Source organism: Columba livia, chromosome 2 (genome assembly GCF_036013475.1).
Source record: "Columba livia isolate bColLiv1 breed racing homer chromosome 2, bColLiv1.pat.W.v2, whole genome shotgun sequence".
In the NCBI taxonomy this organism is placed as follows: Eukaryota; Metazoa; Chordata; class Aves; order Columbiformes; family Columbidae; genus Columba; species Columba livia.
In genome coordinates, this window is record NC_088603.1 from 13,426,245 (window position 1) to 13,498,333 (window position 72,089).

The window sequence follows — 72,089 nt, forward strand, 5'->3', positions numbered from 1 at the left end:
TGCTAGTGAGAGACAATTAACATAAGGACAAGGAAGTGACTGCTGTGTAGGAATGAATCATGCATAGGAATAGCAGTAAATGACCATCCCTATCTCTGCAATTAACTGTGAGCTACAAGCAGGCAGTGAACAATGGCAATGCGCATAACAGTTATTGCCTTTGTATTCTGTAATCTGGAGTACAGACACATTTCTCAATGTTTCCTAGTCGCTCACATCACTCTAAATGTTTAAGAGGTGTGGACTGGATTTAATTGTGAGAAGATTTCCATATCCATAATGGGAAAGGGTTAGCCCATGCCTGTTTTGAAATGACATTGTGAATATGACTTATAGGAATGTGCTCACTGTAATGATAGCCCTTAACAACGTGTTGAATTGTCTGGGTAAAAGCTCATTCACTGACAACAGGCAAAGGCTGCAAGGGAGAAAAAAAAAAAAAGAAAAAGCAAGTGCAAAAAAAAAAAGTGTGGAATCAGGTAGCTTGTGCTTCTCTCTCTAAAATCTGAAGTGCCATCAGGAAGTGCTGTAATAATTATTCCTTCTAACAGCTGGCACTTCAACCTTCCTTCACACCAGGGGAAGTCAGTCCACAAGAGCTGGAAAGCGAGGTGAAGTCTCAGGGGAGTTTTTGTCACTGAGGATAGCACTTTTGTGCCATGTTTGGGAAAGAAAAAAGATTAAAATGCAAACTGCTTTCTGCATGAACCACCTGTCTTTCTTGGGGCTTTTTTAAAGATGGACCATGATCGGATGTGTGTCTGGTTACCGTGAATTTTACATGGGCTGTTCTTTCCACACTGGCTTATGTGGCTCCCCTTCTCCTTGTGCCCCCTTCCTTCCAGGTGCTTCCTCTCACCCCATGGACGGTCCTTTCACCCCACATATCCTCTCCAGTTCCGCCAGAACTGTGTTGTAGGGACTTGTGTTGAACCAGACCACAGGCTAGCCTGAGATAAAGTAACCTGAAAAGGAAGAGTGGAGAGAAAAGGTGGTTTCTAACATAAATCTAGATCCAAGCAAGGACGTGCTTATTCCCGGAGTAGTTCTATAGGCACAGTGTCATAGATAGCCAGAAGTGTCCAGCAGCTGAAGGTAGAATAAGTGCTGAATAAAATGTATTTGTAATCACAGTCTAAAATGAGAAGGTGGAGGGAACCAAATAGAGGAGGGAATAGGATACCCAGATAGTAAAGGAAATTACAATTATGGTGGCTGAGTACAGATATAGAGGTGATGAAAAGGAGGTATTAAGCACCTTTATGTCTCTTTAGTGAATTCACATGAAGCTGTGTGATAGTAAGGTGACTTACCGCTCTTGCCTCCTTCCCTGAAATAGAATTTTTCAACTGTACTTAGAGATTTTTTATGTTTTCATTTTCCTGGCATTGCTCTGTAAATGTTAGAAATTTCATATGCCACCTTCATTTAACCACCTGAGCATGTGTTTTTTGACACAGACTTTAATTACATGCTCATCTATTATTTTTATTTCTCTGTATGGATAATTATTAAATAATACTTTTTATGTCCTTTATTCAATGTATGGCTCCAGGCCCTACTAATCACAATCTAAAGCCTCAGCTGAATACAATGTTATTAAGTTCTTCATGTGTTTTTTTTATGGTGCTCTTCTGTAATTTGTCAGTTCTTCACAAACATCGTGAATTTATATTCACAGCAGCTGTAGCAATTAGGTGTATTATTACTATCATTTTACAGATGGAGAACTAAAGAAAAGATAAATTATCGCCAAAGCTATCGAAACTCTATACTAATTTTTGATGACCAACTTTAGACACCTAGTCTATAATTTCTCAGGGGCAACAGTATTAAACAGATAATCTATAATTCATTGCAAATTTTCCTGTGGAAAAAAAAAAAAATCTTAAATGATATCAATGCAATATCAGAACTTTTATGGTACCAGATTTTGCATGGGAATCATGGTGAATTTTGCTTAGCAGAAAACCACTGTTCTTATCTCACCTTTCTTCTGCCTCCAATTTATTTCTTTTTCTGGAAGACACTGAAGCAGGAAGCTTCAGAAGCAAAAGCCTTGTGGCAAGCCAGAACCTACCCATGTGCTTCAGCCTTCTGAATTTCTGCAAGTCCCACCCAGAAATCAGGGAATAAAAAAACATTAACAGCTAAAAGCTAATTGTAAATGACTGTCTCTAAACCAAAATGAATGCTGTGGGAGATGCAGGGAGATGATATAACTGCCTTACATGCCATTAAGGGTTAGGCTGAGCTCTGTACTGAAACAGCTAAAGGCAGGAGTTTATACTGTGTCTACAGATGAGTTAGGCATCTAGGTTCCCACTGGTGTCAATGGAGCCCAGGCAGTTGCTTGTTAACTCTCCCCAGGAGACACCTATGTCTGACCAGCCCAGCACCCCGCTGTGCTCCAACAAATGCATTGAACAGGTCTCAGTTGACTCTAATGGGAACACAGGCACCCAGCTGATGTGTAGACACCTACCTTGCAGACAACCAATTCATTTGCCTGAATCTGAAGCCAAACATCTCCTCAATGTGTTTAGTAATGAGATTTTATACATTCTATAGTATTCTTCATTTATCCTTTCTTTGGTACCTTCCATTCTATGCAGCAAATTGAAGCTAGAATACCACAGATACATTTTCATTCATTCTCCTGTTCTTATTCACATAGTGCTGTCCATACTTGCTGAGTTTTCAGTGCTTAATTCAGATCTAGTGGAAATGGATCTCCTACTTTTTACAGACACACTTCTTGTTTGTTTGTTTGATTGGTTGGTTGGTTTTTGTTTGTTTTGTTTTGTTTTTCATGGTTCATGGCTGGGCTATGTTGCATGATGCTGTGTCATCTTGCTCTGCCACTATAACTGCCTGACTGCATCTCTGTTTTTACAGCTGAATCAAAATTTTAAAGTATTAATCCATTATGATGTTGACCAGTGAGACTGCAACTGAAGCACTAGAAGGGATTTTAATTACGCTAAAATTACATTTCCTATTTTTAGTATGTTAGTTTCTGATACCAGACAACTGATTAGTTACCTGACTTGTCCATTAAATAAACTTTAATTTATATGATAATGGAAAAATCTCTAAATATCATGCAGCATAACTGCAAGTCTCTCTGTTACTAGGAAAGGCAACAACGTGGTGGCATGATCTACAGAATAGTGTACAGATCTGTGAATAAAAGAAACATGCTATTCCCAGCTTCATCACTGGCTTTGCAGGTGGAATTATATTGACTAAATGCAGATGTCTGTACTAAGACATCTGCATCTGGCTTCTGGCTCAGTGAAGAACTAGTCAATAGAATCCAGGGGGCAATTCATTGTCTCCTAAATTAGATGTCTGAAATAAGGCAGATGACTGGCACCCTAAAACGGCATATTTATGTCCAATGACTACAAATGGAGCCCCAGGGGCTAGATTGGTTTTAAATGTCTACATTGTTAATGTCTAAAGTCAGGTGAGATGAATCCCACCCTCTATATCCCCAGGCCAGTTATTTCATCTCAGTTAGCCTTTTATTTGACTCTCTGAAAGCAATACCAGAAACTTGGAGTAGAATTAACACAGAGCTCTGCCTCGACTAATTAGTTTCTCAGTAGGGCCTTTTTATAGATCACTGGGGTATCTCTGTGTGGCATGGTGTTGTGCAATGTAGAAAAACCCTGAGTGCTAATATAATAAATCATATGGTAAAGCTCAATCTAATACCAACATCTTCCACTTAATACGGGAGTTGCTACTGCCCTGTAGCTTCTTTTCCTGTGAAAAAAAAAAAAATCTTAAATGATATCAATGCAATATCAGAACTTTTATGGTACCAGATTTTGCATGGGAATCATGGTGAATTTTGCTTAGCAGATAACCACTGTTCTTATCTCACCTTTCTTCTGTCTCCAATTTATTTCTTTTTCTGGAAGACACTGAAGCAGGAAGCTTCAGAAGCAAAAGCCTTGTGGCAAGCCAGAATGAATAATAAAGCTGAATTCTGGGGATATTGCCAGGGAATGTCATACAGGATGCTATGCAGCAACAGCTCAGGAACTACAGGTGGAATTACAAGGTTATAAATTGCCAAGCTCTAAGACAAGGTGGGGAAACAGAACAGAGCCAGGGAGGAAGCAGAGGGGAGATCCAGGTAGCTACAATTGACTACTTTCTGGAAACCTGGGAAGTTGTAATGAGTTTGACTTTAAGTATACCCTTTCGGTAAGCCTGTACAGTTGTAACTCCCATGGAATTTGTTTTTAAACTCAACTAAAGACTAGTGGTACATATACTTTTAATTGTTTGCATTATTCCATTTATGGAGATTGCAATCTTTCCTTCTCTTCTTATTTCTGTCTCCTATTCATTTCCGTCTCCAGCACTTCCGTCTGTGATGTGTTGCACGTGGTGTACTGTCAGGATCTCAGAAATTCAGCAGCCATGAGCTCTCACCGTTTGGAAATTCAGGGTAGACCTTTTCCTTCTTCCTCTCATAATATCCTCATATATGCAGACTTTAGGCTGATCCTTTCTTGATGTCAGTCTCCTACATCCCTACTAATAGTTTTCAACGCTTGCTAAACAGTGCTGTTGCAATCAATGGGAATACCCTTGGGAAACATCTCCAAATTTGGCTACATGAGGCATTGTTTTGAAAAGTTGGAAGCAGAATCCTCAGCATGACCTGAGTGTCAGCTCAGACATAAATAAAATGAAGACTTACTTTGTTCACTATAGAGTGTCAGAATTATCTAGAGATAGCTGTATTAGTGTATCTTCAGAAAGGAACATCTCTATGTTAATAGCATAGACACTTGTTACTTTTTTTTTTTTTTTGCCATGTCTATCTTAGTGAACTGTAAACAATCTAATTTAAGGTTTCTTGCAAATTCAAACATAAAAACCCAATAAGTATGTAGACTCAAACCCAAGATAAGAAACAAAAACCCTCCAAGAGCTATGGAAGCTGACCTTACCCTTGCATGACCTTTGTATGTTGTTTTATCATCTGCAGCAAAGATTTACCATGACAATAGTATGTGTGTATGTTTGTGAAATAAAGGAAGCATTCTTTCACTTTTTATAGGAAACAACGAAACATTGCATTTTCTATCTTATTTCAGAGGAAGTGGAAGATAAATTCACTAGCCTGTGTTGTTGTATTTTGTTCAAACAAGGAACAGACCGTGGACCTGGTCATGGAGAAACTGTCAGGCACTTCTTTAGAAAACCACCTATCCTTGGAGCTCTCCACTTGAACAAGAAAACAGACATAATTTGTAATATCCTACCTGAGGTTTGGTGTATTTCTCTTACATGGCCAGTCAGCTCTGGTGGCCAGGGTTTGACATTGACATGCCTACTGCTGGACCCTTATCTCCAGCTACTTCATAGGACATGGCAATTCCTGCTCTCCTTAGTCAATTGAGAAGGAGGGGCTCATTACCTGTGCTTCTGAGTAACCACTAAATTTCATTTAGGTTCACCATCTTTGTCTCTCTTCTGTCAGCAGAAAGGAGGCAGCCTCTGTGTATTAGGTAACTGGTTTTAATTTTTCTTCTTACCTGGTGTCTCTTGTAATGGACAATTTGGTGACACTTTGCTCATTAGAAGGAACCTAAATGATTGACTAAAGCATGAAATTACATTCTGATTTCCAGATGGCAAAATTCAGGTGAAGGACAGCTCGTTTTAAAGGCCTTGAAAAATGAGCCTGACTATAATATTTAAATATTGCCACATTGAGATGTATATTACAATAACAACGATGTGTATTGATAAAATGGCCTATGGTTACATGAATCCAGACATACGTTCACGTTTCCTGGAAGCATTGTTGCCACACTTACACAGGTCTACGTTGTTTTTGGTTTTGTTTTTTGCTTTTGTTTTTAAATGTTTGACTGATATCCACAAGAGACACCAGGTAAAAGTAAATGTTTACTTTTAACTCTCTCCCAAGATGAACAAGACTGACAATATGGGGCACTAGAAAAATGTAACATGTCAGTGGCTTTAAACTGAAATGATTTAATAAGCTCAGAAAGAGCTTGGTTTTGTCACAGAAATGCCTGAAAGCAGATGTTTCCAGAATATCCTGTCAGAAAGCAAAAAGATTTTCCCTGTGCATAATCCAGGAGCTGGCCCGCTCCTATGGCCTCTTTCTTTTTGTTAAGTGCTGGTACTTCCATGTTGTTTGTATTGGAAAGGGCGAGATGCAGGAGGAGGGAGAAGAGAAAACCAATATGTTCCTATGCAAACTCAGCCAGACAGCAGCATAATACAGGAACTAGCCAAAAATACCAATGAGGATTCCAGGCTTATATTCAAAGAGTAATATGACGTTTTTCAGAGTTGAAATCCAGACCTGACTGAAATAGATATTTTTTTCCTTTTATTTAAGACCAGATGTGCAAAGGTATTTAGTTCCTTATTTTATTTTTAGTGACCGACCCTGCAGATTCTAATAGGATCTAAGAACCATAATATCTAGTTTTAATTCTTCTTACACATTTTTCATCCCAAAGCACTCCAGAAAAGAAATTGCAACCATTATTCCTAGTTTACCATGGAATACAGAGGCATAGGTGATAGAGATGACAGAGAATTTTCTGTTTTAAAGAAATGTTCCATCAGTGTCGATTTCTCTACACAAAATTTGTCTGTTGTTTCCAAGAGACACATCCCAGAACAATGATTACCAAAGGATCAGGGATTTTGTCAGAGCTGTTAATGACCTATGTTGTTTTCTAAACTGACCAATTCAGATAAAAAGCTTGGATTTTATTCACCAGTATCTCAGGGAATTCTGATTTGAGACATATCTGATATAAACATATGCAAATAAGCAAGCCATCCTCAATCTTCTTTGAAAACAGTAGAGCAATATGGATATTTATAGGGATTTTGAATTGTGATGAGTCAGCCTTAGACTCCACTGACTCAGTGTCCATTGGCTGTAAAGGCATCCTAGAGTGAGAAGTTTATTAAATGTATGTCTCCGTGGAGGCGTCAGCGTTTAGAAAAGACGAATCCTAGCCTAAATTTTTAAAAATTCACAGTTGATTTCATCTTCCTTTGCTGGAAGTTTAAGTGATTAAAATAAGTCTTCAAATTGTGTTTATTTCAATTTAGTGCCCTTCACATCAGAGTATTGTGATTAATTTGTAAATATTTGGGGTTTACAGCACAATATTGAAAGGTATTTATTTCACCATTTTGTGGGAAGAGCATGTTTTTTTGCATTGCCCAAGGTTCCATGAGATAGGAACACTTTCTCAAGCATCTGTGTTAGAAATATGAGATAACTTTTCCAAGGTTGGCAGCAGAAAAGCAGCAGAAATTGTATTTCCTTAGATTTTTTTGCTACATTCTTTGATTTAGGGTAGACTGCTTCCTTGACTAATTGGATACACCATATAGGTATTTAACATTTTAGCCTGGAGTAGCTAAGAATATTTAAGAGTGTTTAGGAACATTGTATTTATCGAGCATTTAGGAGTACTTCAGGACAATATCAAGAGTATTTAGTGATGTTTGCTTAAGGTTATTGGAAGAGCTGCAAAGTCAGAAGCAATATGACTATCCAACTGAAATAAATTAAGATTGTTCTTTTTCTTTTCCTGTTTGACGAAAAGGAAAACATTGTTCATTGACCACTGCTAGAGACTCAAGACCTGACTTGAGAGACCATTGACTTGACACCTCTTTGAAGTCAATGGCAAAGTCAATGGTTTCTCTATGAGCAGGATTTCAACCAGCATCAAATCCTATATTCTGTCATACTTGTGGATGCATTTTAATTTGTTGAGCTGATAACAATAATCAATGAATATTGAAATAATGCCAAACACATTTGAAATGCATATTACTAGGCATCAAGTAATTGCTATTTCTAGTAAAATACAGGCATCTGGGAATTTACTGCTGCTTGTTCATTCCCAATCAATGAAGATTAACCACAAAGAGAACCTACTTGCAGTAACTTTGATAAAATGATAATGAGTGAAAGCATTTTGAAGTTCTACAGTTGCTTTGCTATTTCAGTTGCAGTCAGATTAGAAATTATATTAATATTAATAATAATAAATTAACAGTCATTAACAAAGGTGAAACATGTTTATAAAAGCTGAGCTTGGGATCAGGATTTCTTTAAAAATTGACAGTCATGTTGGCTTTTGACCTATTATGAAGTTTTGTCTTGGGACGAAAGTTCTTCAGAAACCAAGATTGTTTCACTTTCAAAATTATCTCTTTACCAGATAGTTCTGAAACCACTAAACCGCTCTGTACATACTATCTTAAACCGGAACAGTTTCTTCCTCCGTGGTAGGCATGCATATCAAAACCTACAAGGAAGACTTCTACTTGTAAAGACTGCCTTTCTGTTACAACCAAAATTAATTCAACCCAAAAAGATGTCTTCAGATATAGCACCAGAGTCTCCTTCAGAGCAGGGATGAGTCCCATCAGCCTGTGCCCTGAGACAGCACTGCAATTAGGCAGTATAATTACTGTGAGATTATTCATGCACATCTGTTGTATGTGGACTCTCAGAGTCAACAACTGGTTGAGCAGCTGGTGTTGGTGACAGGGATTTGCTTTACAAAACCACAGTCCTCTTTGAGGACTGAGTACTGCTAGGAAGAGGTAGGATTGACCTGACCAAGCTGGGCAAAAATATCAGTGCCAGCAGGCTGGCCAAGCTGCTGAGGAGAACATTTAACTAGAAATGATGGGCAAAGGAGATTATAACCCACAATCAACCGGGGAAGTGGTAGACTGGATAATGTGGAAGGATAGACTGCAAAATCAACAGAACAGGTTAAAAGGCCATCCACTGCAACTGTATGCACACAAAGAAGTGCCAACAGCAGGCCATTATGAGGAGCCAACAGCACCCTGTGCTGTATTAGGAAGATCACTGACAGCAGGTTGACAAAGGTGATCTTTCTCCTGTGCTCAGCAGTGGTGAGATAAATCCAGAGTACTTGGTCCAGTGTGCTGGGTTTCCCAGCACAAGAGACACCTGAGCATACTCGAGAGAGTCCAGCACAGGGCCACAAAGCTGTCTAGGGGACTGCAGCATCTGTCAAGGAGAGGCTGAGAGAACAGGGACTGTTCAACTTGGGGAAAAGAAGTCTCAGGAGAATCTTATCCCTGTATATTAATATGTGGTAGGAGAACGTAAAGAAGATGGAACCAGAATTTTCCCAGTGGTGCCCAGTGGCAGGAGAAGAGGCAACAAGCACCAACTGAAATACAATCAATTCCAAGTAAACATGAGAAGAAAATTTTACTGTAAGGGGGGTTGAACATTTTTGCAGCCATTTTGCCAGAAAGATTGTGGAGTCTTCATCCTTGAAGATATTAAAATTCAACTGATCCTGAGCAACCTTGTGTATGTAGCTGATTGTTTTTGGAGCAGGGGGTTGGACTAGATGACCTCCACAGGTCCCTGCTAACCCCAGTTATTCTGTGTTTCTATGATGCTCTGTATTATTAGATTTGGTTAAAGAAAATAAATATGAATTCAAAATACTTAAAAGAATTGACTGAAGCATTCATGCTGGAATACCATTATTTTGCATGTTTGTTTCCACAAAATCCAGTGGTGGGTGTTCAGCACTTCAGGAAAGTAATTCATTTTTGCAGTGATGAAGCCACATTTCTGAACATCTTCAGTTGCTGAATTCCATTTATTTCAGGAAAAGTAAGATAAATAAATATATCTGAAGGGAAAATTCCCAGGTGCTTAAATATGAATTTGGCTTTTTCACTTCAGGCCTCCAAATCAGACTAAATTGCCATGTAGTTTTGACTAACAGGAGCAAACAGAGCTGATACAGTAGTATGCAAATGAAGCTGAAGGAATCATAAATGAGTTCCCTAATTTTAGGTGTATTCCTTCAATGGTGCTGTGTTTATGGAAATGAAACTGGAATTGAAAGTCAAATTTATTCCTACATAGTTTACTTTAAGTTTATTTTTAGCAATTGATGCATCTTTGCAGAACTCAGTCAACAATTATAAAAAATAAACTTGCATTTAAGTATTTAAGAACATGTTCTGTCTGGATAATTTTCTCCTAGAGTAATCTTTTCTAAATATAGAAATTAAGAAGTCTCCTTAAATACTAAGATTGCTTTTTTTAACAGAGTTTGAAATAATTTCAGTATATTTCTTAGTTTAAGAACCATGGAGGACCCATTGACTTCACTGGTATTACAGGTCTAAAATTATGGACACTATTAAATGCTATTGTGTCTCTTTTTCTCTGCCTAGCAGAAACAGTATAAATACAGATGTGCTTCTGGTTTACAAATAGCAGTATTTGCTAAGCATGTACAAACATTCAGTCCTGGCTGCCTGCCCTGATTAGTTTCTAGTGAATTCTAAAGTAAAACACTGTGAATATCATTAGAGAGCTGATAAAACGTTTAAGAGAGCACTATTCCAGTTTTGTGTAACACAAACTTCTTCCTAGCTATGTCATGAGTGAAGAGGGAATGCAAACAGAAATGGGATCCCTCATCATATTCCTTGTATGGAAACTTCATTGCAGAACTATGTTGAAATATCGAATTTGGCTAGTTTAAAAAGATGTGTCATTCACTGGTACTGTATTATATAAATGAAGTCAATCACAAGTTATATTTTAGAGGAGTAAAATATGCCTAACACACACTTGTAAAAATAGCAGCCTCTAGTCAAAGCTAAAGATACAGTGTTTGTGCATAACAAAGACAGTGGATTTTAATGATGCAGTAAAGACAATCTGGTGTATCATTTAGAAAGTAATTCTGCATATGTAGATAATCTAAAGCTGAGACGAGGTACCTTTCCTTGTTTGAAGTGGCATTGGGGTTATAAGCAGTAATTACTTCATGCTAATTTGTTTATAATAGGTTGGATTTATTTTTACTTTTATAATTTAATTAATGGAGTGTATATCAATTATATTTTAATTTTCATTTTTAGCTCAAAGTAATATCTCAGTCTTCTTGAATTTGGCACTAGCTCAAACAGCCCTTGAAGAATCTGCATCCCACACCCTTTAGAATCTCCCTTCCTTGAGGAAATCCTCTTCCTGAAATTTCCTTTTCATTTCCTGTTTTCAAAATAATACCAGACCAGACTCGGCATCCTGGCTTCCAGAACATGGCTTGAGACAGAGCCGAGGCTATTCAGTAGCTCACAAGTTCCCAGGCACCAATTCTCGTATTGGAACTAATTCTGCTGGTGTCAGGGGATTCATTCCAATTTACATGAGAGACAAAAACATTGGTTGATTGCTGAGCTTTATGAAGATTTGGTATCCGTTTTGTCTCCTTTTAAACTTGTTTAATGTAATGTCTGCAAAGCACTACAGAACCATAGAAATGGTCAGGAACTCCTCCAGCTGCCAAAACTTCTGTTCTGGTAGGGCTGGAGCTTGTGCATCTTTCTCTCACTGCTTCTCCAGACTAGATGGGATGCAACATGGCTGAAGGGACTGCCAGAGCTCTCAGTTCCCTGTTATGATTGCCTAGAGCTGATCAACTAGCATGGTAGGAGGCAGTAATTTACTGCCAAATAAACCATAATTTGTTGCCTAGAAGATAAGTAAAGCAAATCACCGTGTCTTATATCTCCTACTGTCTTCTGTTCCTTTTCCTATGTACCTACCTGAGAATGTCCACTTATTCTGTCCAAAGCTTGAATTTGAAGTGTCCAGCTTGAAAAGGCAGAACCACTGAAATCAAAACAGAGAATAAATTTTCAAAAGTAGTTGTTTATATATGACTTACTGAATCCCTGTTGAAGCTATGAAGTAGTCTTGGCCTGATTTTCATACGGGAGCTGACAGAACTCCACATTTTTGAAAAACAGGTTACACATATTTAAGAACCTAAATTTAGACTACTGTTTTTGAAACCTTGGATGAGATTTTTTACTCCAGCTGTGGCAAACTTCAAATGCACTCAGTCTTTTGATGAATTTTGGCTTGTAGCAACCAGTCACAGAGGGAAAGGCAGCTTTTCATATGGCAGCCATAATCTGGCATTTCACTTGCATTGTGTCTAATTGACTCAACCCATGTCATAACAGGTTCAGGCTAGTCCAACTGAAAAGGCTTTCATTTACCTTTCAAAGAAGCTGAATGGTACCTGATTTTTTTTTGTACATATGGAAAGTCATGACCCTCCTTCCTTCTCCCTTTTCCTTCTAAGGAGTATTTCTTCTCCGTTTAAGTGTTTTTTTGACTCTGGTAAAGTTTCTCATATTTTATTTTCCCTATCTACTTGAAGCAGCTTTGTGATTACTTTATGAAAGTTTGTTTCATCCCACCAGCCAATGTTTTGAAGGAAAGTGTTTGCCTAGGCTTAGGCTTCTCTCACTGGATCAGAAGAAAGACCTGGCTCCTACTTCTGCATCCCTGGCAAAGGTGTATGCATGTCCTGAGAATTTCTCAGCTACTGGGCAAAGTCTTACTGTTTACGTTATTTACTTTTCAGCTCACAGTGGGAAGTCTCATGGCATGAAGCCATTACTAGTGTCTAGGCATTCAAGAGGAGGAAACAAGACAGGGCTGTGAGTTTAGACCCACTCGTTCCTTACAGGGGTGTGCAGGGCTGCTGCTGCCTATACTACAGAGCTGGCCCCTTCCCCGCAACTGCTGGACCCCTCACAGCAGAGGGGGGATGGAGAGTCTTGTTTCATCCCCCTCTCACCACCTCTCACCACTCTCATCATTTTGGATCCTCGCTTCCCCAAGTGCGTATTTTCACCATATGTGAAAATCTAATTCATTGGCTTTCTTTGTTGAAAGAGGACTGCCATGAACTAGGCAAAACAACAAGCAAGATCTAAATCCTGCTTTCACGGAAAGGGCTTTGTGTGTGTGTTTTTCAGCCTGTAAAACCAATTGATCCAGTAGTCTCCAAAGCCTCCTGAAAAATCGAAGCTACCTGCTTCATCTTTGCTACATGAAGCTGTTTTGCTCCTAGTCTCTGTTGTGTACTTTGTCACTATCTTTCCACAAAATGGAGACGTTTAGGAAATAATTATATTGACTCATTACATTCTCAGCCTTTTATTCTTTAATTCTGATGCTAATAAACACCAATATTTATACCCATCCTGCCAAACATTGCGTGCCTTCAGGCACTGGTACAGTTTATATGCACATCGTCTCTAAATCATAATAAGTAGACCACATATTGCCTGTTAGGTGAAGTATAATGAGCAGTGTTATTTTTAGAAGCGGAACTATATCCTTTGATTTCTATTGTATTTTTTTATTGCTGGAATAATTTTTGTTTGTCTTGTGCTCTGCAGCTGCGTATCAAGCTGAATGCTTTGGGGATTTGTTATTCTCTGCAAAAAAGCCTAATATTCCTTCCTGGTCAGTATGTGACTGCACCTGGATCATCTACTGCATTTCTAATGTCTGTAACAGATATTTCCTGTTTTGGGATTCTTTCTATTGTTCTCTGCTTTGAACTTCACTTGCCTTCTTCAGGCAAGATGTTTAAATGATTGAAACCTTAGACACCCATTTCTGCACAGTGACCCATTGCTTGCTCTTCCTTTATTGTATGTAATATACGAACGTGGAGTTTTTCAGGAGTCTTATTTTGTATGATGTTTTCCTGTTTTTAAACACAATGTGCATCAGTGCCACCACAGTACTTTTTAGACACACAAAGTTAAAATTATGCAAAGCCTTGGTGGATTCAGCTAAACTCTTTTACAATTATTTCTTCTTGATTTAATTTAATTAATTAACTACACGTAAGTGTGATTACAAGTGCTTTGGAGTAATTGCTGTCTCTTCCTAAGTGTTTGTACAGAAGCTAAAACAATGAAGACAGTCCTATGAATAGTAATAAATTTAAGGAAGAAGGTTCAATTGTGTATTTTAATGAAGTTTCTATGATATATTGTTTTTCTTTTCTCTTGATTATAAAGTGTGTAAATACATTAATAAAGACAGACTACATATACAGTTATATACAACACAGTGATTTAAATCCTTGAACTGGAAAACTTAGTTTCTTTGTTCCCACAGCAAAGAAGTGAAAGAGCTTAAAATTCAGAGTTTCTGAATATTTTTATCTCACCTAATGTTAACTTAGTAGATGAGAATACATCTAACATTAGAGTCTTGCAGTGAAGTGTTGAAATTCTGTTCAGACTAGCACTTGCTAGCTCCTATTGAAAGAGAAGGAAAAAGATAAAATGTTCTAGAATAGCTGTAGAGAAAGTGTTTAATTGATGAAAGAGTCAGAACTAAAAAGGGAGAATATAGCTAAATATAGATGTGATAAGTTGAAACCACAAAGAGAGTGAAGTTTCTCTAGGTATAATCACACAAGCTGAATCCTTCTAGAGGTATGTGATATATTAAGATGATATAATGAATTATGAGTGGTCAGGACAAAAATATGACATTTGTCTAAAAATTCTCCATAATGCAGAGGTAAAGGGTCAGGACCCTTTAATGCTTGTAAGGGTCAGGACCTGAGTCATTACTTTCTAATTATTCTCTCTTTTTTTTTTTTCCTCTTTTTTTTTTTTTTTTTTTTCTTTCTTCACACAACTGTCAGGGACTTAAGTGAGATTTACTTGTGTGAGAAAACATAAAAATAGCAAGATCTAGTATTCTTAAAAATGCTTCATCCAGCTGACTTTGTCATGCTCTACTTAATTTATGAAACTTGACAAAGTTGGGAAAAATGAAAGAATAGAGTTGTGTTCATTCAGTCTAAACATACCTAATAAACCACTCTGGCTGCTAAGTGCTTCACTTTTTGATTAACTGTATCAGTCCAATACAGTGGAGTGACATACACAGATAAATGATTGCACTGATGTTTTGCAGTTGGTGTCTATTTGAAAAAATGAAAAGGAAAAAAAGATCCAAATTGAACATCTGTACACCTACTAATTACCAATGATTCTTTTAATTTATTTTGATGTATAGACAAAGAAAATCTTCAGAGATGGGGAAGGAAACTATGAATGAAATTTCTTTCAAATCTAGATATATTTCTCAAAAACCAATGAATGATAAACACATTGGCCACAATGTGGCCGTTTATCTATGTGGCCACTTACTATTAGAACTGACACTGTCTAACCTGTTTCAAGTTTCAAATGTGCCTTTTTAGTAAAAGGCAAATTCGATTTGCCTCTAGAAAACATAAATGACTGTAATAATACCAGTATTGTTGATAGCATAACACACCAAATGTATATCTTGTTATGTGTAAATGGCATTTACTGGTTTCACTGGGATCAATGAGCTTTGTGCTATGAAAATCTTTGTGCTCAGCAATATGCTTAACTTTGCCTGCCCCGGGGAGCACAACATATGAGATAATTATGTTGTTTTATTAGGTCTTATTAATCACATGCAAACACAACACACTGAAAGATTTCAGATTTTTCCATGCTGCTTCTTGGCACAACATGAGGAATGGCCTCTTCATTAAATGCTGCGTGGCCCGTATTTTAGATCTTACTTGCAACTCCTCTCTCAGAGACAATCTGAAAAACCAGCTCAGAGTACAGCATTCATATAGTTGTGTTCTGAGAACTTTGTCTTTAAAATGAAGAGAAAAACATAGGAGGACAGAGGTTAGTGGAGTGTCAGTAGAATTACAGACCTTTGCAATTTTGCAGTCTCGGTGACTGGTGCCTTTCACTGTATGTATTTTCATTCATGTCTATCCCTCGTGCTCTGCAGAGCTGCGATCTCAGCCAGACCCTCACAGAGCAGTGCACAGGGAGCAGGAAAGGTAGAGCAGGGACGACTCAGGCAGCGATGAGCAGCAGATGTGTCTGCACAGATTATCCTTCCAACTCATGCACATGATTGTCTTAAGTACACATAAATAGATTTCTTTTCCCCTCCAGCCTTCTGTCAGACTCTCACTTTCACTGTGATCCAGCATCTAAGGTACTACGTATTTAGTTATGTATTAGAGAGAAAGAGCTCCTGTTTATCACATCACATGATGGATTTATGGCAGAAAATAGCATCTGGGGAGGGTGTGCTTGCTAAATCAGATGCTGATTGTGGGTAATGCTAACCCATGAATGCAGGAATTGAAAACACCTTTCTGCAAAAGAGTGAGATGGGACGCAAAGAGTGACCTTCAGACATAATATATGAAACCAGACACGCTGATACTCCCCTGTGTGTTTGCCTAATAGCTGGTCTATTTCTTTAGGCCTAGTGTTATAGTTTTATTTTGTTAGTAAATGCACATATTTCACATAAAAGGAAAGCATGAAACCATTGGCTTGTGGAGTCTAATCGCATCTTGGTACACTAAGAGCAGAAGGAACTTTAATGTAAATTACTTAGTCATGAAACAGCTAGGGCAGGAATCAGATGCTCCAGCTCACTGCAGAGACAAATGTTTCTGGCAACATGTAACTGGTACAGACCACCGGCTCTCAAAGACCAGGATTTTCACAACACCACCGAACCAGCTGAAGTGTTGGCTAAGGATATTTTTCCAAGAACACCTTGAATATACAGACCCTGTGACATAACTAGCAGCATTGACAGTGTTCACAGGCACTGCACTGTAAACAAGCTCCAACACTGTAAAGCGTGAAATGTATGTGTCAAGTTTATTATGCTTCCCTTGCCTCAAGCTGATTAGTGCAAATTAATATTTCACACTAATCAGCATGAGCAGTTAACACACAATTTGGATTTACGGAATTTAGCTGATTGCATTAAAAATGTATTTGGGCTATTTTTGCATTGTGCAAATAGAGCAAAACTATCTGAATGGTTTCCAGTAAGGGTTTATTAGTTCTAGTGTTAATGTCACCTTTCATATAGCAATATACTGTCAAAATGGTAGTGGCTTTATGGATATCCAACACTTACAAAATCTGCAGTTCATACTGAATGAAAAATGAATGTTTAATGTTTTTATAGGCAACCACTAGTAAAATTTTAAGTAACTAAAAATATATGTTAAACATTAAAAATATGCAAACAATAATAGGTATTCTGAAATTAGATTCTGAAACTACTTAAGAAACTCACTTCTCAGGTAAAATAGTTATTTGGGATGTTATGAATTTAGAACAGCATTTTCAGTTAGCTGGATCAAACAGCATTTACATCAGTTTCATGCTGTGAAGAAGAAACAGGAATGACCACTTGCCACACTAAAGACTAAATGCAAACCCCACCTGTTTGTTCTGCCTGTCCAAAACCAGCACATTTATTCTCACACATCCTTTTAAAAACCAAACACAGTCTCAAGCGGATGTCCCCATCAAGTTTTTGGGAACATAAACCCCACTGTTGTTCCTGGGAAAGTTACTAAAGAAGTTCTCACTGACTTCTGTGGAAGCTGGCTCAGGTGCAGTATTTTTAGAACTTAATTTAGCTCGTAGCTCTTGAAGTTGTCTGGAAAATCTTTGCAACATTGATTCAAACACCAATTGGATGGCACAGGAACTGTTAGATCAATTTTTTAGATACTGCATTGGATTTCCAACAAGGAGACATCTGAATACTTTGCACTAATCAAACACACACACATCATTCTGAATTAGGAATTAACTTTTGAAAATTAAACTCCCTACTTATTTGTACCAGTCTCCCATCATGACTACAGTAAATTATGTCTGAATACCAAGAGGATATACAGTCTTCTGTAGAAGGTCTGACCAGTGGTGATTCCATGCTTCACCTGGTGCCAGACTCTTTGTTCACTGACATCTAGCTGAACTTTGATGTATATTTGAACTTCCTTTGATCATTGGAGTAGCTCTGGATTCATAGTGGTATAGCCAAGAACAAAACTTGCATCCTAGTTGATGTGGTAACACACATTGGTCCCCCAATGTTTAGAGTATGAGTTCTGAGTTTGGTGGTGTTTCTGAGGTAGCCTCAGGACATGAAGACTTCTGAGGTTTGTCTAAGGGCAGTATCTCCATTAGTCATAAAAATGTACTATGTGGGGTTGTTTTTAAATCCAGACATGAGACGTTTCTTCTTTGATTTGGTTTCTGGTTATGAGAGCCAATTCTTAATATATTCTTGCTGAAGTGCAAAAACCTCAGTACAATAAATGGAGGATTATATAAAAGAACTATTGTAGCTCTCTTTCTTCAGACAAATAAAAGACGTCTGTATTGGGCTGGTTGGATGCCAACCCAGAATCCTGCAAGGCTCCTCCCCTAATGTGGATAGCTATTGTATGTTGTGAAATGTCCCTGAACCATCTGCATCTCAGTATGAGGTCTGCTTTGTACCACAAAAAATCAAATAAATATATTTCATTACTTAATTGTTATTCATAATGCACATTCTACCATTATCATTTAAATGAAGTCTCTTCGATTTTCTTATTTGGTGATCCAAATCCAGCATTACTCTTCCCTTTGATTTACTTAGTAATACATATAGAAAATTATGTAATTAAGCTTGTCAGCACTAAAAAAGTGTAATGTTCTTACACATACTATAATTGTGGCCAATTTGTCAACAAATAACAACTTTACTAAGAGAAGCATTATCATCATATGGAATGTCCACACACTTCTTTAATAAACACTGATTGAAAAATTTACTGCCACAGGAAGTTTTTTTAGGACTTTAGCACAAGGAGGAGAAAAGTTCAACCATAACCGAAAACATATGTCTAGAGGAAAGAACCCAGCTCTCCACACCATCAAGTCTTATTGCTGATTTTAATTTAGGCAAGTACATATAGTGAAGTACGTTAAACCTGGAAACATGACCTCATACATGACCACAGCAAACCCAACTCGAACTGCTTGAATTGAAGCTGTGACATGGTGTTGTGTCTCCTCTGAACCCAAGTCGAGTTAATATTATTTGTGCTTTTTTGTACTGCTGACCTTTACACAGCTCTCATACTCCTTTGAATCATTTCTGTGCTTAATGTGTTCATGCCAGTGAAAAGTAGACAAGGTGCCTGCCTTCATGGATTCCTCTCCATGTTTGGCAAAGTCAAGTATGGACTGCTGTGGAGCAGTTTTGATTTACCTTTTGTCTGAAGGTTTCCTGTTTAATATATATACATGCTGATCCAGACATTACAAGCTAAATTTTGGTTAAAATGGCAGGCTCGCAGAACATCATCCTGTGCAGTAAGCCTTCCTGTTTAGAAAATCTGACTTCAAGTTTTCAGCAGAGATTAGAAGAGTTACACAGCCAGCCAACTCGTGTTGGTTTTCCTAGGAATGCAACACTCACCTCCCTTAGGTGTTTTGAAAATCCTGGCATAATTTATTAATCTCTAATTTGTTTATTGAATTCTCTGTTAGAGCTGGGTAAGAATAATTTACAAAAGAAGAACATGAATTATGAGATTTATATGTTTTCAAATAGAAGGAACAATATAGCAGCAAACTAAAGCTTTAATGAGAAGACAATGAATGATTAATTAGTCACCAGTACGTAACAGGACAGCTGATGACCAGTTAATGAGGTAATAGAACAAAAATGTATGTACAAAAAGAAGTGTCTATCATATTTAACCTTAGCATAGTTACAATTATAAAGGTTAAATTGTATTGGTTAATCAATTTTTTTTTTTTTTTTTTTTTTATAAATGGTATAGGAGAATCTCAAATCCAATAACATTACTTATCTTTCCCTGGATTGTGCTGGTAGCTCATCTCCAGTGTCGGAGTCCTTGGGATATCCTTCAGACAACTGTTTGTGAATTTTCTAGTTTTAAACACATAATTACATGTCCTTTGGACATTTTGAAATCTGCACTGTGCTGTAAAATTCATTCTGTATTTATCCATCCCCATGTAATTGAATAAGTAAAAAGAAAACACTGTGGAGCCCTGAGGGTCTCTTCACTGCTGTGGATGCTGGTAGACCCAGCTGGTTACTGTTGAAAGTGGCACAGGAATCCTTAAATAAAGTCACTCTAGTTGTGACCATGCCATGGGTGTTTATCAGGATGGTGGCCCAGAATTAACATGATCACTCCCAGAGCTACAAGCCTATTCTGTACCCTGTGTTCATCCATTTGAACAGGACCCTGGAAGGTCAAGGTGACTAATACATATATCACATGTATGACAAGCAGGGGTGTATTCAGTTGTCTTCCAAGTACATTTGCTGCAAATACATGAGTTGTACTCCTTTTCAAATGGAGACAAGGCCGTCATGTTTGTGCTAGTCTTTTGAGCTTCATGAGAAACAATCTAAAAACAGATGTACTTAACGGACAGGTATTCATTTCTACATTCAAAATCTGAGTAGAAAAATAGGTAAATATGTGGCAGGTCTAGATAGGTATCCTATTAATGTGTGTAGAAAACATGAATCACATATAGAAAGCCTCAGTCTGAAGGTGTATGAGTGATGCATTCAAATCAAGCTTCAGACCCTAGTGTCAGAAGGTTTATATTTCTATAAGCTTCAACAGGAAGAGAAACAAAACCCAAAACAGAATGCCAAAAAACACCTCAACTCACCCCAGCTATTTATTTCTTATAGAAAACAAGTCATGAACAACCTATAGAATATACCCAAGCAATACCAAACCTACGACTTCTGAATTATTCAGCACTTCGTGAAAATCAGAAGGCTTGGAAGAATGTCTAAAGGAATTTGGTATGCTGGGACATCCAAAATCTCTAACCATTCAAAAAATAATAACCAAATTGAATCAGTTAAGAAACAACTAATACAGCTGGGTGAAATCAATGAGATCAGGATTATTTATTGAGAGAAAAAAAGTCAAATTTTCAGTCATTTTCAGTCATTAAAATTACCTCTACCCCAAGAAAGTTAGAGATATATGAGTATTAATCATGTATAATGATCAAGGGTACAGGATTTGAAGACTTCTCTGTAGTAAAGTACTACACTCTGGAAGCAGGTTATCTGAGGTAATTTGTGCCTGAAAAGTGTGGTTTAACTCTACTATTATAGGGAACACACAGAAAGTAATGAAAAGCTGTCTCAGCTGTGCTTTAAAAAGACAGAAATGTTTGTAAACTATCGTATTGGAAAATTTCCATCTTGGCTTTTGAACTCTGATATAGTAGTTTGCTAGTTAGTTACTATGGTGATAGTGCCCAAAGCAGCTGCAAAATCCAAAAAACTGTGAAACACAAGATTACCTAAAAGGAACAGATAACCTTGTATAAAAAATTATTTGTTTTTCATTTATATATCTATCGCCTCATTCTTTCAGTGTCATTGTTGTTAGTGTTCATTCTGTCAGTTAAATTCAGATACCTTTTGGTTATTATACAGGTAGCTATTCTGAGGCAAATAGCAGAGGAATGCCATTCACCCCACCTGTTTTTCATATGTCTCTTCAGGTGATATGAATAATGTTCTGGAAACACCTCTCTCTCTCTCTTTACCCCTACTAACTACAATGTGAACTCATATAACTTATTTAGCTGTCTGAAATGAGTAAAATGAATTGAACATAGGTCAACATTTGCTGTAGGCTTATAGATATTTTTTACCAAGAGACCCACTGGAGTTAACAACCATAGATTATAAAAATTGCTGTAAATATGATGATACTGTTACAGTCTATATAAAATTATGTAGCAAGTATATATATTCACATACATACTCTTTCTCTAAAGAAATAGATTGTATAATGTAATTTTATGACCATGTGCATGCAGTAGTTATGGTTTACTACCCATTACATATTATCACTGGTTCAGTTCCAAGAAGTAATTTGAATTACTGGATTTTCTCCTCCTCTCTTTCATTTTCCTACTCTTATTTTACTTCTGTGACAAATCTGTCTCTCTGTACTTCAATAGTATTGGTTATGACTAAAGAGGATACATGAAAGAGAAGCATGATCACCTCTCTGCTTCTTAGTACACGATAGTTAGCAATAGTTCAATGTAAAAAAAATCAAGCTAAGCAGAAAATGTACATATGTACAGAAAATATTTTTTTGTGATAATAAAACCTTATTTTGAGGGCACGTTTTTCTGTTTTCTCTGTTTAATATGTAACAGGCATTGTTTTTCTAAAAAATAGTGGAAAAGCATGAGGCTAGGACAAAAATCTACTTAAAATGTGTTTGCAGTGAGCAGAAGGCAAAGCCTTATAGAAGTAGGAAAAAAGTAATATCCTTTTTGAACTGTAAACCTGTCATGAGTGGGGTTCCTGAGGGGTCAATATTGAACCCAACACTGTTTAACATCTTTATAAGTGATCTGAATGATGGGATCAAGTGTACTCTGATTGATGAAGTTTGCTGATGACACCAGACTGAGTGGGGAAGTGGACACTTTGGAATGGAGAGCTGCCCTGCAGGAAGACCTGGATAGGCTGAAAGAGCTGGGCTAACAAAAACCTTCTGAAGTTCAACAAGGACAAGTTTAAGGTCGTGTACTTGGGAAAACATAATCCAGAAATGCAGCACAGGCTGGGATCTACCTGGCTGAGAAGCAGCTCTATGGAAACGGACCTGGGGGTACAGGGGGTATAGGTGGACAACAAGATCAATATGAGTGACCAGTGCACTTCTGCTGCAGTAAAGAAAGCCACCAGGATGTTAGGCTGCATTCAGCAGGGCATCACCAGCAGAGACAAATAAATCATTATCCCACTCCACTCAGCACTTGCCAGGCCACAACTGGAATCTTGTGTTCAGTTTTTGTCCCCTCTATACAAAAAGGATATGGACAGGCTGGAGAGAGGGTCCAGAGAAGGTCCACAAAGGTGATCAAAGGACTAGGAAGCTACCATATGAGGAAAGGCTGAGAGAAATGTGTTTGTTCAGCCTTGAGAAAAGAAGCCTTTGGGGACAACCCATCACTATGGTCCAGTATTTAAAGGGTGGCTACAAAGAAGATGGAGACTCCCCTTTTTACAAGGAGTCACATGGAAAAGATGAGGGGTAATGGGCACAAATTACTCCTGGGAAAATTCCAATTAGTCACAAGAAAGAAATTTTTCATGAGAACAATCAGCCATTGGAATAATCTCCCCAGGGATGTGGGGGATTCCTCAACATTGGACACTTTGTGATTCAGCTGGACAGGGCTCTGGGCCGTCTTCTCTGAACTGTGCATTTGCCAAGAAAGGTTGGACCAGGTGATTCTTGTGGTCCCTTCCAATCTGGTATTCTATTATTCTATGATTTAATATATTTAATGAAGGAAAATTAAAGAGTAAACAAAAGGATATGAAGATACCTGCTTTTTGAAAATAGTTTTAGAATATTGTTATTAGACACATAATGTTCTGGCTGTATTATCTGATGCCCTGAGAACTGCTCCCACTCCTCTTAATCACTGCATTGCTCAGCATCTCTGACACTGTCCATTGGAATTCTAACTGCAAACCTTCTGAAATCAATTGGAGTAAAGGCGCAGACCTTGATTAGCATGAGAGATTTGGTACTTAATTTTGAAAGCACCCGAAACTTCCATCGACATCTGAAGATTGTCAGAATAATATGTCCCTGAAAAAATATAGATCAAGTATGCTGAGAAGAATGAATATCTTCTAATTTTTTATGAGAATAACCTTAGTCTAGATATTTTTTTATATTAAACAAGCAACCTTTTCTTGTGTTTGCCCAAGAAATGTGATTTTCATAAATGACTTCTTGTTTATTTATATAAAATAAAGCTGTTATACACACAATCAAGTCTGTTCTACAATATAAATATTTTCACACACAAAAAGTTTCAGGTAGTGATTCTGCGTAGATGTTTCTCATGCTGTGGAAGGGATTCATGTGGCCAGATGTGGACTACCACGGTGGAAACATCCGTGTCTGAGCTAGCCACATTAGCTTCCCTCTTTGTGACTGAGAAAAAACAAGTATATTTATGACATGATAAAAGTTAGTCAGAGGTTTGTATTGTCAGATGACTCATGTCCTAAAATGCTTTTCATTCACCAACTATGGTAAGAGAGATACAGATAAGACCAGTGAAATATGGATGGCTAGGGCTAGCTTAGGTGAATCACATCCTGAGTAGGGAAACTTGATTTTATGATGTCAACCACCTTGTGCCTTTGTGCTCGATTTCCTGTTCTTTTACTTTCCCTAAATTACTTGCTTCTCTTTTGAACGAGTTCTGAAGAGGACAAGAGGTGCACTGATTTTATCCAGTCATCCTGTTTCTAAACTGTGTTGCACTGGAAAACAGAGTGGTACAACAACATAGAGGTGTTAAACAGCTGCAACAATCTGTCAATAAACATGGCACATGTTTTAACATGATGAATACTAAGATAAGCCTGAATAAAGCCTGTCATAATTTCAAGTATTTCATTCCACTTCAGCAATTCATCCCACCCTGAGACAGGAGTTGCCCTGTTGAGGCAGCTGTGTTTCTTTCCAAGGGTGAAGGATGAGACAAGACTTTGGATCACACCAGCTTATGACTGACTGGTGAGGTGAGCCTTTTGACCAGTTACCTTGGGCCAGTAGAGGTGGAGATAAAATCCTCAATCCTTATGAGGATTCTCCAGGATAAGAGTTAGTTGGACAGTAAATACTCTTCAGTCATTGAAATGTCAGGAGACCTGTCATAATAAATCAAGTTCTATTTTGTTTTGTTTTGTTTTGTTTTTCTAAGAAAAGCAGGCTTTAGCCACAATGTTTTTTCTCTACCTTTCTTTTTGCCAATGTGGAAATGAGACAACACCAATGCCTAAAGAAGTAACTGATCAATTTTCCAGGCAAGTGGGATTTGCAGGGACAAGGTATCAAACTCACACAGTGTTCATTTTTATGCACTCAATTACCATTTACAACCTGGTCCTAAGCTCATCAGATGAAACTTCTGCTGAAGAGCTGTACTTATTTTCAGTGGGTGCAGGATGTGATCCAGATGGGTAATAAACTTGTGATTTACAGGCATGAGCTATAGTGCTCTATAGAATTATACATGAAGAAAAACCATTATGTGTGAGGATATTCCTTTTATTTCAGCATGTCTAAAGGAACACATATGCTGCCTTATTCATTCTTAGCTGCAAGGTCATTTCCCAAAGGACATGGAACAAAAAAAAATTGATCTCCAAACAGCTCTTACAGCAGTTACTAAATATCTAGCCTTGAAAATCACTTCTAAAAGCAGAGGATGTATTGTGTTATTGTATATTGTATTCTCATCTTTCACTACTAGAGTCAATATTTCCACGACCATCAGTCAAAGAATTGCACTGAGTCCAGCTGTGTACATTCAATTGCATAAAAGATATTCAGGTGTTACTAGGAGATCTTTTATCTATTTGAGCCTTTGTCTAGGAAAATAATAGGGAAAAACCCCCACATTCTCAGTTAATTAGGAGAGTTGATGCTAGAGGGTTTAGTGATTAAATATGTTTCAAATATGTTTTAGGACAGATGCTGCCATCCACCAAGAAACTGCAAAGCTGGGCTGAAAGCACAGACTGCCCATCTAGTAGCTGCAACCACAACTGAATGAAGATTTGCTTGGCTGTCGAATGAGAGTAAAGGGATAGGCAGGAATTAAACTACAGTGGATATTGGTAGGGTGAGGAGCTTAAATGTGCTGCAGAAATCAAGTGGAATTGAGCGTAAAGGAGAATTTAGAAAAAGATTTACATAAAAATGTGGGGATAGAAGAGGAATGGAAGCAAATCCTTCCTGAGTGTCAGAGGAGGAAGCAGATAAAATGAAGCAGAATCAGCCGCTGTATCTGTGTGTGTATGGATACTTGTGTGTAAGGGGAGGCATTTTCACTTTTCTAAGTTAAAAAATGTCTGAAATTTCATGGGAAATGTGCCATAACTACAATTGCAAATACTTTCATTTTCTGTTTAAAGGCAGTAAGAATCCAAGATCTAGAGAGGGAAAAAGGTACCCTAGGAGGTTTCAGGCTTTGCTTTGTGCTTCCTACATTCCCTGTAGCAATGGATTCTTTGTAATCTGTCTGAACCACGTGTTTCTTTTGTTGGTCTTTTCTCCTCAAATAGTAGTAAAACACTGCAGGATTTTGCAGTAGGAGTGATTACAGATTACAGACTCAGGTGACAGACAAAATGGGTCATTACTTATGTGAACTTCATGTTCCACAAAAAAATGGTCTCTCTTTTTAAGGATAATTTTCAGACAATTCTGACAACTATTTGGGGTTTTATCTAAAATTTGTTCATTTGGGGCATTTTGCCAAAAAACAAACAAACAAACAAACAAACAAAAAACAAACAAGCAAAGCATTTTCCGTGAAGTAGAAAAAAATGAAACAAAACATTTTTCTTCTTTCAACGTTTCCAATCTCAGGCAGACCAGCAAGACAAAGAAGCCTTCAGCAGGAAATTGTCTGGGTTTAGGAGCATGGGCCCTGCCTCAACCTGCATGAGCTGATGCAGCCATGCGGAGTATTTTTCCTTTCCAAGTAAGCTATGGGTGATGCTTTTGCTGTCCCTTATGACTTTATCATGAAATGTCCTGCAATTTAGCTTTTTATTAGTTGGCCTAGCAACTGCAACAAGGAAGATGTATCAGAATTTTCTATATATACATATATATATAAATATATATATATATATATTTTTTATGGGTATTTCCAACCATAATGACATTTGAAAGAATCTGGAAGCAGTGAAATGGCAAGGAAGAATCAGAATGCAAAGACATCCAAAACTTATTATGTATAAATCTTTTAATTTTTATGTCAATCTTCTGATACTAGGGTTCTCATTTTTGAATGCTTTGGATTACCAAGGAGGATTATTCCTCTCTGTTTAACTTTAATAACTGGAGAATATTAAAATGTTATTACAGCTCAGTTTCCAACAATATATTTGATTGAAAGCAATAGGTGGGGCACTGAAGCTGGAATCCATTTCACAGAGGAGCAGGATGCACTTTTTCTCGCTCTGTGCTTGACAGAATTCTCCATTTCATAACAAAGAAATCACAGCATGGGTTGGAGGAAAAAGCCGAGCTCACCAACATCTGATCTCATAGCCACAAGTCTGTAAGCTATGAGATCTGTCACTGGGCTGGTGACAGCTGCCTGGTCACCCTTCTCTTTTCTTCCCATGGGGACTGCCCTGGCAAACATGTTTCCTGTGGGAACTCTTGCCTTCCTGCCTGCAAATAAGGCTATTACACTCAGTTTGGGTTAAACCCAAAGACTTGGTGTGCCAGGCGTGTTCAGCACGGCCCCATCTTCCCCTGTGTCCAGGTGTGGGGAGCCCCAGGCTGAGTGTGGTGCTGCTTCTGGGTCTGCTCCACAAACCCCCCTCTTCCAGATATGCAGTCTCTCATCTCATAAGTTTGACGCAGCCCAGCTGTCCTCAAACTTCACTGCAAAAGGATGAACCTAAAGAACAAATATCACTATTAATTGTATCTCTGAATGTGGAGCTGCAGCTTTAGAGGACATGAATTTTAAAAGTGTCGAATTAATTTTGAAAGCCAGTGGGATGTAGAGACTGACATGTCAAGGTATTTGACTACTTTAAGACACAGAGAAGCACCTATTTCAAATCCAGAATTAGTCATGTATCTAAATCCCATGGAAAACAAAGTGAACTAGGTATTCTGGTATTTCTGAAATATTTAACTGCTCTCTCAGGACTCAATCGTCATTATTGTTTTCTATAGTGGCTTTGAGAAATAAGTAAATACTTGTGTCTTTGCCCTCCCTCTCCCAAATTTAATCTAAATCAAGAAAGAATAATTACTTAATTGTAGGTTATTATTTGTATTGCACTGTTGACTAGAGGCCAACAACATTGTATGAAATACAATAGATTATCTCAGTTCATAGTTTTGTTGTTGTCGTTGGGTTTTTTGTTTGTTTGTTTGTTTTGTTTTTTAATCGGACATAGAGATGTACCGAGTCTGGCAGTGGCCAGAGGAATATATAACTCTGTACTGTTGAAGACAGTAATTTCCTGTCTGTTCTGTTGAGTGACTGGAACACACATCACTGTGTGGATGAGCATATTTTTAGTTTACAGCAGATGGCAGAAGATAAAATGTAAATACATTTAAATCGCCAGGAGTTTCCCCTGCCAGTCATTAAGTTATTGTATTTCCAGTCTTTCAAAAGCAGTTTACCTTTTATCAGCTCCTACTAATGAACCACCTACATCACATCGTCATGCAAATATGAAAATACAGTTGTTGGAGTCAAAAAAGATAAATATCTCCTGAAACAGCCATTGTTTTGAGTTTCTGAGTCTACTAAATAGATATTTCCAATGCAAATGAATGATGTAACCCAAAGTGAATCCAACAATACACTGGTAAAGTAACTTCTATGGTTTTCACAGGAGAATATTCAATCTGTGCAAATACACTACCATCTGCAAACAGTAACATAAATGAGAAGTGTACATTTGATGTGCTTGCTCACCAGATCTGATCCTTTAGAGTGCTGTGTACTCTTGTTTTCCTTCGATAGTTCTATAGGAGGATGTTTTCAAAGCATATAGTTTCACAATGAGACTGAGGAGTTCAGGATTGTTTCCAAATGGGACAGGTTTTTAAAGTCACATAGGTTTTTAAATGAAATCAAGCCCCTAGATTCCCTATTAAAAAAACCCCAAAAACCAAACAAACAAAAAAACCAAACCACCACCACCACCAACAACAAAAAAAACCAAACAAAAGTCAGCTAATTATTCACTGTCAAATGCAGAGCAATAGTCAAAAGCAAATTAATCTACTTCTAGGGTTAAAAATAACACTGCTTGTATATTGGGCAGGACATTTTTTAAAACAAAAATCTTGAACAACCACTATTACTTTAAACTTCCAAGACATAAAGAGCACTTGTAAAAATTCTTTTGGTTTACAAGGAGCTTGCATTACACAAAACCGATTAAAAATAGATTAAAAATTAAACATTTATGACCCAAGAAACTGCTGAGCAGACTTTGCTCTGAAGAACATCTGTAACAATAAAACCCAGACTCCTGAAATTTGAATTTGCCTGTTGTGCTTGCTTAATTACTGTACACACTAACTTTTTAGTCTCTTATAGGGTAATGGTGGAGTTGTATAAAATATTATTCCCATTGGGCTTTTCATATATAATTCCTAGAAGGGAACATTCCCTTCTTGACATGCACACAGAACTGCTACTACCATTAATGGAAGTTATGTGCTCCATTCAAAGGGAGAGTACACCCCTGAGTATGTAACTAAATCAACAAAAAAACTATATTACAATAGTGCTAGAGGTAGGACTTAATCTACCAGAGCAAAATATTCAGAGGTAAAGAGTGAGCACAATTTCAGCCTCATAATATGTATTAATGGTGATATTATCTTCTGTCAAGGGACTCAGTCTACTCTTTATATACCTAAGTTATAGAACTAAAGTACAATGGAATGAAATGGTGGTCTTACTGAGTGTATGAAGGCTGTTTCAGTTTTACCTTTGTCTTTACTTGCTGATATGGTACATATCAGCATCTCAACTCAATAACATTACTGAAACTTTCGTCCTGTTTCTAATTTACACTTTGCTCTGGCAAATTGATTTTACACCCATGATCAGGCCATTTTTACAGTGCCGTAATAACAAAGTGAAAAAGAGGATTAGGTTCACTTAGCAGCAAATTTTGCCTTCAGATATATTGAACCTGTGTAACTGAAAGCTTAACTGGAACCGTTTAGTCTTTCTTCTATGTTTTTTAAGAAGAAATACAAATTCAAATGAAGATATGGTTCTTTTCTTAATATTAATTTCTGGTATTCTTTTTCAATACCACAATTAATTTTTTACTCTGTAACATAAATCCTGATTTAATGAATTGCTCCTATATTGGCTTTTAATCCCCTGTTTTTTTGTTTTTTTTTTTATTAACAGCTCTTATTAAGTCATTGCCTTCTCGCTTCTGAGTTATGCACAGTTTAGTTCATATAGATGTTTTGCATGAAAAACTGACATGGATCATGATTCAATGTATAAAACTATCCAATATAAACAGACATTTAGGAAAGGAAAAGGTGCAACTGGTAGAAGGAAAATGCTTTTCCGGTTCAGTGTCTTCAGTTTACTTATCAGTCATCAATAACAGATATGTAGCTTTGTGTGTCCAAGCCCTGCAATGACAATGTTTTTACTTTCTGAGTTTTAGAAGGTGACAGTTATATAGAGATATACATATATACAAGACAGATTATTTTTTCTTAAACCATCTCCCACATGCAAAACCCCCCTACATTACGCATCCTTATGTGTGAACTACAAATCTGAGTTTAAGATAGATGTCTAACTAGATAGTCATTCTAGTAGCTACTTTTCTAAGTAATGCTTGTAGCAGCGGGCAATTGAAGAAAAACATGTAAATACAAATAGGATTTTGAAAACTCCTGAGGGAACAAACACATTGCTGCGATATTAGGTGTAGACTTTCTAGGTGGCTTTTGGCAGACTAATATATCCCACTAAAGTGCTGAATGAGGCTCAAATGAAAAGTCATAAAATGCATCTATATGAACAATACTTCTGCATTAAGACGCAGTTAATAAGGTTACAGAGATAAAAGTCCTTTTGTTATTTAGTATGCATTTCCTAATTGCAAAACACCTTATGATTTATTATAAAGGCTATGATTAGATTAGGTCAAACAAATCAATATGCCTTTAATTACTACTGCTTCACTGTGTTCTGTGCTGACACTAAAGCTCAACGAGATTAAAATCCCAGGATTCTGTAATATGTTCTCTAACACTGAAACTTAAGCTTTTATCATACATAGAGGGAACCACTATGCTAGCAAAAAAAAAATGAGAACAGTTTTGACTAAAATGCATGAGCTGCTGTGTATGTTGGAAGTAAAAATAATCTTTTATGTCCCATCCAATAGCTGTGGACATGCAATTGTATTTCAGCAAAGTATGAGCTTGTAGTACTGCAGGTTGGATAATATTTCATGATAATTAGTATTGCAGCCTACTAGCCTTTTCCTAAATAAGTCATTTTATGATTGGATACCTCTGAGCCACATAATCAATGAATCAAAAATTACTAAGAGAGAACAATTAATGGTGACTAATCAGTCATGCTAAATTAGGAGAATAAGAATGGTCTCAGTTAACTAAGTGCACTCAGACAGTCACTGAACACAAATGTCTGCATTTACAAATCAACATAAAGGTTATGGACAGGTACTTTTCTAAATGAATATATACCAATTGTGACCATTTTTTAATTTCAGAATTTTCCTTCTTGACTAGCTAATAATATTGTGATAATATGAAATTCCAGGATAATGGAAAATTATGACACCGAGGAAACTTGGGAATGTGAATTTTTAATAGTAAACAATATACATGCTTATGTTTCTGCAGAAAATACACTTTTTAAATGCATAAAACTGAGTTTGGCAATAGGAGGTCACATGGATCTTGGGATTACTAGATGCAGAGGCCTCCCAGAAAGAGGTTGGTGGCTCCTCGGTCATTTTGTGATAAAGGTTTTTCCTTTAGACTTGCAGATCATGTTTAACTTGTTTATTAACAGACAAAAGTTATTCTCTGCCACAGAGCTGTGCATTATTCAGTCAAATAACTACAAATGTGTTTACTTTTTCCCTTTTTGTGATCTAGGATGGACAGATGATTCCTCTGTGAAAAAAATAAGGTTGGGATTAAAACTGTGCTCAAACCCCAGCCATAAAAACATTGCCAATGTTTGCACAGAGGCGTTTTAAGGAGATAAACAAAGCAGGAGGATGTATTCAGAGGATACCCAAGGTCTCAAAACTTCCTCTCCTGCCCTTTTCCTCCACAACCAAGTCTCTTCTGGCCCTGATTCATATAACTTAGGGGATCATAGCACCCCATTATCATGCCAAAAAAAGCTGCAATGTGTGGCAGAAACTCACCTCTTTAGCTGTTTTCCTTCTCTTGTGTGTCCTGAGGAATTATAGGAGCCTAAAATGCCTACAAACAATAACTATGAAAAACATTTTTGAGACATTTAAAATCTTGCTCAGTTCTGAGTGATCTGCTGTTTCCTTACTCTTTGGCTGGTGTCCAGTTCCTTCCCTGAGGGCTCATGGGCTCTGTTGTGCAAAATTATGTGCCCTCTCCTTCCTAGCTCTGAGTTTGCTCGCTGACTCTATTGCTTTTTTTAAAATTCCTTCATACAAGTATTTCTCAATCTCCTGTGATGTCTTTAAGCTTTTATCTTTAGATTCAGGAAATTAATTATTGAAAATCCGCTTAAAATCTAAATAATTTCAAAACAATTTCTGCTTAGATGTTTTAGGTGAAATAAGATATGTACGTTTTTCACAAAATAATCAACGAGACATTTTAACCAACCCTAAACAATCTCTTTTAGCTTTACATAAAAAAGATAATACTCAAAGCTCTCAAAATCTGACTTGAAACAAAATTCAAAATTCTTTTTTAAGATCATCCTTTAACTCATGTGTTGTGTGCAAAATCTCAAAAAAGATAAAGTTTGTTTTGTCAAAAAACTACTGAGATGTCTTCATTAAAAAACACTTTATTTTAGAATGGTCTTTCACTATAGTAGAAATGTTTTTTACCGAAATGTCTAATTTCTAAATAAAATTCCTAAATTAAAAATGTTAAGGTTTTCTATTTCATCTTGTGTTAAAAAATACTTGTCTTTCTTATTTTACCTCCCTATGTAAAAGAAATTTTTATTAGAATTTAAAAGGGGAAAAAAGTCACCCCCTTTTACTTTTTACTCTGCCCTCTTTCCCCTTTGAGCAAGATGGAAAAAATATTAGAAAGCACTGATTTTCCTTTTCTTTATTCTGTATTCTCACTGCCATATTTTCTCTTTCCCCCACCCTCCAATGTCTATCCCCTCCCCCTCTGGTCTGAAGGGGAAAAAAACAAAGCAAAACAAAGCAAAACAAAACAAAACCCTCAAAACTGTGTAGAGGTAGGATTCTCTGAGATTATTTTTTTTTTAATCTAAGGAAGAAAATATCATTAAACACTTCCAAAATACATATATTTTCTTCTACATTGCATTGTGAAGTACAGTTGGTTTTGAGAGTTATACCAAATTCCAGGTTTAACTTAAATTAGGCTGACTTCATCTTCTTTACATTCTCCTAAGGTATTAATCCACATGGATAAGATCCCCCTGAGTTTTCTCTTCTCTAGGCTGAACGGTTCCAGTTCTCTCAGCCTCTCCTTGACAGATGCTCCTGAACATCTTTGTTACCCAGTGTTGGACTCACTCCAGTATGTCCAGGTCTCTTGTATCTCTTGTACAGGGGAACTCAACACTGGACCAAGCACTCGAAAGCAGACCAAGTTGTTCCCTGCCTATCAGGCAACTCCTCCTCCTCACATTCCCAGCCTGTCCTTCCAGAGCACAGCTGAATTTTGTTTTTCTTTTTGTTATAAACACAGTTGTTTAGCTTAAGTAATGTATCATCCTGGTCAGAGGACATTAGCTAGTATGCTATTGCATCCACTTTTCAGCTTGATGCTTTAATTAAAATACATGCATGCACAAGAGTGTATATATATGCATGAGAAAAGCAACTAGAAAGCCATGATGATATTTCTCACTCAGGTTGAACACCAAGTTACCTCCTGTGTAACTGGACCCATTCCCACTCAGGAACACTCCAAGCTTTTTACCTTCACTTCCAGACCAGAGCCTACTGTGCTAAAAATGGCATCAGAAAGGGTATGACTTTTATTCAGTCAGTATATGGATACATCTGGTTGTCATCTCTAAAATCAAAAGTGTTTTTTTTCCAAGGTGTGGTGCTCCTGGCAGAGAAGGTTTTATTTCAGTGTCGGATAGGCTGCTCCAAATTTCAGGTCCCATGTGAAGGTTCAGTGTCATCAGGTCACCTAAATGCCTCTCCTGATACAGGTGAATGTGATGGGCAGCTCAAAGGACAGTCTGATATTATTTTCCATATAAACATAAAGGTAAGTAGCCTTTAAAATACTAGAGCTGGGTGTATAATAGCATCCCTGGAACAGTCTGATGGAGAGCTGTTGTTGCCCTAAATTGATCAGTAGGCAAACAGAGATCTTTACACATAAATGAGGCAGGAACTTGAGCAGGAGAGAGATATGTGTATCTATCTTCTTTGCTTGCATATTAACCTTACAAATTACAATTGAACTTATATGTTAACCTATTATTATATAAAGACTCATAAGTTCCAGTTCAGAGAAACTCTCCAGCCAGGAATACTAAAATTGCTTTTGAATAGCCTCACCATAATTACTAGAAATGAGAGCTACTTAGCCTTAAAGGATATCAGGTGAATATGAATAGCCTGTATGAAGTTTTAAAGGCAGCTCACACACGTATCTTTATTCATTGTGTGTGTCTGCATTAGTGTTTGTGCTTGGATCAGGAGCAAGATCTTGAAGTAAACCTTCCTGTTATTCCCACATAGTTTGCTTTGATTCACACTGCTGAGCTGTCACAGCTCACAAACTGAATGTTCAAATGAACCTAAAACTTGTCTATATTAGCAAGTAGTGCAGTGAAATAAGAATGGACACACAGATCAAACCAGCTGGTGCTGATGTTCAGGCCCTGTATATATCAGGAGTTTTACTGTGCAGTACTTCCTGAGGGAATTCCATAGGAATTTTCTGAAAAGATTTTTTGATCACAGATTTAATATTTTGCCTATTTTTCCCCGTCAGAAAATCATGTGCTTTCTTTGTCAGGGAGATAGCATGTCCATTTGCATATGGGGCAATGATCTCCCTGGAACAATGTTTACTAAAGGGCATTTTGTGCTATGGGAAATTATAAAATTCTTTTTCCCCAGTAAAACCAACCTCTAGCTATACATTTCAGCGAGAAACAGATAACTTTAAATTTCACTATTAGGCAACGGTTTCCCAAATATGCTAAAAATGAGTGCTTTCCATGTTGCCAGTGGATGCTTATAGCTCAGTGAAGAAATGAGAATGGATTCAGAAAAAATAGAATTACATTCACTGTCAATATGTAAAAGGCCTAAACCCCAAACCTACAAATATTCTGTGCTGATGCTGCTGAATTTAAACTTAGTGTTCTACTATCTGTTGATGCTTGAAGTCAGTGCCTTTACTTACTGCAGAAAATTAGTGCCGACTGTGTTTAAGGAGACAACTCTACTTAGGCAGTATCAAAATGGTTCAAACTCTACAAAAAATTCTGTAGCTCTGGATTTTAAACCTGATCCTCCGAGACTATTGAGCCAGCAGTCAAGGCCAGAGCTCTGACACATTATGGCTGCTAGAACAAGCCTGTTGTTAAATATAAAGCTTGGTCATACTGTATTAGTGCAACAAACAGAAAAGCAAAAACCAATATTACCCCACTTCTCATAGGCAGAAAACTAATTCTTGCAAATAGCACTGTGTACCACCTCTGCTCTCTCTGCAGACAGTAAGTAAAAAGGTTTAAAAATATTTGCATGCAATTGACATAACTAGCTTGAAAATGCATCAAGATTTGTCAGAATGTTAGCAGAGACAACAGATATAGGGCAAGTGACTTGTTAGCACTTAAGCCTTTACCTGCGGTGAAGGTTTGATGCATGCAAAACTTGGACACACAATTGTACCAGTGATCCTACATCAAGACAGTGTTCCTGCTCCTTTGCTTAAAAATACATGCTTGAAAGATATGACAGATCCCCAAAGCAGCAATTCCTGTTACCCCTGAGCCTGGTGTCAGTTGTGACAAAACACACACACAACTCTCTGCAACCCCCTGCCTGTTCCTTGGCTCATGCTCTGCCCTATCCCTCTTTATCTCAGGAGAAAAATCTCAGCCTTAATTAGATCCCAGTTCCTCATCCCTGAGGTAGTACAATGCAGGTTTTTGTGAACAGGTACAGTTTCACAAGTATTAGAGACCACAGCTCAATTTATGGCACTACTTTCAAGCTTCATTCAGCTCTGTCGTTGCGTACATCTTGTCCTTGCGTACATCTTGTCCTTGCTTTCTCAACAACTACTGTTTGTGTTACAAAAGACCAGTCCTTGGTCTTTCAAAGTCTTTAAAAAGAATTGTCCTTTCTTTGAAGTTGCAGTTCATAATATATTTGTGATCCTAGTTTATAGACATATGTCTAGTAGAATCTGAGCTTTTTTCTTCCGTAAAACCTCTACTAGCAAATGACCCCAAAACCTTGTTACTTCAGTCCTATTAGCAGGAATACACTGGTTCTACCAGGTCCTGCCAATCTTCATGTACAAGCAAATCTGGAATTCTGAGCTGCTTGTACAAGCTGTGTTGTTCACGCACAAAGTGACAATATTTCACACAGTAATTCTATTGACTACATTTAGATTATTCCATAAATTCATAAGACATATTAGTACTGCAGTTTCAAAGAAAGGGTGAAAGACTATTATGAAACTTTGAAGGTGATATTCCACCACAGTGTATAGAATTGGAAAGAGTTAAAAAAATTGCCAGGGCAACACATTCAAATACACTTCATTACATCAGCTGAAAAACATTTCTGCCTTGCAAGCAGACCAGTAGAAACATGAGTTATTCTGTTTCCTAAAACAAAGCTATTTCCCATTACCACCATTCACAACTGTCCGTGAAGCCACGTGGCTCTACAAGACACTTGTCACCTTGTCATTCCCAATAGAGCATGAGGCATCTGCGGTGCCCGGTGGCTATTTGCTCACAGTGCGGGGCTGGCTGGGGCATCACTGCAGAGCCCCCAGACCACTTAAACACAGCACATTGTATCTCTGGTGGAACTAAATCCCACAGAGTTGTAAATATTGACTCAGCAGCGTGGCTGCTGCTTTATTTATTTATTTATTTATTTATTTAATTCACTGAACAATGCCATAGGAGATTATTAGGCTTAGCAGCTGATTTTTGCTTGTAGGATGGATCAATGATCATTGATAACAGAGACACTTTTTAATATGCTTATTTTAGCCAACAAACTGTTGTAGCATGGCAACCATGATTATTCAGCTGTGCTGTAAATAGACTTTACTTCCTCATACAAATAAAAGAGTATTTCCCTTCCTTTTTTACTCCATGTTTTACAATTATTAGTCCTACAAGGTAATTAATATATTTGCCAACACTGGGAAGTAACAGGAAGAAAAGAGATGTTTTCATTAAAACAGTTCCTCTCTTCTTTATATTATTCTTAGCATTTACCTCACGTGTAGTTACACTCAGAAGTCCCAGCTCACCCAGGAGATAGCTTATGGTACTTCTGGTTATATGGACTCTATAAAAGAAGGCAGCCTTCCTTCCACCAATCTGGTGTTAGTCAAATATTTTTGAACAATATTGTCTCTCTTGTCCCAGTGAATAAGTTAATTTGTTGTAGTGGTTTTGTGCCTGCTTTAAAGAACTCATTTCTTGGTTGGACCATCTTGAAACACTAACATGTTAGATTAATAATAATAATTTTAAAATCTACCTAAGAAGACAATACGAAAGGAATAAACATAAGCTTTCCCTTCGGAAAGTAGTTGTTCCTTCAGGATGTAGAGGGTGTTTTCACATGGTCTGTTAAATGTACCTAAACAACACCTGCATAGTTAATATTTACAACAATGATAATAACTAGGCAGAATTTAACTTTCTGGAAAAAAAATTGTTACTGAAAAGTGAGAAATAATTTAAATTGTAAGACAAAGACCTGATTTTTGCACAAAGTATTTGGATTTTGCTTTTTGATGTGGAACACTTTTCTTATTACAATAGATGTTTGTAAACACTGTTTAGCAGAAAAAAATATGAGGAAAAAATCCACTGGTGGTTGCAAAGCATGCTTCAACCTTACTCCTCAAATTATAGATGTAGGAATAATTGCAGCAGTTCTTTGACGACTGATTTCCAGTAGGTTAATATGTCCATGAAAAAGTCATTGAAAATTCATAAATACTATAAGAATAAACGATTAGCTATTTATGACTAATTTTCTCAGCTTTGGTTATTAGTTAAATGATGTAACCATTAGATACAATAACTATTCAGGCATGAAAAGAGGCTATTTATCATAACTCTATACAGAAAAATTAAATGAAAGTATGTAGCTACTCATGGAAAGAGATTTTTTAAATAGTATTCACGACAATGAAAGCCACTGTCCTGGTCTAAAGAACTGCCTCAGTTTCCATGTTTCGCATAAAAATTACTTAATGTCTTGTTTGATAAAGCCAAAAGAGACAGCTCAAGCACTCTGCCCTGCTTTCATCTCACTTAAACCCTTTTGAGATGTATGCATAAACTGAGCTGCGTGAAGACTTAATATCAGGAAATAATATCCTGTTCTTACAGTTACTAGTTTTCTGGAAACTGTATTTCATACAGTTTTGCTTCTGAGCAGCTATACTTGATTTACTCTGGCAAGGCAAGGGTGTGCTCCAGCCTTCTGTGTGCTGTATGTCAATGACTGCTAGAGGTCTAAAGAGTGGCAGGGTGATACCCTGGACAGCTGCTAATAGGAGGCTTCCCTGTGGTTTACCTGTTGGTGGTACTGCCCATTCATCACAGAGACCTGGAGATTCCTGCTGGCTGCGATTTCGCCAGCACAGCTTGTATGTCCAGGAAGAGGTCAAAAGAAAAATGTTCCATACAGTGGAAAACAATTATATTTTCATGAATGTAAATATAAAGAGAAAGTGGAAAATATGTGGGGAATCTGGGTTTCAATTTGAAAGGGGACAGTAGTGTCTTTGTTACAGTTGTACTGTCTGCAATTCGCTCATGCTTACAGAATGTGTCAAATTCTGTCTTCATTTACTACCAGCTTACCCTCATGGACTAGTAAGGGGTGGACAGGTGTTTCTGGAAGCTGGATTTTTCTCAGATATGCTAGGCAGGAGAGGAAGGATTAATTTTGTTGTTTGAGTCTGAAAAGAACTCAACTTTCACACTTCCAGTCTGTGTGAAAATGCAGTATTATCTCCTGACTCTTTGTCCTTCAGAGGAAATGTCAGAGAACTGTATTGGCAAGGGGATTACTAAAGTGCTTATCTACTCCATTAGCTCCTCTCCTCCTTTATTTTCCATATTCAGTTTGTTGAATATTTGTGTTTGTTTTGTGTACAGCCTCCTTTGGCACTGCCCCAACTGGTGTCCCTCATCTCTCTGCTATGCCGTATGCTCCTCAAGATTCTGTAAAAGCCTGTGTGTGGGGTACAGCAGTTATCAAACCAGTGGCTTCTAGGCATATGCCTGGGATGAGTGGATAACTCTGGTGTGGAGGGAGCTCAGGTGGTCTCTAGTCCAAGCATTGCTCAAAGCAAGATCAGCCATGAGATCAGAGAAGATTACTCAGGGCCTTGAAAACATTCAAAAATGGAGAGTGAGCTGTGTCTCTGGGTGACCTTCTTCCTCTGCTTGACTTCTTCACCTATTTTTATCAGGACTCCTTACCAGAGGGGTGACATACTACCTTTTCGCAGCTAAGTGATCTCTTGTAGGTTCAAACATCAACCAAGCTAATTTTACAAGGTCTCAGGGAAAGTCTTTGTGTTACTCTCACAATAGCAGGCCAATTATTCCTTCTTTGATTCTGCAAGTAAGTAATCCAGCAGATAAAAGCCAACTTGCTCCACAGATATTTGCAAGAAGAAAAGGAATGGCCAGCTTTAGCAACAACTGGCAAACCAAAGCTGTGTGTAGAAGAATGCAGTAATTTGCAAGAATGAATAAGTAAAACTGAAACTTCCCTTGTTTTGCATGGCTAAAACAACAAGAATTTTGTAGCTGGGTCATTCATATGTCCTAGGAGCAAGTAAGGTAATGCCATCTTGCTGTCTTAGTCTCCTCCACTAGCCTTTACCTTACTGATTCATGTTTTTCTCACCTCCGTCTCCCTCTTCTCTGTCTCGAGCTTTTCAGCCATGGGAATTAGAGAGAGAGAAGACAGACACATGAAAGCGTTTGAGCTGGATAAAGATAAATCCTGAAACATCAGAAATTCTCATGAATTACCTTTTCCTCCCAGAAATGGGAATCAGTGGCAAGTGTCAGAAACAACAAGGTCCTCAAAGACCCATTTTGAGTTTTAATAAACCCAACATAATTCTTCCTGTTTGACTTGTGTTTTTCACTGAAAAGATGACATCCTAACAGAGGGCCAGAGTAAGACCTGGCCACTGTATGTTCCTGGGTGACTATCTGTAATATCAACTACACACTGAGGATGCTTTGAAGATTACTTTTTAATGCTAACAATGATTTTTGTGATTCTTGAACGAAAGATGTTGAAAAAAAATCAACGCATTAATATTAGCAACATACACAATAGAGGCATGATGCTATCAGGTGGAACCAAGAGAAAGTCCTCTCTTTGAAGGGTATCAAGCCCCAGACTGTGTATGTATAGATAATTAGCTATCCTCTTATTTCTTTTCATCTCTTACTTGTAAGGATCATCTTATCTCTAGTTATTTCTCTTGAGGCGTACACTGTCATTTCAGTACTAGAAGCCTAAACAAATTGAATAAAATTGTTGATGTAAATTCCGAAGAGCAGCAATGCATCGTCATTATAGTAATTATGTGTTTTATGACTTTTTTCATATAAAAGAGTTAGTTGAGCTTTAATTTAAGTTCAAAAGACAGTCAAGTGTTCATGGTAGAGAAATCTAAGGGAAACTCAGTTTAAGTAACATACGAATCACATTTAGGCATGTTAAAACTGGAACAAATTATTTGCATAAGGCCACCCTACTACAGTATTTCTAACTGTGAAGGCACATAAGACCTACTGACCCCACTGCACAAAGTGAGGAGGTAGGAGCCAAAAAACAGCCTCTGGTTCCACAAACTAAAATGGCTTTAAGAGAAACAAGCATCTTCCCCTCATAGCACACATACACATCTCTGACGTGTCTAATTAATTTTCATTTTAGAGTCTTTGAATATGATCACTTGCAATTTACATTTTTGAAATATTTCCTTAATTCTGCTGGCACCTGCTGTGTGTTACTGTCATTAATGGTCTGTCTGATTTTCACTGAAAAAAAAAAACCCTTGAGGAGTTTGTATGTTGCCTTAAATTCACTCTGTGTAACAACTTGGTAAGACCTTAGTGAGAGAATAGTAGAGAATAAAAGTGAAGGGGACAAAAATATGTGCAAAGATGAGGAGAAGGATGTGAGTGGATCAAAAAGAAACGGAGCAGGGGTGAGAAAGATGAAGTCAGAAAATCACAAATTACTTGAAAAATATTTCACCTGCCTTTTTCTATTATCCAAACTCAGTCTATTTTTAAAATCACATTTCCATGTATTTTTAGAGTTTGAAGATTATGTATCAGAAATATCTTTTAAATATATTAAAGGATAGGAGGGTTTTCAGGAGAGGCACAATAAACTCATGAGGGACCCAGCGCAATAGTATGAACTGAGTGATTTATTCATAAGTACATCTGTGCCATTCTTTGCATCTACATTGAATTGGTAGAGTTAATAAAGAAAGCAGCACAGGTTAAAAACCATACTGCCTGATAGCTTTTCTCAGGTATATAATCAGTTATGATGACATGAGACTGATAAATATATACAAGAAATCCTAGCAGTGAGATCAACCTGCTTGCCTCCAGGAAGGAACTGTCGTAAACAATCATTCTAAATATATTGATTTTCGACGTTGGTGACGATTGTTATTTCATTCATTTCTTCCAAGCTTTTCTTATTTTTCCTTTTCTGGTTTTCCCTGTGTATAGGCCATGGTTCTCAGTCTGGTCAGGAGAGCCATTATCCTCTGTTCATTCCAATTTCCCAAAAGAACTTCTTCTGTGCTTCAAAGAAATTAACTAACAGCTATTCAGAATAGAGACTGAAAATAGTTTTTGTCTGAAAAATATTAAGATAAATAACTCTCAAAAGAGATATCTAAAAAGGAATATCAGAGTCGATGAAGTGGAGAATTAAGTTTTTATGTAAAAGAACTCATGTGGGAACTGTATAATTAAAGTAGGCAAATAGTCTTGACTGTGTTTTGTAATCATGTCAGCCAATAGCTGTACGATTATGGCATTTCAGTGTTTGTGTAAACACATTTTACAGACTTTAAAAAATACCTTAATTCAGTTTCCTGCATTTTTTTCCTTATAGAATCAAAGAATTTTGTGCTGAGGAGCCCTGAAAAGCAGGTTATTCACTGGTCACTCACACAAGATATTTTTTTTTTTTAACTTTTGGTTCCTGTACAGCACATATTTTCTCCTCAAGGTCAAGAACACCTGAGAAGAAAGCTTCTCACTGGACTTGAACCTTGATTGGCTTTATCCTATCACTCAATTGCTTGAGTTCGTCAAATCTACAATCATGAACTGTTAGTTCATCATACCCATAAAATACAGCAGTAATCAGAACCGACCTAAAGTAAGGTCAAGCATGAATTGCTACTCAGCACGTTGGAGAGATGTCCACTGTAAAAGGAATTGTCTTTATTCTCTGGAAGACAGACAAATAGCTGTTTTGTGGCAATCCGAGTTCTCTGGCAGGTGGTTGAACATTTATCTCGACTGCTTTTTTAAGCACAAAAAAGGAACATAGACTGGTAAGTTAATTTATTCAGAAAACATTGGCTGGATTTTGTTGGACCTGGCTTTTAACACCCACAATGCAGATGTTAACATCACATCCAGTGACCTAAATCTTTCCTAATAGTCAAAGGAGAGAAATAGATGTCTTAGAGATGTGATTCATCTGACCTATTTCAGACAGATATTTACCTAGGAGATGAATTGCACCCTGGACTGCACTGAGTATATTGACTAGATCTTCACAGACTACAAAAATCACGGGCTGATCAGTTCAGAACAGTAAATTTCATCAAATGTATCCTACCTTGTGTCAAAATGCTAAAGGCTGGTATGGGGCCAGTACTCCAGGTCTGTGGGCACAGTTTAGATAGTTTCCACCTGAATGTGAAGTTCCTTTATAGGACTATTATAAGGTGACTCATGACTGCTTTACATCTCTTACTAAACCAAATTAACCTTTCATAATACCTGCTATCCTCCAAACTATTGAGAAGAAATAGCTCCCAAAAAAGCTAGTGTTTGAAGTTGTCTGACACATCTACATTCAGTTTGTAGTTTTAAAGGCTGCTAAGTTAGAAGGATAATTTTCATGCAGTAACAATTCCGCAATTTTAAATTATTGCAATAATTTTTCCAAATTCTCCAAGAAAATTCAGAAAACTTCTTCCTGTCTGCCTGTCCTGTCATGCATTAGTTACAGAAAATGTGCTAGACTTAGCTAATAACTACTTGATCATTTTTTTTTTTAACCAAACTACATTGTAATAAACACTGTGATAAACCTGAAATTGAAATTTCTTCAGATGTTAAATACTAGACAATGAACTTTTTTTTTTTTTTTTTTTTTTTTACGAAATCACCAGAACTCTTAAAATATTGAGAGAAATATCATGTTTGCTTTATCTTTTTCCAGGAATTAAAATATACAGTACTTTAGTAGCCTTTTTTGTCATTGTTTATTTATTTGTTTGAGTTGAAAACCACAGGATAAGAGCCTCATGAGAACTCGGCATGCACTTCTTAGTTTTCTAATGCAGCAGAGCAAGCAAGAGATACAGAGGGAAAGCAAGCAGAAATAATAACCAGAAGCTGTAGGAATAATGGCAACATGAACCATTGGCATGCAGGTAGAACCTGAGTATCCACTCTCTTGACCTTATTATATTATACTGCAAGGTACCTAGCCAGTTTTTCTGTCTCAGCCTCTTACTTCAGTTGGTAGGGACTTTTGGAACTCCAGTGGTGTTGGATGAAGTAGTTTAATTATCAGCTCTTTGAACAAGTTTATCTTTCATTATTTTGTTCTCTTTTTACATCTGTATAATGAAGTAAAATGATAAAATTTATGTAAAATAGAAAGAGCTTCCTTTAGAAAAGAAAACCCAATTTGAATATATGTGTATATAAGTATATATATATATATACTTTTTTTTTTTCCTTACATCAAAAATGTCACAGCTATAGTGGTATGAAGTCTATAACCACATGCATGTAATCACAATTGAAATAGTTTCTTGGGTGTGAAGATTTGGTTGCTGTCCGGTAACACCTTTTGAGCTATGATTCCCACACATAGTAGAATAGCTTCTGATCGAGTCTTATGCACTACATTGGCAGAGCTTAACCCAGAGGCCAAGATAAGGTTATATATGCACATGAATATGTGTGAATATTCAGGTTTTCTTCATATTACAGAAGCCAGAACACATACCAAAAGAGTGTGTTTTTAGAAGATGCTGGCGTAAGAATGATCTTACAATATACCAGGAATGAAAAGCTATTTCACCAAAATATGGTCAGTTTGGATTAACAGTTCATTTCCAGGTTGAGGGTTTATGCATATTTCATACCATTTTAAATTTACTGTAGTGAATTACTGGCAAAGTTGCACCGGACAAAATTATGCTTACTGAGTGGCACTTAATCACATCAACATCCCACTGATGTTATTTGGGATATTCAAATGAGCAATGCACATTCAAGCTAAGAATCAGTCACTCAGTTCTGTCACTTTTAAATCCTTATAAATCCTTATATCCTTATAACCTTATATATGTACTCATAATCAATAATTTTGAGTCCAAAGCCGGCCATTCAAAATAAAAGAAAATTATAATTTATTGCGAAACTATTGCATGAACAGATTTGCTAACTAGTTTTCTTTAGTAAATATTTAACGTAACTTCATAATTCTTCATTATGTCTTTAGGTTCCATAAGCCCAGGCAGAAACCACAGGGTTCAATATTGTAGTCCTGCTTGATCATAATGATACAAAGTACCTCATTAACTATTGCTAAGTTAATTTACAGGAAATTTTGGCAGCAGCCTTAGTCATATATTCAATGCAGAACAACTTGATTCTGGATTTGTTATCAGCATGCTTGCTGGTTTTCCTTTTACTTTACATAAATCAGGAGTTTGATAAAACAGATTATGATCTAGTTTACTATTGTGTAGCATTGTTATCAAAACCAAAAGTGTATAATCTAGAAATGAATAAATTTATAGTGGAAATGAGACAAAGATTTCCATTCACTGAAGAAGCAAACTTCTAAACCAGCCTCACAATAGACCTAAGAAGAGCAAAAAATAAGCAGTTCTAAGACAGTATAATCAATGTTACACCCAGACTAGTTATTGACACAATATAAAAAACCCTCTTGAGAATGAGAACTCAATTGTCTCTACTTGAAAACTGATCCCTGGGACAGTTCCGGCCCAGACCTTCCAGCCCTCTTCCCAAATAATTCTCAGGGCAGTTGGAGAGTTTGCATCAACTGGGGACCATTCCTAATGCACAGTCTATTTTGGAGAGGAAGAAAAAACACAAAATAAGCATGTATGATTCCTGTCAGGTGGCCCCGGCAACAGAGAACAGTTGTTGGCATACTGTATTTACCAGTATGAACATAGTTGTATAACTAGGAACTGGACTTGATAAGACAGAAGGTCCCTTTCATTCGTACATTCATATTGAGTTATCTTCATTTAATTAATCTTCTCTTCCTTACTTTCATTAAACACAAGGAAACCTAAATTATGTTATTTAAATAAGGAGAAAGAGGGAGTGGAGGCAGAGGATGCTGTAACACGAATATAATCATAGAGACTATTTTCCTACATCGATAACTTAAAGGAAGCTCAAGAAAACTCAAGTTTTTCTTAAAATGGATACATCTATAATCTTGAGTTGCATGAAATATGTCACTGGATATTTCTCAAATGTGAAAAATATTGTATTCTGCAATAGATACTATATCCACAGTATGCACTCCTGTCTAAGTCTTCTTTTGGCTCCTTCTCTTGATAAATTATAGACATTTGGTTCCCATTTGTCCTTAAAATCACAAGAAACAACCAATGTGTAATTTACAACTTTCAGTGTTTTGTACACATAAGTCATGAAGAAACATGGAGTGATAATGAAATATCCTTTTCTTGTAGATTTTGATGCTGTTCCCACTCAGGGTACCCTTTTTCCTTACTCCGAGGTCAAAATTACCTGAGAATAATTTTTCTGGAACTTTGTTTTCAGTTAGAATAAAACACCTATTTCATACACTATTTAATTTTTTTTTATTATGCTTGTAAATATTTTTACTTGTAAATAATGTAAACTGGTATGATATTATAGAAAATTAGCTGAAGAAGCCCAAGAAATTCCCTGAATAAAAATAAATTCCCTTAGAAGATGTAATTCTCTTATTCTCATCAGAATTTTTTCATTTGTATCAGTCAAAAAGTGCAATGTCAGTGAACATTGCAGTTCATTTATTTCAGAATAGTATTGTCCATTATAAAATAGTACTCCTGGAGTTCCCCTAGCTGTCTTTAATTAAAAATTGCATTTAATAAGAATCAGTGTTGATGCAAGTTACACTTCCACACCCTGGAACAAATGTTGTTAGAGTCAATGGGATTAGATTGGCAGGAAACTTTCAGAAACATAAGCACAGCCAAAGCATAAAATTAGTAATTTTTATACATGGAGGAATAACAAGAAAAAGAAAGTGATGCAAGTTATAAATAAAAGTGAGCCAATTGTTCCAATTTTCCATTTTTAAATCTAATATATCTTGGGACTGCATGCTCCCTCAAATCTACTAGTGTTTTATTCTTTAGTTACTTCAGGTAAAATGCAGGTACCCAGGTTGTCTCTTGCAGAGAGAACTATGTCTCGTATAAACATGTACCCTTCAAATAAAACTGTGGTGCATGCCTGATTTATATGATATCACCACAGCACATGACAAACTAATAAAAGATTCATAGAGGAGTGATATTTTTATCATTTATTTCATTGTAAAATAACTGTAAGGGAAGTATAATGTACATGTAAATAAGCACTAACACAAACAAAAACACCTGAAGCCCGGATGTGCAGTAAAATATTAGAAACTACATTTTATTCCACAGGTATTTCTGAATATTAATGATATTGCATGGAAGATTCACAAATACCATGGTGACTGGGAACAGTACAAACTCATAAGCAAGTAGCTAAATAATTTTCAATTTAATTTATGATATATATCAACATTTTACTTAATATTTTTAAGCACCTACAGTATATTGGCCAGAAATTTCCACTGTGATTTTTTTTTCTCAGTAATTGCTTAGAGTTAATTTACAACCTAGTAATGTGTGTAAGCAGTTCAAATTATTCCTTCCCGTGTTCATTACCTTGTATTTGTCATCAGAGAATTCCATCTGCTGCTGCAAATGCCCATTCATCTAAACAACACTAATGGTATTGGAGAGCCAGCTACTTTTGAAGCAGTGTAAAATAAACTGTGAAGTAGATGTCAAAAGCTATTTCACCTGTTTTACATTCGAATCCTTGCTTTGCTTCACTCACTTTGCTACTGAGCAGAATCAATAACAGCATTCATGATGGGATACAGACATTCAGCTCATAAGCTTTCAAGATATTAGCTTTTTTCACTTATGAAGAGTGGATGGAGAGAAAATGAAATCGTTGGCAAATGTGCTTTTCCTCCTTCTCCAACGACATCTCTCTTGTATTTATTGCAGTTTGTGCAGATATTAAAGACATTTACTTTAAGGTAAATTTGCCAGCTTTGACAGTTCGGCAAAAAATAAAGGACAGCTTTTATAACTGAAGAAAACTACTTTCCCTACTTCTCTTTTTTTCCTTCATTATTCATTTGTAGGCATCAAAAATTTGTCTAGGTGTGTGTGTGTGTGTGTTATGTTGCAGTTACAAGGTAACAAACCTTACAGCGATTGCTAGTATTCAGACCAGCAAGATTTTCTTGGGCTACACAGTTACAGTGGGTGTCCCCACCTCATTACTAAAATGGTAGTTTGCTGGAAGATTCTGCTCATGTATCAGATCGTATCCTGTGTTCCCTGGGTTCTCACCCCTCCCAGGTGTAACCACTAGAAAACAGGAGGGACATGAGGTCGTTGCTAACTCCATCTGACCCCCATCACCTTCCTACAGCATACAGTGGGTAAATGTCCTGTAATAAATAATTGCTTTTGATTAACTTTGCAGAGTGGATTGACTGTGGGTGAGACTATTGGACCAGATTACTGTAAAAGTTTAGTAACATGAACCTGGAGGGTGGGCAAACTTGCAATGGAGGAAGGAGTCTAAATGCATCAAAATCTGGATGGGAAATTGTAATTCGTCAAAATGTATAAAAAGTTTTCAGGGACTACATTCAGTTATCTACCTACAGGCTAGTGACATCAGGACCGTGATGTAGAATAGCTCAAACCAGAATACTTTAAAATAATGGATTACTGTTTGTTTGTTTTATAAGGCTTTTTACTATTTTAATAGGGTTTGTGTTGCTTATTAAAAGTAAGTGTAGCTGTGGGCAGATATTCATTACTTTGTTATTTTATTTCTTTTGAAGCTTGGAGAATGACAATATAATGCAGCGCTTCATTGTACCCAGGTTAAAAGTTAGACTACACTGGAAAAATGAAAGGTAAAAATATATATTGTTTTTAAAAGCTAGTTCACTGGCTTAAATGGTATTTCTTCCCATGTCCTTTTCTCCTTCATTGTTTTCTTTGCTGTTTCCAGAATGCAAACATTCCTGACCATAAATCATGAGTAGAGTTATGTTCAGCTATTTAGAAGTTAGGTGTCTGGCCTTCTGCAGAAATCCTCTTTCATGAACAAGGGCTTTCAATCACATACTTTCAACAACACATTTGATTGTATTCCAGAGTGTTGTTTAGCTTGATCATTAACAGCATAACGAATAGGAAGCAACAAAGCACAGACAGCAAATATCTAGAGAGCAGATAATATATTGAAAGGTCAAGTGATTTACTCCAATAAGGAAAATGCAAAGTTCTCTTTACATGTTGTTATCAATTTCTTATGAACTGGTTCATTACTTTAGTTAAATACTAAAGCCTAGTTTAATACTTCAGCTCTTATTCATGTTAGTATATTTTGTTTTAGGCATTACTACACTTAACTTGAAATAGTGGATTGGAAGTTTCCCTGTCTGCATGTGCATCATTGTCACATGGTACACTTTCTATGACTGATACAAGTCAGAGACCAAACATATATATATATATATATATATATATAAAATTGTTTAATTGGTCTGTTTCAGTCGTGCTTGCGGTCAGTTACACCACTGCTCAGAAAGAGCAAACCACACATAGAACTTAGCTCAGTACTCAGTAACATTTATATATTTCAGTTGACTACATAGATCCCAAAGGACATATGACTTCCTTGTTTTAAGACTGTGTAACTTTATCATAGCTCTCTTGCCCCACATACCTCAGAAACCTTTGTGTAGAAGACATTCAAGACCTGTTCACAGGACACAGAAAAACAGCTCCAATTACTGAGATGGAGTTTGGCTGGGAACACACTGCAGTCCTGGATCCATTGGTTCCTGCTGTCTTACTGGAATGGGCAATTAGGGATTTGGAGTATTAAGCAGCCATTACACCAGAATAGCCTTGTTGTAGGTCATATGTTTCAACAGAAAGCAAAATCTGAGCTGTTTGTTATTTGCATGCAGCTTAAGAGACATGGGTTGGTCCATTGCTGTGATGGATTTGAATTGCCTTCTAGTTTCTACCTTACAATATATCCATATTTATTTCCACTTACTGTTGCACCAGCAACTTGAATTCTTCCTTTATTTACACAGCATCTGCTGTAAATAACAGCAAGACAACACACTTTTTGAATTTTTTTTAGATAATCAAATAAGTCAGGCTTAATTAGTTTGTTTATAGATATCATTCACCTCTGATTAAACAGAAGACCACAAATAAACCACAAGTACATGTTTCAGATTGAGTTCTTTATTCTTAAGTATCTATAACCAGAGTAGAAAAACAGTAATCCAGGTGACATCTCACAAAGTCCTTTAAAATTAGCATTGACATTTTTCTGTCTGTAATCATAAAAGGGGACAATTCTCCCAGGCTAAAGATGCTTTAAAAGCTTCCTGGCATCATCCTAGAGACTATTCTGCATTTGTCTTTTTCATATCTACATCATATTTCATGGCTAGATCTCATCATTAACTAATCCTCCTCTTTCTCATTTGTATTCAGCACACAGAAGGTAACATAAAATTCTGCCAAGTGCATGACCTAGCATTTTGCATGAGTTTTCAGGGCTGTCCGACATGTTCTGCATATATAGTCTCAATTCTCTCTGATACTGACACTGCTCCCAGTTTTATGACACCACTGACTTTCCTCAGGATGCTTTTAATATCTATGTGAAATAATTAATGAAATCAAAGTATGTTCCTTGGGGAACTCAGCTAGCATTTACTCTCCAGCCTGATGTTTCTCTTTTCAACAGTCCCCAGCACCATTTTATTTTTTCTTAGTTCCCCACCTACCTTAAATTTTTTTCTGAAATCTTATTCTTTAGATCAGTTAATAATTTTCTGTGTGGCACATCTGAATCTTTTACAGAAGTTTGGGTAGAAGAGAACTGCTGCATTCATTGTGTGAAGACGCAGTAGTGTATTTTGTTTGTGTGATTCTTTTGGCTTGTTTTTGTTTGTTTTTTTTCAGAAACAGCCTGTCATAATCTACCATTGGTGAGCTCTTTTTAGGTGATGTTTTACTTTCCTTTTAATATTATGCTTAACTATTTATATATTTAAGATATGATCTACAGTCTAATATATTTAGAGCATCAGAGTTCTAAAACGAGTTTTCATGAAAGAATTACCAAATTCAACATAAATAACAGCATTGCAAGGGTCTTGATCTTTAGTTACCCTGTAAACTACAAAGAGAGGGGAAATTCCCTCTTGCAAACCTAAGGGCAAATTCCCTCCTGGTAAGTAGAAGAGATAGATAAAATTTAGCTCATTTTGATTATGTTATGTCATTATTTAAAACACAGTCCTCAGCATTGCTGTCTTTAAATGAAAGACCAAAATAGACCAAGGACTGGACATAGGGAGGTCTCTTTCCTTTTGTGGTCTCAATTAAGTCTATAGCCTACAGTATACACCCAAATGTTTGCTAAGATAGCCTAAGATATTTTAGAAGATACATTCTGTACTTCTAAGAAGAAAACTTTAATGAGGCATTTTATTCTCAGCACTGCATGCCTATTTGCTCAGAAACATTTTGCTCTCTGGCTTTTGAGTGCAGTCCAGTGCAGACAAGGAAACCAACAAAATATTTTCGAATCTTGTAATACAATTATTCTACGATAAAGTAAGAACATATCAGCTACACTGCTGCAAGCCCAGGACATGAGGCTTTATTTAACAGAAAAAGAAAGCACCATGACCTTTATAGATGAAAAGATTTTCCATTAGTCAGGTATAATAAACTGTTATCTGTCAGTAGTTTATCTGAGACATTCAACAATACTTCAGGAAAAAATGACCAATATTAAAGTACCCAAAGAAAGATTAAACACTCTACAGAAAGATTACTGCTCTTCAGCTTCAACATAAAGCTCAACTATGAAAGAGGCAGATGCACTACTGAAAACAGTGTTGAAGAGAGATTGAACTGAAACTTGGGAAATTCCTATTTTGATGCTGCCACTTGTCTGCTGAACTTCTTTAGGGAAATTATTTCAAGTCAATTTTTCTGGTTAAGCTCACTCTGTCTCTCCATGATCTTGGTATCAGTCATGATCTCTCTTAAAAAAGCGCAACCAAATAACAAAATGCAAAGAACGTGTGAAGTAAAGAAACTAATCAGTTACAAGTATTCAATTTTTTTTTCTTTTTTTTTTTTTTTCCCAGAATTATTAATCTAAAAGAACTCAATGCAGCAGTAATAAAGTATCTATTCAGATTGCAATCTGGTAACATGGTAGTGGGTCCTTTCACGGTTCGGATGAACTCACCTGTTCAGCCAAAGACAGCTATCTAATCAAACCAAATTTCATTTAGAGACTTTTGACCAGTCCAAACATGGTCAAAACATTTTCACATGCAATGCTGAAATTACCTCAGCTGCACAATATAAATCATACAGAATTCCACAAGAAAAATATTAAGGAAAGAAACATTTCAGTAATGCAGGAGGCACAGTTAATATTATTACACTACTTAATGTTAATGTGCTCTAATAGTCGTAATGGCTCAGCATAAACCACATACTGTGTTAGAGCTGCATCTCTAGGATGGTGCCATTTGTGCTAACCTCAAATTTGTATTAAACAGAGCTATAAGGATAAAAGTATTGGCTAAATGTGTTCATGTTACAAGGTTTTCTGTTTTCAACTTGCGTGAGAAGTAAATTTATGACTAACTAGAGCATTTGGTATTATTAGAAGAAATAAAGAACAACAATTTACAGAAAACTTAATCTGTAATTAATTCATTTTTTCTAAGCCACCCTTTTGTTAGTAATGAGAGAAATTACTGTGCTATTTATTGTAATATACATTTAAGCTGCTAAAAATTCTATCAGCTCAAAGTTTTCTACCTTCTACAAAGGGAGAACACCATGGGATCATGATCATCTTACATGCACATGGAAAGCAACTGATCAGCTCAATGACTGACATGGAACAGCTGATTTTTCTGAAGAATAGTATATTAAAAAACAAACAAACAAAAAACCATGATTTATACTGATTTATACTAGAATGGGTGACTCAAAGAGTTAAAAGTAGAATCAGATGATCAACCTTTTCTGATACCTGCACCCATTGGGATGGTATTTAACTGCCTGAATAGAAGAAAGGAATCTGCCCACCTCAGTTAGATAGGAAATGAGGATTTGAGTCTATCTTTTAATTTTCTTCCACATCTGCTAAGTGTGTCAACAGGGATCTGGAGTTAAGAACTGTGAAAAATAAAGATGGTCATTTGGATATGCCTCTGATCATTAACCAGGTCATCATTACCTTAAAAAATTATTCTAGTTCTACAATATTGTAGCAAAAGTATATCTTAAGTCCTTTCTTGTCAGCGAAGTGAGAGGCTAAATTTTGTTGTCAAAAGCAATGCACTGCCATATTATCTTATATTAGCTGATTTACTGAATCTAACTCACTTCAAACTTGCATAAATCATGATTTTAAGTGGTTTGTTATGAGAAAAAACTCTGCTTTGAGCACATATGCCACTGGTGTGCTTTGTCTTTTCTTTACCTGTTGTGAACTTTGCGACAGCGTTCCTTATTTAAAATATTAATGGCAGAAGCTGTAGTAAGGATATATCAGCATTTTCATGTGTTCTATTATTTCCTTGAAATCTTCTAAAGAGAAGAAAGATTATGGTATTAAGTTAAGATGCAGGGGTACAATTATAGTACCTTTGCATAGGAGTTAGTATGTTTTTATTTTTCTTTTCCAAAACTTGGGTCTTCAAACTAAACACAAACCAAAGCAGTGGAATACTTTCTCACACTGCATTACGGAGCTGTGGAGCCTGTTGCTACAGATTATTATTATGGAGAAGAGTACATTGTGTTCAAAAATGAACTGCACAGTTTAGTGATGAACACATCCATTAGTGGATATTAGTATAAGAAGGTAAACAAATTCTTTGGGTCAGGAAGGCATTTAGCTGCTGATTCCCAGCAACTGTGAGAGTACAGAAAAAAGGAGGATTAGCCAGTGCTCACCTCGTTTTTTCAATCTTTTCTTAAGCCTCTGTAATAGGCCATTTAGTCCAGAAAAAAATTATTGTGATGCACTTCTGATCCTTTCATTGCAAATACATCTTCTCATGCCTGGACTTCCTTGTTCACCTCCCTCTCTCCCACATGTTTAACATTTTGGGAATAGTGAAGAAGAACACTACACTTTTTAACATCTGGGAAAATATTGACACAGGCTTTGATAAGAACAGTGTTAGCAAGATGTACATATATAAAGAACATGTATTACTTCAAGATTCTTGACGATGAAAGACTCTACATTATTATAATTAAACTAATGTAGTCCATTAGTTTTCTTACTGCTCAATTTATAATTCCTTTTCCATTTTTTTTAACGATATTAACCTCAAAACAGGCAAGGCAAGAGAAAGGGTAAACACTTGCAAAATATCCAGATGAAGATATAAAGATCAGTGTTTTATTGTAGCAGGTGGTCAATGAAACTGGTTTTTAACAAGACTAGAGAAACACATGTCATATAAATTACAATACATTTAGCACTTATGTGTAATAAGATTAGTATATAAACGATATCCTACGTCAAATTATTGCACACAAAACACACAATGCATAATAAATGAAAGCACTTATTGATTCATGCTCTGTGGCAAAAACATCAATAGCATCTTGAGTTTAAGACTTGGAATAAGATTTTCTGTTCTCGACAATATCTCAAGAAATACCACATTTTTCATACAATTTTGTATTCACTTTATAGAAGTAGGCAGATAAGCTTATTGGGTCATATAACAATCATATGCAGTTGTCTCATTGACTTCAAAAGCAATTTCCCATGCACCCTCAGCTGCATGTTTTTGTCTTGAGCAATTTAGAAATAATGGAGAATGTCCAATAATGAAAAAAGTTCTCTTTCCCTTCTACAAGACATGCAACATTTTGTTTAAAGAAAACAAACCCAAACTCTGCCTGTATAATCTTGGTCCACATCAAAATTTTAAAACCCCAGGCAGGACATGAATAATGAGTAATAGGATGACAGAAGGCAGGATTATTCAACGAGCACATTACAAGCTGTATCAGTGGTCAAGGTGAGAAGCTGCAGTCATGCAATGTCTTTCATATTCCTGCAGAAGAACGCAAACCTCTCCCCCACTCCAACACATGTGCTTTCCTGTCATATTTGGAAGTAGCTACAGCACTCTATCACAGTTCCAAACCACCAAGCATCTCGGTATGCCTGGTTGGCCTAAAAGAATGAGAGTAAGATATTATTTCTGTTGAGTGGATTTTGATAAAATATCTGTAGGTATCAATGGAATCTCCCAGGTAAGCTGTTCTTGCCTAGGAGCCCTAGGGTTGATGACATGATGCTTGACTTCCCTTCACAGCTTTGCCACTGACCTGTTTCGTGACCCTCTTTTCTTTCTTTGCCTCCCACCCAGATGTCTGCTTAAATTGTAGATGTCTTAAGGGAGAAATTATTCCTTTCCATGTATTTTTAGCTAGCAAACATCAGTTTTGCCTGTGGACTCTTGTATGCTTCTAGGAAAGGAAACCCCAGCCCCCTCAACCTGAAAATCCCAACACCAGTACCAAAATAACCAGAACCCACAATACAGAAGGTTTTGGAACAACTGTGTAAATATTTTAATCTGTATTTTATTTGCAATTTACATTTAACTGATATTTGGATGGGAAAAGATAAATTGTTTTCTTGACTAATACAATATAGCACACTGTTCTGTTCTCTGATCAGTCATTTAAATGTATTAATAAAATAATGTTGGAAACAGCTTCACTATAATCTCCTTTATGACTTTATCTCATCAGGGAGAGAAAGCCCTTGTCACTAGAGAAGTCCTGACAAGACTTGTCATCTTTTTTCTCATCTTTCTTTTCAGTGTCACTGAATTTCTTTGTAGATATTGATAATTTAATAGCATGTCTTTCACATTGGACTGCATCAGATATTGTCTAGTGCTTCTGTTCTGAGACACAAAGAAATCCCCACAGTAAAATATACAGTTATTATGATCCTATACTGTATGTAAGTGTAGGATGAAACTAAAGAGCTATTTACCTGTCCTAGGGTTTTTGTTCCAATTTTGCCCCTTTATTTTAATTTAATACTTGATCCAAGAAAAAATATATATGATCCAAGGAGAAACAGAGAAGCTGAACAGAAACGTAGAACTTCGAACATTTTGTGAAATGTCCTAAGTCACCATGGTGATATTCAACTTTCCATTTGTTTGAATCACTCTCTATTCACATAAATACATACATCATAATTGATTGTAATCAGTTCCGTGCTACAAATTTACAAGATAATTTAGAAAATAGGAGAATTTACTTCCTGCTGCCTCCAGATTATTATCTCAAGAATGCTCTGAAACATAAGGTAGATGGACTTTTATTCCAATTTTATGTCTTTTATGGATGTTCCTGTTATCTGTGTTAACAACTAATTGCTTTGAAATTCCATAAAATAAAATCTGAGAAATGGTTACAATGCTTCCTCAATAGCATTCTCCAATTATTCTGTATGTATATCTACCTTCTCTTCCTTTTGTTGGTTCTTCTTTAAATTAAGAAATCCTTCCTTTTATTCTTCCTCATGTGTCTAATAATCTATCACTTGTTCCTGGACTACAAATAAAATGAATGCAATATTCCAAATCTGAATGTCTTATTGATTTAACCTGACATTAAAAGTACTTAATTCTATCTTGTCCTTTAATAAACCTCACAATTCCTTTTTAAAGCAAATTATTGTTGAAAAAAACATTTTAACTCCTTACAATGCAACAATTTTTTTTCTTGAGTAATTGTATCTCAGTCACAGTGCCCATCTACCTAGCTGTTTTAAACATTTATGAAGCCCTTTAAAATATTATCAGGACCAAGTGGTTTAATATTTTTTTTTGTTCACATCTCAGATGTTGCCACTCCTGTAAGTTATGGTGTTGAGACAGCAGAGACAGCAGTTCTTCACAAGAATAAGATACTATTATAAGAGTATTGTTTTAGGTACGTAGAGTTTTACCATGCTTCAAGCATGTTTCATGTGGCTTAGTGTGAGACATATAAGAAAGATTTTTCTATTGCACTTTTTCAGAAGTGCTAAAAAACATACCATGATCTGCTCTTTTTTTTTTTTTTTTTTTTTTTTTTTTCTTTGAGGAGATCAGCTACTCCTGACATCCTGAAAAGTCTCTACACTTGGACAGTGAACTGATTTTCATGCAGGAATCTGACCATAGACATAATGGAAAAAGTCTGCACAGATCTGACAGATCTGGACAAGCTGAAAGAATATGAAAACCAGCAGGTAACACCCAGCTGTTGTCTGTGGTAGTGGTTTTGCTGCTGATCATCAGGTCTGAGGGCACCAGCAGACCTGTTCCTGCCCAGGGCTCCCCCAATCACCCATGGCACAGGACCCATTTCAGCCCCCCTCCAGAGCTCAGTACCTGTTGCTGGTCCCCATTTCCCCACAGCCCTGCCCTGACTCGCCCCAGCCAAGCTGAGCCTGCTTGTGGGATGATGTCCTGGCCTGATCTCAGCCTGTCCCCATCCCCAGGTGGCTGATGCCCAGGGCTGGGACTACCCCCAATGTCCCCTTGTCACCCTGCTCCTGGCTGGGCTGGAACAAGCCCCACCTGCCTGGGGGTCAGAGTCCCCCATGGCCCCCAAGATCCTCAGCTCACAATGTGCTCTGACACTGGTAACTGAGGCCACAGAGGAACTTAATTTGAAAATACAATGAGATGTGACGGGGAGCGGTGGAAGAGACAATGCATGTGGGTAGGATAAACCAGGAATATCTGAAATCAGATTCCTGCCAGAACAGGCAGCATGGAGAAGCAGCCACGTCTGGGGCCCTGCTAGGTCTATTCCTTCCATACACATATGATCTTCACATCTTACATCTCAGAAACTTCTGCTTCTAAAAATGATACAGGAAGAGGACATTTAATTAAGATAGACCTGTCTTGATTGTGATCTGAAAGTGTTGCCAGATGAACTTTACTTTAGCAGAGCAGGCCAAGACTTCTTAATTATTTACCCAGAGGGCAATTAGTAAATATTTACCACTTAAAGTCTAATTAAAATAGAAGCAAAAGTACAGTCAAGTTAAGCAGCCTGTCTTGGAGGTCATTCCAGTGCTTTTTGGCAAAAGACATTTGTTGGAAAGCCTTGCAGATAAACAGATCTGAACACTGACTGTAGCAGACTTTTTTTTATTACAGCTTGTAAATCATTTAACTCTAATCTCATTATTTTGCTTTGATAAAACTTTTTCTTTCACTTTGTTTTGTTTTGTTTTCCAGGAAAAAGACCGTGTTACAATGCCTCAAGACAATTTAGCATTTTTTTGTTTAGTCACAGAGTTTGGAGAAAGCAATATTGGCATGCTGATTTAATGTGCCAATTGCAGTAAACATAATGGTCATTCACTCTGCAGACTGTACCTCTGAACATGGGTAAAATAATGAGAAAGATTTTGTAGGACCCCCAAAAAAGTCTTCAGAAACGTGTTGTGAGAAGATATGTTAGTTTAACATGGGATGGGCTAGGGATGGCCTTAAGCCAAAACCTTGGTTTGAAGCAATTCCAAACACACATGGAAATCATATCAGAACCTGAGCTTACACTATAAGGACATTAGGAACATAAACATCATATATGCACACACACATAGCCAAAAACTGTATCCTAAAAGATCTGTACATTAGAGAAGTAATTTGCATGAACCTTTTATCAGATTTTGCAGATTCTTGGACCACAGCACTGGTTTTACAATTGTCTGTCATCGATATATCTGAACAGATTTATGCCTGGGGAAATATATATGTATTTTAAAAAATTGTTTTGGTTGTGATTTAAGTATACCTGTTGAAAGTTGGAGGAGAATGCAGATCAATACATTGATTTTTGTAGCTCTCTCCATTCTATTGGTCCCTATTGACTTGTTTTGCGACTAAATATGGCCATAAATCCATATGTGGCAGTGGAAAGGTTGAGGAACTGCCTCTTCTCCCCCCAAAATGCACTTGCTGAAATGGAATAAAAATTTCTAAATTTCTACTTCAGTGAGAACCAGAGAAAAAAATGATTAGTTCATCTGAATAAATATCTTTAAAGTTCTGCTTTATTCTTCTTCAAGATGTAGGAGTTTAACTTGATTACAGGGGCACACCACTTTCCTAGTAAAAAGCCATATACCACAGCAGTAGCATTTTGGTTTACCATAAATAGCCTTTCTACTGGCTATAAAACTGTCAGTTTCATAAACTGCATTGGGATGGGGGAGGTTTATACAGGAAATTAAGGAGTACTGTCCTGTTTGCCAGCTCATGATTTGTAAAAATAAATGGTATGGATTGTCCCAATTACTGAAATAGAGTAGAAGAGCAACTGGAAAAAAACTGGTGACTTAATGGAAGAAGTTGAGTGAACAGGAACGCGAGGCATGCTTAAATTGTTATCACAGATATTGCTAAGCCCTTGAGGCATGTTCTCACAAATAATGGCTGAAAAAAACTAGCATTCTCTTGACCATCTTCATTGTTTTACAAACATGCTCGGTCTTTTGCTATTATGAGCAAAGTAAGTGACAGGTAAACATGGTCCAAATGCAAGCACTGACGGTAGCTGCCCTGTCACTTTTTTTTCTTCTTCTTCTTCTTCTTTTGTCTTGAATACATTCATAGATTCTGCAGAGAATAGGTTGGGACATGGAGTTCCATATAGCTTTGTTTCCCTCTTGGAATGCAGTGTTCCACGCAACAGCAAGCACAGGTGCCATTTCAGTACAGCAGCACTTAAAATAACAATAGCTCATTTCCACATATTTCAAGAGGGGGAGAAACTATTGTTTATTAGAAGAATTCTAAGTAATTGGCAGCCGTCACCAATTCTCCAGCTGGCTAAGTGCTAATGTGTTATTAGCTGGGTCTCTGAACATTTCATGAGCATTATAAATAGGCACACGGCAAGTTGTTGTTGTTTATAATGGAAATATTAAAATTAACATACATATATAAGTATATAAATACACACACATGTATACTCCAGCAAATATTCTCTGCGTTTGATTACAGAGCTTCTGTTTTCGGATTGTGCCCTGAGCTATGTAATTGAGGATTTCAAATGAGAACAGATGAGAGGCTGATAATGGATTTGACATGCTGTGACTCTGAATTTAACATGTCAATGAAGCTATCAATGGGGTTTCCTATGCAAAAGGAGGAACCCTCAATATTGCATTGTGGTTTCTTTCTAGAATCTTGAAAAAGTTGGATTGTGGCCTTTGGTGATCAGCTAACAACAGTCTATTCATAAGGCCATCAAAAGCGGAGAGTTATAGCTCTGATGGAACTATCAGACTACAAGTGGAAAAAATGAAATTAGTCTTTCAATTCAGAATAAGTACTTTTAAGGCTGATTTTCCTTGAAATGGAGTTTTAAGAGAAGGTTAAACTAATTATGGTATGATAGAACTTGTTTGACCTGAAAAGTGTCAGTCTACTTAGATAAGGTGAATAGTTACAGTACTATTATTTCAGCTTAACAAATGGGACACCAACAACTCACTTCCAGCTTCAAAAGATGGAGGCAAGAGATTGTCCCATCAAATCAATTTACTGCCTGCTATGTTAGGGCATTAAAAATTAGTCTCATAACTCTAATATCTTTCTTCCAATATATTTTTAGTAAATTAAATTATGGGATTGAATATTGCAGTTCAGTTCTTTCTCTTGGGACTCACATAATGATGGAAAGCTTATTCAGGTCAGGAGAGAATTTAAAATATTTTCACCATTTTTGCATTTCCTGTGTAACTGCACCATAAATATTAAATCACCTATCTGAATTTGACCAAGCTGACAGCTACAAAGTACAAAGGGACACTTCCTCTACACACACACTTTTAGCTTTCCAAACTGTTTCTTTCACAGAGTGTGACTGTGATAATCATAGTCGATTTTGCTCATGTCTGTTCAAACCTTTCTATTGCCTTTGATATTTTCAAAATCTAATAACTCATGTTAATAGGATGGCAAGCTCTGTCACTTCAGGTTGGGCTCTAAAAAATCAGTTGTTTTTATAGAATGTATATTGGTCCCATTCCCAAAGTCAAACAGTGGAGCTGTGACCTCAAGACTGTAATATGGTAGTATCACACACAGTATCACAGTATGTTTGGGATTGGAAGGGACCTCAAAAGATCATCTAGTCCAATCCCCCTGCTGGAGCAGGAACGCCTAGGTGAGGTCGCACAGGAACATGTCCAGGCGGGTTTTAAGATACATCTTACTTAACCTGAGCTTATAGTAGATATCTACATTTTACTTTATTATTAGTCTGAACTCTTTCAAGGGTCAATGGACAGAAACTCAGTTTAATCTATTCTAGTTGTTTTAGGCACCTTTCTTAAGCTGGCAAACAAAATCTCTAAGTCTTTATCCAATTACTAAAGAGAAAAACTCTGACTGAATACACACCTAAAGATGTGTCCTAAGATAATGTATACCTAAAGATGTTCAAAGCTAGCTAAAGATAGGTGAGACTATTTTTAATACATGACCAACACAGTACAAACCTTACAAAGAATCTAAACCATGTAGATTGATCTTTGTTAAGATATCTTGGTTCGCATTAGTTTTAATGACAGTCATTTTATTTAAACAAAGAGTTTCTTGTGGAAACACCCTTATGTGTACAGCCTGGATGTCATGCAGGCCCAAAAAGCCAGCATTACAACACAGAATTTCAGGTGTTTGCACACCAGCTGGAATTTGCAACCCTCAGTAAAACGTCACATCATCTATATTAGGTAACTATTTCAGAAAGAATTAAGAAGACAAAGGCAACGGATTAAATTCCTTGTATAGTCAGTAGGGAGAGGAAAAAACCTCTTTTGTCAAAATCTGCTTCCTTTTTTTATGGGATAATTAAACACTTATTGGACCGAGGGAGAATCTTAATGGCTTAGAAACTGGAGAGAGACTTCACCTGCAGGCAAAGTCTTACTTTTCAAATAGAATGGAGCATTTTCGATAACAGAGTAAGTGCTAACCTGAAAACACTTAACCTTAGCACTACAAAGCAATATGCTCTTTAGATTCAGTCATCCAAATAAAAAAACAAACTGGAGATCCAGTCATCTGTCTAAACAGAGATACCTGTGCTTCCATGTCTGGGGCTCAAGAAAAATTCTCTAACCATTAAATGCCTGGGCAGAATGAGAGGTATCTCTCTTCCCCATGCGCTAAGAGGAAGAATGCGCAGAGTTTTCTTATCAGACACGGATTGTGAATTTTACTATTACTTGGGATATGTGCCAATACTTGCAGAGCCTTCAAACACAAGGGTCCTGCTTGGGAATCAGCAAAAACAGTGGGGGCCATTCCTGAAGCTAGTAGGCATGTCATTTCAAGCGGTTTTGTAAATTTTTAATTTTAGGCAAATATAGTAAAAGCTATATACCTACATGAAAATGTATCTTATTTTAGTAGTTCCACAGGGATCAAAGCCTGTGTTCTTACAGAATCAACACAAGGGATGAGTCACTGCTTTCAGGGAACACCCCTCTCATGGCTTTCCCACATTGCTAAACATACAAAGAAACTCCCCTTTAAAATATTTCCCACCACCCAGGAGGGTTGAAACATCCCAGTAGTAATGGGAGAAGAAAAGCCGTAGGAGATATTTCAACACAATTCAGAAACATGCACTACCTTTCCCCCTCGACCTCTTAAAGATTTTCTGCATTTTCCAAGAAACACTCCCTTTTTTTTCAGCATTATCCAACTTGTGATCATTTCTTTTCTGTGAAGCATATTATCTGAGAAGCTCAAAGAACTAATGCTGATAAAGATAAGATCAAAGTCTCAACAAGTGCTGTTCTCCTCTCCTGATATGACATGAAACCAAATCCTGCAATAGTTTGCCTAATGTATTAGACAAACATTTATAATACCGATACCAATAGCACACTGTCAGAGTTTTATATTAAATATTGACTCAAGTCTTGCTGAAACGAACATGTACAGAAAGAAAAAATGGTCAGATATAGAACTAAAAAAAAAGACTCATAATAAAACTTTAATTTACAGATTGCTTGTGCACAAGATAAAATATGCTCAGCTTTCTGCAAGTAAGTTTCTTTTCTCCCCTTTTGTAAGAAAATGGAAGTGGTTTTGCTCCAACTTTGTTTTCAGTTGAGCTCCTAAACCCAGATTAGAAAGAAATGTGGGTTTTCAAGGGTTATTATAAATATCTTCATCTGAGATAAACCTCCAGCTATGACTACTTAAGTATTATTTAGGTTATTTTTTACAAAAAAAAAGTTTGCTGTGTTTGCTCATTGGTTTAACCCAGAAAACTGAATTGACCCATAATGTTCTATAGCACTGGCAATACACTTAGTTATACTCAGTTTAATCATCTAATGTCCCTTGTGATCATCTGAAAAATGATGCTATAACAGGAAAGGGAGCTATATCATACTAGATCAGGGGGCAAAAAGCAAGTACTGAGAAGTGGGTAGATATCTGAGTGATTTCAATGAGAGATTTAGAAAAATGGGGGACTAGAAAAATATTTTCTTAAAGTATAGTAATGCTTGGTTTTTGAAAAGAAACATTACATAGGACATTTCCAACTGCATTTTGTAGACATTAATCTCCAAGAGCATTTTAAGGGTAAAAACATAGCACAGTTAGATCCCAGGTGCATAAACAGCAAGAAGAACTCTATAATATAGGATTTTAAGTAACTCAGTGATAATGGAAATTTAAAAACAAAGATGATCTATTCAAAATCTTATCTCCCAGAACAGGCCGGTATTTGAGTTCATAAGAATAGAGAGTAAAGTATAGTATTCTTTTATGTTCATGGTCATCTAGCTCACACGGGGAGAAAAATAGATTATCCTGTCTGAAGAATCAGAAAGAGTTGAGCCATGCAAGAGGGGCAGAACAAGCTAACTTTAATCAAGCTAACTTTAATCCAAGTGGTAATTATAAAGGAATTAAAAAATGCCTCAAGTACTAGGATAGTTGCACCTAAGTAAAATTATTTTTGTCAGGATTTTTATTTCAAGCCAATCATATCTGATTCTCTGAGAGTTAGCAAACACTACAGTGATCTCAAACCTTGTCAATAGAATGGGGTGTGTGGAACATTTACCTTTCTTGACAGCTCATACTTTCTTAGAAGAAAATAGTAAACCTTTGTGTAGACCCAAGATAGGGCTAATCCATTGCTTGGATGAGTCACCTTGTATATTTTGTTGAAACGACGAGAGTACAGCCAGTGCCGCGGCTGGTTAAACATTAACCAGAAGTTAAATGCATAATTAACTTCAACCTCTATTAGTGTTTAGTTCTGAAGAGATCACATTCCAATAAGTATCTGTTGATTTTTATTTTTGCCCAGTAGACAGCTCCACTTCTGTAAGTCACCCAAAGTAGGAAAGAGAACACAGGAGCTGCCACACAGGTCAATCCAGCAGACTGTTTGCTTGTTTACCATGGTGACTAGCTCTGGTTGCTTTATCAGAAAGTGAGTACAAAGAAAACTTCACCCAGAAAGTAGCCAATCCTAAGGTTTTCTTTCTGTTTACTTAAGAAAGAGAGAGTAGTGTAGAAGGAAAACATTTTTTGTGTATTTTACAAAGCACTTTTTAGTAAATATTATTATTGAATGCCTAAATATTTTCAGCCTGCACAACCATTATTTTGATACCCAAGATTTCAGATCTGGATTTTAAGGCATTCCATATCCAAAACACAAGTAGGCCAATTCTAAAGAGAATTCTGCTCCTTTGAGGAATTCAGATGAAGATCAAAGTGTGAAAGTTGTAACCTTCTAAAGCTGCACCAGTTTCCGCTGGAGGACTTGTAGGGGTCCTGTCTCTAGTAGATGATTACAACCAGTTTATTTCAAACTCATGGCTTTTCTTTCTTCCTTTGGCAGTTCCTCAGACATTTGATTTTTCCTGGCAGTATTTTTTCAGCAGTCAAAATCTAGAGGGAAATCTTCAGTCCTTGGGCAAAGGCACCGTTGAATGTGGAATACCAGACATGAGGCTCACACAGTTGACTGCTTCTGCAGCCAGGCCCTTTTCTCTCCTACCTACTGTGCAGTGCTGCTGTATAACCCCACATACCCAGTAGGCCACTAGTATAATCTGTAATACAGACACCAAGAGCTAAAGTTATAAAGGACAGGAGACTACATTTGGGGATGCAACCCTCATCAGAAGTTACACTCAAAACTGGTGGCCTGTCTCCAAGCAGTAGCTTAGTATCGGGGGCCTCACTCTCACATGAGGAAAATTCCTCCAACAACATGTGCTTTGATGTGAACAATGTCTTTAGGGTGTGAGGCAATGCTTCATTCGGTCATGTGGTGAAGGCAGACAAAGTTATCTAAGATAACTTCTTTGGGAATCTGATTTCACACAAATCTGTGAAGAAAGCCACACAGTAACAAAGAAAGCTCTTCTTTATTGTAGTTATATTAAGTCGTAATCTAGCTATATCACCCATTGAGACAAAAAGTTTAAGCCCTTCAAATGCATTCAAGCTCATTATCATAGCTGAGATGCGTTTAGGTGGAAGAAACTATGTATTGTGCTCTTTACAAATCTTTAGAGGATGTATCACTGTTGTGATTTACTGTCAGAGAAAATATTGCTTTGACCAATGGCCAACAGAAAAAAGTTTGTTTTGCTTTGTTTTGTTTTTTTTTTTTTTTCTGGTAAATGGAAATTAATCATACAATTTGAGAAATAGCTGAAGTTTAGTCACTGAAGTAAGCTCAGGAGTTCATGTTTTACTGAACAGAGCTGCAGGAAGTATCCTTAGAATAAGTATGGTCAATTAGATCAGTTTGGATTACTACATAAATGTCAGGAATAAGAAATGCAGATGGAAACCCCAGATAAACCAGAAACAGGAGATAAAAATCACTTTTGCAACTTGTTAGGTTTCAAACATTTTACTTTTCCAGCAGAAACATCAAGTTATTGAAATTAATGTGGAGTTAATAATGCTTATGAAACCAAAAGACTATCTTCTATCACCATCTTTTTATTTAATTCCTGACAAAGAAAGGTTGGAGGGAAGTGGTTCCTGGACAGTTGTTCCAAAACTCTCAGTTTTGAAAAAATCCAAATCCTAAGTTCTTTGTATAGTTATTAAATTAAAATAAAGAGGTCCAAGTCATGAGAATTTCTAGTATTTTTGAAACACATTTTAATCCTACCTTAGAACAGAAATGTAAAATATCAAAAGTTGACAATCATCAAATTGTTCCATATGTTCTAGAAATGGGAAAATGCTGTTTTGATGGAGATGGTACTTCCTCAGCCTGTGGATCTTGATCTTGTTTTATTATATTTTTATTACTTTAGAAAAGTAGTATCTTTTGTATTAGAAAGGAAATTCTGCAGCATGATTTTTGCTGATATTTACAATGGCACAGAAACTGCATCTTAGAGCTGATCACAGTGAAGGACATTTCCCAACTAGTTCTATAATTCCCTAAACAGTCACCCAAAAGTTAGATATCTATTCTGCTCTAGTTGTCTACACTCCCTCTACAAGCAACAAATTGAGTTCCCTTGAAAATAATTCATTCTTTCTTAAGACAAATGGGGAAGGAAAGTGGGCTGAATGACTGCCTATCCATCTTTATCTTCCTCTCAACTATACAGGAAGACTGGATATCTAGTTCAGATTAAATATTTTGCTTTTAGACAGCCAATAGAAAACAAATATATACTATGTATTAGGACAGTTGAAATAATTGTGATCTAGCAATATGGTACATACATACATGTTTTTTTAGCAATGAAGCTTCATAATCAAATGGATGTGAAAGTAGTTCGCTTTTTCTGTTGTTTTCTCTTTCCAACCCTGTTCTCCCCGCACCATTTTTTTGATTAAGAATTATGGTATTCATCCATAGCCCTTTGAAGGACTTGAGTCAAAAAGCACTTTTATAAATAAGCCCTTTTCTTTCATTCTGAAGTATTTGGGATAAATAATATCTTGATAACTCCATTGTGTGTATTTGAAATTTTTATTAGGATTTAATCTAAATATGCTTTTTAAAATGGAGGGCATGACCTGGCTTATATCTTTGGCAAAAATATGCATTTAGCAGCACAGACCCACACTTAGGAAAGAGACTTCAGAAAACAAAAAAACAAACAAACCCCAAATAGTTTAGAAGTCTCTTGTATTCATAAATACCTATAGTCATAGGCAGTAAGAGTGTGTGATAGGCTGCAGGTGAAAACCTTTCACAGATTTTTTAAGAGCTGCTCAACAGTTTCAGTTGCTCTTGACCTTTCAGTGGAACTACAACAGTCTGATGTCTTCCAGATCTGAGCTTTCACACACTGTACCAGGCAGTGATGCTTGGGACAGCAACTGGCAAGGGAAGACCTACAGAAAATATTTGGTGCTGTAGCTCTAGCTACCCACCCAACAAAAAAAGATTCAATATACACAGTTTGCCCAAAGTCATTCCTTTAAGTAACACAAACCACCTCACAGGTGATATGCTCTGGGTGGCTCACAGGGAGCATGGCGTTTGTTCTCTACTGAATCACCAAGAGCAGAGATAATAAACCTCCTGGTGCTATTTGTATAAACTCCATATACCTTATTGCCTCACTTTACAGTTTCTTCAGTACCTGGGGTGTAACTATGGCCAAACAGTTGAAGCTGTGTGTGACTACAAATGTGAATCATTGCTGTGGTGTACAGGCAGACATTTATCACACTAGCAATAAGGTTAGGAAATACATACATATCTGACTTTGCTGTACAGTTCCCAGAGTGATTCATGAGATTCCATCTACAAGCCAGCCCTTCCCTTTACCCCCCAACAAAACAAAGGAGACAAAAGTGGGTGTGTTAGGAATTCCTCTTGCGTTAAATACTGAAGGAAATGACAGACAAATGCTCCCTTCTAGTGAAATGAGTAGTGGACTAATTGTCTCAGCCAAGTGATGAAAGCAGTAAAGTGCTTACCTGTGTGTGTTTCCATACAGAAGAAAAACATTGTTTCACACTCACATCTAAACTGACAGACACTCCACTAGAATATTTGTTAAACTTAATTTGTACTTCAGATAAATAATTTGCTAAGAAGCAGTAGAAAATGGCTGAGTACTTTTAATACAAAAGAACTTTGCACAACTTCAAAAGCATCTTAAAAATGCATTTCTCATTATTTTTTTTCCTCTGCTTTTGTTAATGCTTGCTTTCTTAGGTCTCTAACTAGGAAAAATCAGAGCAGCCTGAGAAAAGCAAATCAACATTTATTCTTATCATAGTGATAAATCATTGGGAATAAGAGCTTATGTGCTTTTCTGTTAAGCAAAACAAAAGATATTCTCAAATGCTACGAGACTCCACAAGCATTTCAAAATCACCACAAAAAATTTAAAGAGGGAAAAAATGTACACAGAAGCTCTGACTAGGCTAAAAACTTTTGGTTTATCCTTTATATGTTGTAATATTGAAGTGCTGAGCTTGCAGAAATATATGCTTATTTTTTAATTTTTGTTAAAGTAGAATAGAAAAAAAATGACATTTTCTTAAAGCCTAGGAAAACAATTCTGTGGTGAGATGGACTATCATTAGATATGAAAGTGGTGGGGAAAATCTGAAAGAGTATTCGTAGTGAGGTTTTATGTACTATTAGTGCCAAATAAAATTTGGAAAAGTTTCTTTCTGCTCATAGAACATATGCAATCAGCTGACAGAGTTCTTGAATTACCTTTGTATTTGTAATTTACAGGACAGATTTTTGTTCTCTTCCTTATTAATTCACTATTGATGAATGAACAGTGAATACTATAACTGTATTTTGGAGCTACTATTGTTCATACAAATCAGATGACATAATTTCTGTTCCTTGACTAAATATACTAAACTCTTAACATCAGGTTATATGGTTTGGAAAAGCCTATGGGGGCTTGAAATCCCTCAGGGAGGAGAAGTAGCAGATAAAGGGGACTGGAAATTTTTGAAATATTTTAAACCTCTTTTCTTTCCAGGCAATGTAAGTTTTGCCTTAGGGATAGCTCCTAGAAAAAATTAGCCTACTTCAAAATCGCATGGCTGAGAGCACACCAGTTTAAATTAATTTTCCATTGTCACATCCACATAATGCAATTATGTGTGCTTGTGTGGTCTCAACTGTAGAAAATGCAGAAGATTTTCGCATTTCGCATGAAGTACTGAAAAGTTTGGAGCTCTGCTTGTTAGAAACATTTTCATCATCAAATGCCTCGCTTTGCTTTGATGGTCACCTGTACCATTTGAAGAGATGGGCCAAGGAAATGAAAAAGAAGTAAGAGGGAAAATTTGCTAAGACATTTTCCATGAGACTCAGTGTAAGAAAAGATAATTGCAAACCATCAGGATATTTCAGGCTAGTGCCCTTACATAGTTTATGTGATAAGCACATCGAGCAACAGGCTCATGTGAAGGTGGTTGAAACCAACATTGCAATGTACTATATGTGCAGACTTAGTCAGTACAGCTCACTGGCAAGGCGTTTGAAAGGTTAAATCTTGAGCACTTGTGGTTGTCACCTTATACACACTGGTGACTGAGAGATATTCAAAAGAATAAAAGATCGTAAATTACCCAGCTGCCTGAAGAAATGCTGGGGACAATTACATTGATCAACTTTTCACTTTCTTCAGCCATCTTTACCTCAAATTAAATATTTGCAAATTAAATATTTACAAATTACAGGGAATTTTCTATTTTATTATTTTTCATGTTATTATTTTATTATTTCAATTATTTTATTGTTATTTTAGTATTTTTATTTTTCTATTATTTTATAAGTTATTTTACTATTTTAATTATTTTATTAAGAAAAAAAAATATTTACAAATTCCAGGGAGGTTTTTACTTGTTATTCAAGCAACAAGCCACTGTGGATTTGTGACTGAATGTGTAAGATGACGTTCTAATGTGTTTTAGTACTTCCTGTTAGAGTGTGTTATGTTCACATTAGAAAATTGTTCCCTAATTAGTAATACTGCAAACTGAATCTGCAGTTTCCAAAAATCAAATTGTTTTGACAAAGTATTAATGGTTGTGGCTTACTTGTTAATAAAGTCAAATGGAAGTCTTTTAACTAAAGTTGGAAAGCTTCAAGGCAAAATAACAATTTCACAGGAGAGAGACTTCGATGAATTCTGATTTTCAAAGAAGGTTTTCCAAGGAACATTGAAAAAAACCCCACCTCTTTAGACTAGATCACATCAGGAAATACTTCTACCTTTCTAAGATACGAAGATTGTTCTTTTGAGTGCAGTTGCAATGAAAGATCAGTCCTATTTGGCGGAATGCAGTTTAATGCAATGTTGCTTTGAAATCGTCTCATGGAAACAGCAGCTGAAATGTGACTAAAATACAAGTCACTGAAAAGAACCTACAGAGGAGCGTCAAGGCTGATTCTCCTCTTACTTGTGATGGTGTAGTTTGGTAGTTAATTAATTTGTACTAAGACTCTAATTTTAGGAACACAAATTTTATTGGTCTTTTCTGAACACAATGAGATTACAGGTAGAGAAAGATATCAGTGCATTCCATGAGAAGAAATGTTATATACATATATTGGGGAGAGCCTTGGCACTTTAAAATCTTTTTTTATTACTATTATTTTTACCTTAAGCTTCTGAAATTCTGAAATTCTCAAATTACAGCCATTACTGTGGAATAAAATGAAATTTATCAATCATATACCGTGAGTCTCACCAATATTAAACAATTAAGCCAGTTTAGTTTTAGAGCTGCGTACACCTAGAAACTGCTTTTTCTAGTCCTGGAAAAAATAGGAACCATTTCTAACTTGCCTTAACATCCACACATCATGCTGACCAATAATATCAACATACTGGTCCCAAAAGAAACTCCCATATGTCTGATTATTCTGGAAGAACATCATACACACACCAGACTTTGGTCCCAAGCAAGTGCAAACCTCATTATTTCTAAGCCAGTAGCCTTATCCTCAGGTTTGCTGGGTAAGCCTATCATGGAAGGTTTTGTGATAGGGTGTAACTTCCTGAATTTGGTATTTTATGCCTATATATCTTCAGTTACCATAAGCATTGCTTTGTTAACTTTAGCATCATAACTTGGCATGTCATGAGAATTTAAAAGCTAGTTTTAAGACCAGTTGAACTTCATGAAGTTATCTACCCATAGTAATATCAAGAGATCCTCAACTGAATGCACTTTTTATTAATGTTTCCACACTCTCTCTTTATACAAACACTGCAAAAGAGGTTCTGACATTCATTCACTATTTCAAGATTGAAGGTAACATCCTCACCCAGCCTACACTTCTATTTTTAGAGACTCAGTAAACTTTGCTAAAATTAGATTAACAATAAGTCGTCACCATAAGCAAAGCTCTCAGCAGCAATTTCCCTATTGGAAAAAGAATACTATATTTTTTAAACAGAGGAGATAATGTATTTATTTGAAATTGTGTGATAGGTTTTGAAAAAAAGTGCAGTGAGAGTTGCTGATAAATGTAGGATTTGGCATCAGATCGAAATAGTACTTCTGGCAGTACTCAGAAATCTTTAACTGCATATAAAATTACACCCTTTTACTATAAGCAAACACAATCAAAGTTTTATTGAATATGTTTACACACAAAGAGGCACATTTCTTTTTTACTACAAGGTATAGTAACATTTTTCACACAAAGCGCACAAGCTAAACTCTTTTCCTAACACCTTACTTGCATCCCCTGGATCCTATTAAGAAAGTTGCCTGGGCTTCATTAGGGGCCAGAATCTCACCCTTTGACTGTATTGCTCTGCATTCAGTATAGGATGAATCCTAAAAGTCATACTGTGTTTCCAGGTACTTTAAATCCATAAATCCATATTTAATTAGAAGTGCATGAAATGCTGCAGATGATAAGATCTCTGTTCTAAAAACGAAATAAAAAACTGGGCCTTTGGCTTTGTTCTCTGACTTTGGGCCATAATTTAATTAAAACTGCATATCATATGCTAAAAATCTCATTGACAAGTCTTAGTTGAGGAATTCAGATTCCTTGTGGTACCTCAATCTGTGCCTTCTATTTTACTGTCATATTGTTCCATATTCTTATCCTCTCCCTCACCCCTCTGCATTGCGCCTTGCTTCCTCTCTTGCTTCTCATTAACAAGGTGAATTCCTTTGAGATTTAATGCTGTAATGTTGAAGTTTGAACACCAGCATCTTACTATCTTAATGGATATCTTACTTGACAGCTGTGTGAATTTTGGCTCTCTTATTTAACAGCATATATTTGTGGGAAAAAAGCTGCTATTGAATTGAAGTGCAGGGAGCTCAGGCAGGCTTGAAATGGAAACCTAACTAAAATAACTGATTTTTTCCTATTGCATTTGAAACTGGAGTAACTTGAGAAATTAAAAAGAACAGGGAATATCAATAGTGTAACTGGAAAGCCCATCACTTGTATCAAAAC